This window comes from Martes martes (assembly GCF_963455335.1).
Source record: "Martes martes genome assembly, chromosome: 7".
Taxonomy (NCBI): domain Eukaryota; kingdom Metazoa; phylum Chordata; class Mammalia; order Carnivora; family Mustelidae; genus Martes; species Martes martes.
The window spans coordinates 13273919-13346007 of NC_137894.1; positions in this window are offsets into that span (position 1 = coordinate 13273919).

Sequence of the window (72089 nt, forward strand, 5' to 3'; positions counted from 1 at the left end):
CATTTACTATCAGAGCTGCCTTTGAACTTCAGGAAAGCCGCCATCTTGTTTTTGTTCACTTCTCTAAAGCTTAGTGTCTGCAACATGAAACACTAGTAAGTTCTTTAAACTTCTTGTTATCTTGAGACAGGGCAAGACCTTTACCTAATTTATTTAGTTATGGAGGAGGAGGATGAAAGATTGGGTCCTAAGTGTTATTCAATGGCATGACATGGTTTTCCCTGGAAGGCAGCCAGAACTGATGCTTATGAGGTGTTTGTCTGATGAACTGTACCCCTGTGACACTAAGCAGAGCCAGGAGGAGGTGGCAGTCCATCTTTCTAACTCAGGTTTGATTTACAAATCAGAAGAATGTGCAAAGCCCATGGAAGCCAGACCCACCCTTAACAGAGTCTAACAGGGAAATAATGACCCCTGCTTGTGACTAACCATTTGAACAGTGGGATGATTTGGATTATTGTTCAAGTATAATATAGTATTTTCATGAAAGCAGGATAGACCCTAGGCAACTGCTGACTATGATGTTTGTTTTAGTAACTGGAAGTGTGGAAAATGATTATTAGCCAGTATCTATGAGTTACAGAGAGACTTCCTAATTAAAGGAAGCCATGTATTGAATGTATGGAAACTTCTCACATAGCTCACATGAACAGAAAAAATAACAAAAAAGTTGGGAGGTGGGAGGAAGGAAACACTGTGTCACAATGCCTCGAGAATTCAATTCCACAGCCAGAAAAATAAGATGAACTCAAGTATTTGACAATGAAATTCTCTTGTGGACAGGATTTCATTATTTGAGAAATGTGGATGTGCCATGAGCTACTTCCTACTACCTCACTGCCTTCAACTTCAGTCTTGTAGTGACTGGAATTATACGGGCTCTGTACAATTTCTTGAGGCTCTAAGAACTCATATTATTTCTACCCATGAAATAAATCCTGTCAAAGTATATGGTAGTGTTTACAAAAAGTAAAATTCTGGTTATCTGAGGTCAGTATAGAACACAACGACTTCATAAAGACATGTTTGCCTTGTTTGTGTTACTATATTAAATGTAAGTAATGCTTTACTTTTTCCAATTAAAATAGTATTGTGTTTATGACAGAAAATTTGGAAAATACTGAAATTGTTAATGAAACACAAATGACTTCCATAATCCCTTTACCCCAAAACATTATTTAAGGATGGCTTCCTTTCTGTCTTTGCTGTGACATTTTTACACAGTAGTCATTATATCCAAAGTTCAGTGGAGTCTCTTACCTTTTCATTTAATTGTATGATTAATTTATATATAATATAATATAATATATAATATAATATAATATTATATATATAATATATATATTATATATAATATATATAATATATATATTATATATAATATATATAATATAATATATATATTTATATATATAATATATATAATATATAATTGTATGATTAATTTACATATAATTTGCAGATAAGATGTTCATAATTATCCTGAAAAAGGTTTGGAGATGGATAGACAGCCTGTTAAAAATATTTGACTATTAAAAATAAAACTAAATTTTAAACTGAATAATGTGCTTTCTTTAAGTCACAGAATAAGCAAAACTTTTGTAACTTTCTTTTTTGTACTTCATGACTTCTTTTTTGACCATCACCTTATGGACTGGGAAAAGACCAAAAGTTAAAAAAAAAAAAAAAAAAAAGAAGAAGCAGCAGCAGAGTTGGGGAAGGAAAAAGGAAGGAAAGAAGGAAAGTCAAGAAAAAATTAGAAGGAGGGGCCAGAGATTGAAAAGAAAATACCACATTCCCGAAATACATCTGGTCCTGCTGAGAGTAATAGCATTTGTGTAAATGTGTAGATGAATCCCTATGATGATGATTTTTGAAAGCCTACCTCTTTGATACTAACTGTACAAATCCCATAGTACACACACTTGAAATTCAGTAAAGAAAAATAGACCAGGAACAGAATTCGTTTTGTTGTTTTTTTTTTAAATAATTCTAGATCTTTTTAAATTAATTTTGCATTTCTCTTTTTCATTTCTTATTTCAATACAAACTAGATGTGAAGACAGTGCCAACTTAGAAGTGGTGTGACTAGTGTTGAGCTGGGTGGGAGCTGGGACCTGTGTCCATGCAATGGGTCGCACAGCATGGCCGTGGACAGTCTCAGGAGATAGAGATGTTTAACCCAGCACAAAAGCAGGCTCTGATACCAAAAGAGAGCATTTGCCCCTAATGGTCGAACTCTCTCATTTGTTACACGGCCCAGAACAAGTTTTTCCTTGAAGTCTTCTTTTCTGAGAAATCTCCGTACTAGGGCCGTGACAGTCCATGATACAAAACCCCTAAATGCTACGTACTATCTTCCTGGGAACAATGCAAGAATGCAATCTGAGCTTTTTTTGGTGTATCTCTACCCTGCAACGCCATAACATTGAAGTGTAGATTTATAGCATGCTTTATGTATATTTTCTTAGTCCCAAGGCCCCCCTTTTCACAGATACATACACAACATGTCATGTAGAAAATATAAATTGTTGATCGTACAGGCACTTTCTTCCTTTTTAAACCTTTCCAAAGGTCTTTTTGTTAAATACACCCAGATGCCGTTTGACAGATGAGGGGCTAATTGCTCCGTGAATTACCTCTATCGATTCCTGTTTCATGTTGAGCCAAACAAACAAAAGATATTAATGCTTTGAAAAAAATGAATGATGACCTTTCTCTGCAAACACAGCTTGCGGTCTCTGATTATTGGTGATTCCAGAGAGCAGCGGTCAATCGTGGTAGCTGTAACGCTATGATCACTATAATAAGCTTGCCTGACCTTCTCTGCCATGTTAAGTGGTTTAAATTTATTTGCCCAACAACAGAAGAGCTTTCATTTAAAGTCACAGAACATTCAATTTAATTTAAAGATGTAGTGTCTTCTTGCCTCACTCTTCCTTTCTGGTCCATGCTCCCACTTCCTGCCTACACGGAGGTCTTACGTTCCCGGATAATTTTACCACAGTAAAATAGCCGCCCTACTTGCAGAACCCGTTCCTTCCGCTCTGTTTCAAATTCCTGGTGCTGTTTTCTCTTTTGACTTGTTTTTTCTTGTTTCAAGACACGGGAAACGTTTTTGTTTCTCTCTCTCTCTTTACAAGCTTTGTCTGTAGGTTAAGTGTTCTAGATAATATGAAGAGTATAGCAGTCAAGAAAGCAAGGGGATGTGGTGTCAAGCACCCTAGCGTGGGAACTATTTTTGTCTTTAATTAATAAGATCTTGAACCATTTTTTTCTTTTTTTCTGGTCCCTAGACCAGGCCCTTCCAACTTGGTAAATGGGGACCACTGGGCCTGATGACCTCAGAGCATCTTTCCATCGAAACATACTAATTTTCTGTATCTCTCTTTCTGCAACTCTTTTCATATAAATGGCAGGGTCATAACTTGACAGTTAAGAAAACATGGTTGTGGGGCCTTTAAGGACTTCCTGACTTTTTCTCAACAAGTCTTCATGCTAGTGAACGTGAGCAAACCACAAATGGCCAAAGCTTTCAATGGTTAGGAAGTGGATGCACCCCCCCTTGGTTTAAGTGGAAATCTCTTGAAAAAGGTAGCTCTGACATTTCCACCAGTTTCCTGGTAAGAGGCATGCCAAAAATACCAAGGATGTAGCTCCCCTTAGAATAGTTTCGTCCCTGTGCTGTAAGATTAAAGCAGGAAGTGAAGAGAAAAACAGCACAAATAATCAAAAGGCTTCCTGCCTTAGCCTGACATTCTCAAGAAGTTAGGTCTGAATTTAGGTAGAGCTGAGCAATGTTAAGGGGACTCTCCTTAAACATTATCTCTAGGTTCCACTCAAGACATTGACCAATATCACCAAGCTCTGCTTGAAGCACACCTGACTTTCCTGTGCTGAGAACCATGTGGAATTTAAGAAAATATGAGGCATACTTCCTGCCTGTGAAGAACTTCTCGCTGTGTTCTCAAGTTATCAGGCTCTTTCTCGGCAATGGGATATTTGCAAATACTGTCCTGGTTTCTATGCCTAGAATGCCTTTCTATATTTCTCCCCTTCAAAATCCAACCTTAGTGCTCCTTTTAACCCCTACGTACCCTTTACAGTTATTCTTGGCTCCATCCCTCCTCTTCCAGAACGCCTTGGTAGCACTCCATTAAGGATTCACCGCAGCACCCCATGCATGCTTTTATGTTAGCCCTGTGCATGTCTATTTCACTTACTACTCCATTTATCTCTTTCCACGGGAAGTCTGTGCTCTGTATCTCAGGCCTGTTGCCGCAGAACATGATGCCTGTTAGATATCCAATTGATGTTTGAGGATGAATAAGTGAATGAACAAATGAATTTTATTGCAACAGATAACTGCTGCTATACAACAAACCACTCTAAAATGCAATGGTTTTGGGGGCCCCTGGGTGGTTCAGACAGTTGATTGCCCAACTCTTGGTTTCAGCTCAGGTCATGATGTTCATGGTCATGAGATGGAACCCCACATTGGGCTTCATGCTCAGTAGGAAGTCTGTTTAAGATTCTCTCTCCCACTCCCTCTGCTCCTCCCACTTGGGCACACACTCTCTGTCTTTCAAATAAATAAATAAATGTTTTTAAAAATAAGATAAAAAATAAAATATAAAATAAAATGGCTTTGGCCATCCCTGGCGCACTTATAGGTTAGCTGGGATTTAGTTGATCAAAGCTGAGTGCTGAGCTTGTCTGGACAGGCCCAGCTAGGATGGTTTGGCTGGGGAGGATTCTGTTTTCATTTTCATTGTCTTTCTTTAGAGACCAGCAGTGCTGCTCGGGACTATGTTCATCAACCTTACAGGAGAAGCAAAAGCCAAAGTCGATAAAGCCTCTTAAGGTTTACTATCATTTCTACCTTATTCTATTGGCCACAACAAGTCACATTAGTGACCCTCAGTCAAAGGACAAACGGACTCTTGGCCTTTAGTCACAAGACAAAGTCACATATCCAACAGCATGGAAAGAAGGAGAGATGAAAAATCAGTCACGGTAATGAAATGAAATCTATCAAGAAGGAAATACTTGTAACTACATTAAAAGAAGAATAGAATTCCGGTTACTAACCTTCAGAACCATTTGACTAAATGCTGGTATTATATTCTTTATCTTCATATTACCAACCCATACATAACCCAACAACTTAACGGTTTCAGTGGTCCATAAATAGTTACGAAATTAAATTGGATCACAGAGAGGATGTTTAAAATATCAGAATTGAAAGAATCCTGACATCTTTGTTTTCCATTTTTTTTTTTAAGAAAATATGTATGGTGGGCAGACGTGTTGTGAGCACAAAACGAACAGCTTTAAACACAAAATGGTTGTCCTTTATGAATGAAGACACTTTTACTTCTGCTTACCATGTTTCACTACCGAAGTTGCTTTGAAATTTCTCAAAGCCCTAAAAGTAGTTCACACACGGAACCCCCCCTTCACCTAGACTCCTTGTTTCCCTTTGGAGCCAAGAGGAAGAAGCTGAGAGTAATGTCACGTAGACATGGCTGGGAGTTCTTTTCTTTTAGAGTATCTGCTCAATCACTGAGTTGGTGCTGAGCCTCCAAGTTTCAGGCATTGATTTACCAGGAAGAGCATAGTTAACTTAAAAGCAGAATAAGCCCCTGGCAGTAATCAAGGCCTGTGAATTCCTGGCCCTCTTCCTCAGAGCCCCAGTGGGGCCCACTCAACAGGGCCAACCCCACACCATGCTCACTGGATTGGTGGTCCTCTTATCACAGAAAATTCCACCAGTGCAGCCAAAAAATACAGAAGGAAGCACACGAGAAAAAAAATGGGAATAACATATGCAGGCCTGCGAATTGAGTTTTACGAAAAGAAAAAAAAAAGGAGAGGGATTTTTCTTAGCTCTTTTTCATAGTTCATAGGACAAAAAATAATGGGACAAATGACTTATCAAATGTGGGTAGTTTTCCTATTTTTAATGGCAAATTAGGCACTACAAGGGTAGCTTTACAATGTTGTTCCTGATTTTGCCCTGTAATCAGATAATTTGAATATGACTATTTGATAAATAGAAACTTACATTTGCCCACCATATCCCTTTCATTTCGCATGCTAAAGGATTTGCATTGATTAAAGGTATGCAAATCCAGATATCCCCAAAACATCTTCCTTGCTTGACTTTAGTTTTTAATAAAGTACAGGAACAGAACCCTAGCCTATAGCTTAGGAACTTGTTTTAATCCAACAGCATTTCACATTTGAGTCCTTCTAGCTTCAGAAAATGGAAGTCTAAGATGAGAACATGCTTTCCTCTCTTGCCCAGCCTCCTCCCCGATGTGTCTGTGGTTTTGGTCCATCAAAGAGTCTGTCTTCCATGGGCCAGCTTCAGCATTTTAATTTCTCCACATTACTGTTTACAGTTCCTCTCCATTTTCTGCTTAGAGAACTTTTAAGTAATCAACCGGAAAGAGTGTGTAAACGTTGAATGCATGTCCTCATACTATTTGAGCAAGAACACTGAGACACAGTTCTCACGACCATCAGTGAAATTCCTTTTTATGTAAGCCGGGATCTATGAAATGCAGAAGTGCCTAGTAAATGTCATGCAGTGGTCAACTTCGTCTCTGTCACCTACAAAATGTTAGAAAAGAAATTAGTTTGTTGCTAGGAATTGATAGGATCCAAAGTCGTCATTCATTCTTTCCTTTTCTACGGTTCACTCAAAAAGGGGGTAAGAGCCTAGTGAGAGGTGGGGGGAGGGGAGACAGAATTGCCAGGGTTGGGAAACCAAGCTGTTTTACAAATATTCACTGCTCCCTGTGGCCGTACTCCCTTTCCAGTGGACTTTAAAAAGGCAAATTCATGAGTGATTTTGCCATAAAAGGGAATCAGCTCTTAAGTCCGTCTTCCCGAAGACCTTAGACACTTGAGTTACCACAGCACTCCCTAAGGTCCCGAGCACAGATTCTGCTCTCCTCCCACATCCCTATCCGTAAGCAAAGAGCTTTCCCACTAGATAAAATAATTAAAAACATTCTTAGAATAGAAAGCCCCATGTGATTGACTTGCACATGAGCCTGTTTTCAGGAATAATCAATTGATTGCATATTTCCAGTTTGACGTTCTGAAAGCTATGAAATGATCATATTTGGGATGTCACTGCTTTATAAGAATAAATGAATAAAGTGCATGGGCCTAGTTGTGTATTTGGTCTGCCTACCTCTGATCAGTAACCTGACTTCTGGAAGAATCCTGAAAAGACACAATAGAGCGGCCCCCGTGAAGTCATCGGTTATCTCTGAACTGGAACTTCTCTTTTAAAATCCTGTCTAGGTAAATTACCTTTCCAGTGCAGGGTATTTTCCTTTTAGGAGATTCCTTGGGAAGGGCCTCCGGGGAACTGACTAACTTTTTAATGGTTCAGTCAGATTAAGAGGAAGGAAATGTGAACTCCTCTGGGGGAAGACACCACTCTAGGCTGTCTGCATCCTGTCATTCTTCCCAAGTCCGTGAATCATACTTTTAAGACTCCTTTTCAAGGGCATTTGTCTTCCTTGAAGAGAAGGCCAAAGCAGAAAAGACGAGGTTTAAAATAGGTCTCAGTCAAGCTTTAGCCATAAAAACAATTACGGATTCTCTCCCTGTGTACCCGGGGAGAAGGTCGCTCTGGGTCCTTGGCCCGCATGCCTCCCCTCGCCTTGCTCGATACTTGACTGGATTAATTTTTTATTTTCTTTGCTCTCAGAATTAAGATGACTTCTAATATCATCTAAGTGTCTTTGAGCTACAGTGCTGGGCCACGTTTCCCATTACAACCAGCCTCGGAATCTGCTTTCCCTTACACAGTAAGCTCGGGAGAACTGCGCTACCGTAACAGGATTTTTCCAAATCTTTTTTAGATAGAGATCTTGCTTTAAAGCCATGTCTTTATTTAATAAAATGCCTTGTATGTAGGCAATTATGGACAATGTTTGCACCTTTCCCACAAGGCATGAGTGCTTCTGAAAAGAGTTACAGGAGCGACAGTTTGAAGCATTCGATCACTCAAAGTTTCTGTACAAGAATGAGGTAACAAGAGCATCCTTCTAAAAGGTTTATCGTATTGCAATATCAGTTGCTTAATGAATAAAGGGAATTTTATTGAGCATCTAAGAAATGGTAATATATATATATATATATATATATATATATATATATATTTTTAAGCTCCCATCAAGAGTAGAAAAGCCCTGCGAAAAGGCACAAAAGGACAATATACAATAACAACAAATACCCATGTAAACCCTAATGCAAACTGTAGACTTTGGATTGGGGTGATGGTGACATGTCAAGTTTGGCTCATCACTTGGGACGAACTCTACCATTCCGGTAGAAATTTTGGTAATGAGGGAGGGTAGACATGTGTGGGGGTCTAGGGGACCGATGGAAAAATCTCTGTACCTTCCACTCAATCTTGCTGTGAATCCAAAACAGCTCTAAAACATAAGATCTTAAAAAAAATGTGCAAAAGTTAATTTAGGTCATATTTTAATTAACACAGTGCTCAGGGTTGGTGTGCATAGATCTGCAATCCCTCATTTGCAGTTCCTTAAACTGAGTCTTCATCTAGGAAGTCAGCATTTATTTATTTATACTTTTTGGTGGAGGGATCTCTTTATCAGCCAATATAAACTGGCTTAAAATCATAAGTAGCAAGACATGACCCAACCTGATGCAGGGTGTGCATAGTCTTTATTTATCCCACTTAGTGTGAGCATTCCTGTGTGTTGCTGCAGATGTGTTGATGATGCCAACCCAGACATTACTGGTGATAGGCATAATACATGCATGTATGTGCCTTGTCGCTTTCCAAAACCCTAACAGATCTAAATTATAAAACACATCTACCCCAAGAGTTTTAGACAAGAGATTGTCGACGAAATACACTAAGCCATAGAAAACAGGAGAGGAAGACAAGAATAGAAAAAGAAACCACTGAGTTTTATTTTATCCCTTTCCTGATGTCTTAGGTGTCCTTTTAGATCCCCATTATTATAATGGTCGCTTTTTATGGAAATTTACTATCAGCAGTAAAGTGTTAAAACCCACTAAGATAATTGTGATTTCTACTCAGATATATCTTAAAAGTTTTTATATGCATTCTTATAACACACTTTTTGTTTCTCTGAGTCTGTTCCAAGAGCGTACCCAGAAACATGGTTTTCTTCCCTCCAAACCATCAATAACTATGATTGGATGACTCATGGCTTTAGAATAATGAGACACCTGTGTTTGAAAGCCACGTGCACTTTCAATTTCAGCAAACTCAGGTCCAAGAAAATAGCCCAACTCATCACATCTTCCGGGTTTATTTTTTAAACATTACAGTTACATTCTTATGCATTTACCTCAGCATGTTTTTAAAAATTAACTAATTAGTTGATTAATTTTACCTCAACATGTTAAGATCTCGTTAAAATGAATAGTTAGGACTTGCTGCTATTGAAAATTTCCAAGCAAACTGTAGGCTAGGCATTAGAGGTCCAAGTAACTTAGTTACCCCTTTAACTCTGTGACAATATTCTAGATATATAGTCATTCAAACATCAAGTGGGACTATATTCATTTCATTTTTAAAAATATTTTTCCTCTCTCTCCTTTTGCTTTCTTAGTCCCAGTCATTAACTTACATAGCTTCTGTACTCTATCCGCCAAATTACTGAAATCTACATGCTTATATACTTAACTAATGTGTATTTGCAACTTGACTAATGCATGAGGAGTGAGGCAGATGTCTTAATTACACAATGCTTTTTCAGGGCAAGGCGAAGGGTATTTTGCATTTAAAAACATACTGGAAAAGTGCATATATATATACATATATATGTATATATATACTTTTTTTTTAAAGATTTTATTTATTTGAGAATGAGAGAGCAGGAGTGGAGGGAGGGGTAGAGGAGTAAGGAGAGGCAGACTTGCTGGGATGCAGGGATCCATCAAAAGACCCCATGGTCATGACCTGAGCCAAAGACAGATGCTTAACTGACTGAGCCACCAGGTGCCCCTGGAAAAGTATATATTTTTAAAGGTACTATTTTTTTTAAGCAGATAATCTTGATTTTTAAAGATATTAAATTTTTTTCCCTTACTTAATCATACTAAATATTATGGTTAATAGTTTCTTTTTTGAATGTAAGAATCACGGCAAACTGAGCAAAGATAATGAAAGATGCAGTGGTAGATTTTACTTCTATGAAGTAATATTTGTTCAAAATGGCAAAATTGAAAGCTAGCCCTGTTCCTCAATGATAGATTCTGTGTGTCATGGTCTTCAATATAGACCCAAAGTATGTGCATAAAGATCACGAGGAGACAGAACTCTGGTAAGTTCCCAACCCATCCTAAACCTCAGTGTCCTTTTCTATAAGGTGACAGTAACAACAGCTACCTCATAGGGCTGATGGAAAGACTGTGGGAAATTACTCAGGCAAAGTTTCTAGAGAGCTCCGTCTCTCTTAGCCTCACAGCACAACAGAAATTCCAAGGTTAGCAGAGGCTTAAATTTTCAACAATCAGTTAACTTCAACTAAATGCTGTTGTGTTCATTTTCTTTACAAATATTATTATTTTTTTATTATTTGGTTCTCAATTCTTTCAGAGGGTCTAAATCAGGTACCAACGAGATGATTTTGACTCAAGTGTTGGAAGCTTTGCATTTTTTTCAGAGGAAGAAAACGGCTTTCATGGTGAAATGTTTGTTTCATTCTCTGCGAAAAAGTAAGAAATGCGAGGCTAGGAATTGAAAGCACACATGAGGAGTTTACCGTTGAAAAGGAAGAAAGGAAAGAAAGAAGAAAGAAGAGAAGAAAGGAAGCTTAAGGAAAGACATTCTCGTCGGCAGCATCGCCATTAAAATCTTACCCAATGCTTGAAAATGGGAAGAAAAGTGGTCATAGGCAGATTGTGATATTCTAAATGTGCAATCCAATTGCATTGAAGCATAAATTTAAATCTAAATCATTTGGGAGAAAATATTTAAATATCCTATATTTTTGTTTAGAGCTGATATCTATAAAAATCGGTTATGTTACACAGATCCATATTATAGAGATTATATATACAAATATTTTATTACTTATGCATAAAACATGATTTGTTGGGGGATATAAACTCTGGCTTTCTCAGGTATCACTGCTACTTGATTGTTCTGAGTATTGGCTTTCTGACAGGGTTTGGAATGAAGCCATTTTTATTAATTTAGTTATTTTTGCTGATATAAAAGGCCGTCTATCATGTTAATGATGTATCGGTCTGCGGTCCCACCGAACAATAATTACAGAATGTTCCTAATAGTAAATCATTTGTCACAATCACAGCTCAGTACAACAACCTTTGTTGAGCAGTCGGAGACATTATCTGAATAGCAATACACCTTTATGTGAGCTGATTAGAGGGTGCTCCCCACCCCCCAGCGGCCCAGCAAAAACCCCGAGAATTTCAAGTCGGAAATGTCCTCCCCCAGATCTCAGCTCGGGGATGTGCACTGCACCCTGCTGAATTTTTTTGTGTGTGAAGTTAGCCTCTCTGATTATATGAAACCAAAATGTTCTGCTGAAGAGAGAAGGGACCAGGTTTCACAAGAACCTACAACAAACACAACACAAAACCTTCTCTGAAAAGGTAGTGAAAGAAAATGATCAGAAAAAGGAAAGTGTTAAAGGTTTTTCTAAATCATCTTTATTTTTCATAAGAACTGGACAAAGAAAGGATATGTCACTTGCCCCAAAACCGGGATTGACAAAAATGCATTGATACCTGAAATAAGTGAAAGTCTCATCATCAGAATAATGATCAAGCTCTTCTTTGTAAAGATTCACAACTTGATTTCAGTTACTTGGGAACAATACTTGTAAATAATAAAAACAAACATTATGGAGTGTTTCTATGCCCAGGAATGCTTGCGTTTGTTTTGTTTTGCTTTGCTTTGTTGGTTTTTTGGGTTTTCTTTGCTGATTTTTTTTAACAGATTTTATTTTTTTAGAGCAAGTTTAGTTTCACAGCAAAATTGGGTGTAAGGTACAGAGATCTGCCCTTCCCCCTTGCCGCACACATGCACGGCCTCTCCCATGATCAGCATCCCTCACCAGAATGGTCTGTTTGTTACAATCAATGAACCTACACGGACACATCATGGTCATCCAAAATGCATAGTTCTCCTCAGGAACCCTTTTCGTCACTTGATAGGCATTCATTCCTTTCACAGTTTTAGCAACATTGCTAGGAGCTCTGTTTTATAAAGGAAGAAACGGAAGCATGAGAGTTCAGTCGGACAGCTGTGAGCCATGGAGGAAAATGGGTGACTTCTGAGATTTGTCTGATTTCGAACCCGAACCCGGTTAATTACCCACTACTCATTATTGAGATATCTCAGTGAAATAAATCAACATCATCTGTTGAGCATTCACCCGTTTCTTGATTTTTGGTAAGGTGACGCCAACCATGCTCGCCCAGCCAACAGTATCCCTCTTGCATAGACAGAGTAACCAAATCTCAAAGAAGGGAAAACCAAGATTTCCGTGAAGGTCTTGTGACATGAAACCTACACTACCTCACGCTGCCTCTGTCCCCATTTAGGAAAAGCAGCCATGGAGTCGTTAAATGAGTAACTGAGTCGTGCGGAGCTTTGCTTGAGTGACTGTAGTTTTTATAACATTGATACCCAGACTTGACATCCACGGATTTTGTAAAACAAAACAAAACAAAGCACCTCATTTTGACAAAAGATGTGTATTTTTATTTTTTTAAATATGTGGATTTTTTTTTCAGAAATGTTACTGAGAATGGAGTGGAATGAGTGTATATACAGGAGGAAACTGGGTCGCTAAACCCAGTGAATTAAAAGTAACCTCAGGATCAATCAAAATATAGGGGCAGGTGGGAACTATAACCTGTGAAATGTTCTTAAAAGACCGTGTAGCAGACTAAAGGGTTTTCTTAAGCATCAACAATGGGAATTATTCTAGAAGTTTATGCAGAGGAAAATGGTGAGGGGTTTCTGTTTTCTTTTCTAGTAACAGATCCTAAACAAGGATCAAAGTGTATAGATCTCCCTTAACGTACAGTGGGTTTATATTCTGATAGCCCCAGAATAAATGGAAAATATCTTAAGTGAAAAATACATTTAATAAACCTACACCATAGCTTAGCCTAGCCTACCTTAAATGTGCTCAGAACACTTACCATTGCCTATAATTGGATAAGATCATCTAACATGAAGCTTATTTTATAATGAAGTGGTGTGTATTTCACGGAATTGATTGGAAACTGTACTGAGCATGAAAAACTGAATGGTTGTGAGTATATCGGTTGTTCACCTTTGTGATCACATGGTTGGCTGGGAGCTGCTGGGAGCTGCTGGGAGCTGCCCACCCCACCCACCCACCCACCCAGATCACAGAGAGTATTGTACTGCATATCACTAACCCCGGAAAAGATCCAGATTCAGAATTTAAGGTACAGTTTCCACTGAGTACCTATCACTTTTGCACCCTCCAAAAGTAAAAAAAATCACAAGTCGAGCCATCAGAGGTAGGAGACTGTTTGAAGAGTAAAATGTATGTTCCTACAGATTTTTGGCAACTGCTGGTAACACCGAGGAAGTCCTTGGCCAAAGCTGGAAATCAGGTGTCAGAGGACGCACCATGGGACAAAAAGTTTCTGCCAAATCCTTGATTTCTTTTCTGACATTGGCCAGAAAGCTTGCGCGCAGAACTGACTAACAGTGGCTTCTGGAAGGAACCCCCTTCGAATACCGGGCATCCTTGACATCTTGGCATTTCCCTGTTTTTCCAAAGGGGAGAAAGTCCTTTTGGGGGCGGGGGAAGAGGAAAGAAAGAAAGAAAAAAAAATCAAATGGCTTCCTCTTGCCCCAACCCCACTGTCCCCTACCCCTATGTTCTATCCAGAAGAAAAATCCCTCAGCCGCAATGGTTGTTTTTATTAAATTCTCCTCAATAAAAAGCTCAGGCAGGATTTATTAGGTACTCAGGGCGGACGTTTAGTATTTCGCCAGTTATTAAGTGAAAATCAATAGAAAGCAAAGAAAATGGAAGTCACCGCACTGTTAGCGCACCGTTGTCGCCCAGATATTATGTCGGCTGTCTCGTAGATTCATGACAGACGAAAGAGGCCGGGAGAGAACTTTCTGCTTACATTGCACGAGCCAAAGTGGGGTTATTCATTAGAGCAGGCAGCCGGCCAGATGGATTTCCAGTTCAGTTTTACCATTTATCTTTAAAACGCCTGTATCGAGTGAGAAAGAACACTGATATTATGTGATATCAATGGCAGGTTTATGTATCTAAATCAGGATTTATTGTTATTTTGTTCCAAAGACCTTTTTTTCTCAAGAAATACCATTTCACTGGAAGAAAATAATAGCTAAAACCTTGTCAAAGATAACCTTTCATGCTGTCCGTGCACCACTAACTGTAAAACAAATAGAACCCGGTATATAAATAGTTTTAACCACATCCTTACAAATCATTTCTTCTGAATCTGCCCCCCCATTTCAATACATATATAGGATATATATTGAATATATATTTAATGCCGCAAACATGACTTGTGGACATTGGATGTTTTCTTTGCCCGTAGTTAGCCCTAAATAATGTCAGCAATTGTTTTAATTGTGTTTAAAAAGGTTGAGTCATTTTATGTCCTTCTGTGGAATGCTACTTGTCTCAAAAAGCATTCTTTTGGAAGGCAAAGTGGTCTGATGTTGTTCTTCCCCCCCACCCCGCCCCCCTTAGAATGACCCTGAAGGGTCAGTTTCACCGATCTCAGTTTTTTTCATCTACTTTAGGGGCTTCAGCAGCATGGCTGTGTTTTCCTTTCGCTTGAACTGACTTTTCCATACTTCTGGTTTTGCGATTCCCTCTCATTTAGAGGCCAGATCGATTACAGCAACACCTGATCAGATCGGATCCTCAGTCAGGCCTAAGTAACTATGATGGTCAAATGCTGGGGTGAACCATTCATTGTACACTCTTTATAAATAGCTCTTGAAAAGAATACACTCCATATGTTTTTTAAAATACCATTAGTGACACAGGAGAAAAAAAAGTAAGTATGGGTTTTCATTAAAGTTGTTGCTAATAGGAAATTGTGAACATATTTTTAGCACCTTATTTCTGCTTTTTTTTTTTTTTCTTTATGTTTGGGATAAGAGACTGTAAATTTAGCTTTCTGTGGACCAATATCAGACAGTAACCAGATACACAGTTTTATTTAGAGATAAAAATTCACGTTGGGGTGCCTGGGTGGCTCAGTGGGTTAAGCCTCTGCCTTCGGCTCAGGTCATGATACCACGGTTCTGGGATCGAGCCCCACATGGCGTTCTCTGCTCAGCAGGGAGCCTGCCTCTTCCTCTCTCTCTGCCTGCCTCTCTGCCTACTTGTGACTTCTGTCTGTCAAATAAATAAATAAAATCTTTAAAAAAAAAATTCACCTAATGGCACCAATCTAGAAAAATTCTCCAAATATCAGCTCGAGCTTTTTGCTTCCATTGAACAAAAGTGATGTTACACCACAGAGTAAGAAAATAGAAGCATAAAATAGATTATAAAATACTTGTTCTCCAGTATCCTTCTTCACTGAACCAAATACATCTGTCAAATTGAAAAGCTTACTTTTCCTAGAAATTACTTCTTTTATTTTCCTATTTAGACATGGGCAGCAGTTTTTTTCTCTTTTTAAATGTGTGGACACTCCAAATTGCATGTGACACATGGATGCTATTCTCAGATAAAAACTTGGAAGGCTCTTTCTACTTCCCCCATTTCTTTAGAGAAGTCCTTCTAAACTCCGGAATGTATAAATTTCTGTATGTATTTATGTGGGTGTGGCTGTGGATAGGGAAGTGATAAAGGTCAGTGGTTAAGCAACAGGCTGTGCAACTAGGTGGCCTAAATTCAAATTCCAGCTCTGCCAGTCACAGGCTGTATGATTTGGGCAAGTTATAATAGTCTTACACTCTAATTTTCTCATCTATATAAGGAGGACAATAACCTTACAGATTTCTTACCTGGAATAAAAGGGTCAATATAAGGAAAGTTCACAGACAATTGCTTGCCTAATGTTAAGTCCTCTGAAGGTACAAAACCCAGACCGTAGAGTCATAAACTTTCCCATTTTGACATTTTAGGGTATTTCTGGTTTGTTTTGTTTTAACAAGAAAAACTACACTCTCATTGGGGATTCAATTACTCTTCCATTTTCTTTTTTCCTTTTTTTTTTTTAAGATTTTATTTATTTATTTGACAGAGAGAGAAATCACAAGTAGGCAGAGCAGCAGGCAGAGAGAGAGGGGGAAGCCAGCTTCCTGCCGAGCAGAGAGCCGGATGCGGGGCTTGATCCCAGGACCCTGAGATTATGACCTGAGCCAAAGGTAGAGGCTTAACCCACTGAGCCACCCAGGTGCCCCATAATCTTCCATTTTCATATTGACCAATTTGTATGGACACTATAGGAAGATGCAATCTTAAACTTTCAGTCATAATAAGAATTTCACTTAACCAAATTGTGGATTAAACAAAATTTGCCTTTAAAAAAAACTCTTTTTTGTAGTTATTGGCATTCAATCTGAAATAATAACAACTATAATAATAATAATAATAATCTATGAAGAGAACCACAGTATGGAGCTATTATTAGCTGTAGTGATACCATAGTCGTGAAGCTTAATATCTGAATGGGGACCTATTTATAGACATCATCTTAATTTGTTGCAAACAATGTCGAGTTATTTCATTATCTAACAATTAACATCAGCAGCACATGTTTCTATGAGAAAAGAAATGATACTGCTAATTAACATGACGAGGGTGGTCAGAACACTAAAACAGTGAGAGCCAAGGAAAATCAAAATCCATGACTGACTCCTTGCTCAAATGCTCCGTGTTCCTTGAACATTTGCCAAGACTGCCTTCCTCCAGACTTCCCAGTGGGTGCCCCCTTGGTTTTTCATTTTGCTTCCCCTTCTGAACTTCGGGTTTCTTAACTGGAGAACAGGTAGACTGTGCCTCCTTTTTTCACACTCCAGTTGAGAGCTGAAGGGAGTGAACAGAAAACACTTATTAAAAGAAAACACTTTCTGTCGTCGGGCTGGTGGGAAAATCGGTACAATTTTAAAGCTCAGTGATGTAATGAAAGAGAAATGGTCTACTCTAAGGCTTGTTGCTGGGGACTCCGCATTCTTGCAACACAATTGACGGAGAGCTAACCACAGGGAAATTCAGAATGGAAGCACTGGTGTTAGGCTTCCCTGCCTCACACTCAACCTTCTTTTCCTTTTTTTTTTTTTTTTTAAGGTTTTTTTTATTTATTTGACAGAGAGAGAGAGCGCGCAGAGGTAGAATGAGAGAGGGAAGCAGACTCCCCACCAAACAGAGAGCCTGATGCAGGGCTCCATCCCAGGACACCAAGATCATGACCCAAGCCAAAGGCAGACGCTTAACCAACTGAGCCACCCAGATGCCCCACAACCTTCATTTTCATATCTGCCAGACCTGAGCTACTGATTCACTTCCCTGTGCCTTGGGCTCTCCATTTGCAGTCTTAAGATAATGAGTGGTATCCATTTGTGTACTAAGTGAGGTAAATAGTACTTACAGTACTGAGATGGTACATACAAAGTGCATAGAATGGCACCTACGAAACCCTCAGTGAAATGTTTTGCTACAATGTAGTCTCTAAGAGGATTATATGACACTCATTACTACTGATGAGGAGTCCCTGATCCCACTGAGTTCGCCATCGATCAAGACATTCAGACAACCTAACGTATAGACTTGTCGAATCACTACGTTGTACATCTGAAACTAATGGAATATGATGTTTCAAGAATACTTCAACTAAAAAATAAACAGATAAATAAGCAAATAAATTTGGATAAGCATATAGGCAACTGCCCTATAGTAAGATATTGAAGACAATAAGGCATGGGGTGGAGGTAGGAAGCAGTTCCCTGAGAAAGTGATATCTAAGCTTGAAAATTTCACATGAAATCAGAAGGTAGTGATCGTCTGGACACTGTAGACCTGAGGTGTCCAAGAGAACGCTCTGTAGTGATGGAACTGTCCATAGCTGTATGGTCCAATATGGCGGCCACTAACCACATAGGAACAATGGAAGGCTTGACATATGTGCTAGTATACATGAGGAACTCAATTTTTAGTGTCATTTAATTTTAATTTTTAATTTAAATTTAAATAGCCACCTGAGCCCAGTGGCTACTGTATTAGGCAACACAGCCCTGGACAGAGGGAAAGCCAAGTGTAAAGTTTCAGAGGTGAGAGAGTTCTTATATACCAAAGACCTGACGTTGTGAAGAACAGATTTATGAAGGATGATACTTTTAGAAACTAGCAGAGCAATACAAAATGACCCCAGCTGTTATTAGCAGAACAGTTAGAATGATCAGCAATTTGTTGTTTACAAACTTTTCTGACCTCATTTTGTCTTGTGTTCATCTATAGGAGATATATTTACATCGCCTTTTATATGTCTTCACTTACTTTGTCTTCAACTCAGCAACCTATGTCCACAACACTATACCCTCTCGGAAGACAAACCTGATAAAAATCATTCACACACTATGCATGCACGGATTCACACTATGGGGATGCTTTATAAATCCGTGTGGAAAACAGCAGCAGGTTACTTCCAACGAAGTTTCAAGAATCTTTCTCCAAAATATGACCTGCCTCTGGAAATCCAAATCTGGCTGGTGGTGGCCCCATGAGCCACCCGCCACTTCTGGCACATTAGTTATCACCTCTTGCCATGGTGGTGATAGCGCCGAGCTTCTCCACACACGAGAGGATGGATGAGGGATGAGCCTGCCTCCGCCTGCTTCACAAGGACTTCCTTTCACTCACACATCCCTCTCCATCCTGTCCTCCCAGGCATGTTGAAAAGAGAACCCGAGCTAGACGAGGATATCCACGGCAATATGCTGACAGTCCGTGGTTGCTGACCTGACTTTCCATGTCAGGTCTGAGAAGATAAAAGATGGCGCCCTTCCAAGTGGAAATGAGGAAGGAGCACAGCCGCTCCATGGTGGAACCAGCCCTTCCCGTCACACACACACACACACACACACACACACACACACACACACACACAGCTTTCACTCAGTAATTCTCTCACTAAGAACATTTCAAAAAACACTAATATCTAATTTGATTAGATCAAGTTCCTTTCTCTCTCTTTTTTAAGGAGGATTATTAATAAAATCACACTTCCTTAAAAAAAAAAAAAGACAGGGCATGTAAATGCTGCACTAATTTAATTACGCACTGGCTCTGTAAGACACTAATGTAAATATTCTGGTGAGTAGGCCTAAGACACTTGAAGTAATTACTTAAGGACTCCCTTTCAAAGAATCTCTCCCTTTTTTTATTAAATGCCTTTTAACATTAGCACTTTCTTCCTGACAAATTAAATGAAATTTCATTACTCTCCCTGACTTAATGGCATGAAGCTCCCGCTGAGGTGTGAGTTAACCCTCCCCGGACAGCTGACAAGGGCTCCTACATTCAGTCAAAATGTCACTGTCCTAACACATAAGAAAAGGGAGGCCCCGAAGAATCCTTTGTGTTTTTACCGTAGTGCCCAGAATCCTTCACTTCTTTGATGTTTTTTCAGCTGTGATCCTTACAAACATCTAAGAAACCAATAGCATTGTTGTTTTCCAGTGTTCTTAAGTTCACAGGGAAAAGAAAAAAAGAGAGTATTGACTGAGACGCTAATGATGGCCGCCATCAAGGACGAGCAGAATGGTTAACAGGTACATAGAACTCATTAAACATCTTCCCAGCAGTTTAACTCTCTTTTAACTCACTTAAGCCCTCAGAAAAATGCATTCAGTGAATACTACTAATATTCCCACTCTAAGGTGAGGAAATTAAAGTACAGAGTGGTTAACCAGTTTACCCAGGCTCACACAGCTATTAAGCTGCAGAGCTTGGATTCAACTCAATCCACCAGCTATTATCACACACTTTTATCTCTCTAGGGATTGAACCCTCCACCCTGGATAGACACAGAACCGTTTTCATACCCTTTCTCACATTTGTGACTCAGAGATGTCCTACGACAAACCCGAGATCGTGTAACTCATCTATATTTGTATACGTGCTTTATGAAACCTATTATGGGGGGGGGGGAATAAAGGTAGTAATCTACCTTTGAAAGAGAAAAAAGGAAACAGAGATTCAATTTATAAATTTGTATTTATTTTAAATATCTTAGGAAACAAGTTATAAAATTAAAAGAAAATTGGAGAATAACTACTCAGGAACTAAGAAGCGGAGGCCCTTGTCCCACAGGCTTCATGATGAAGGACGAGGAAACCTGTATTAATTTTTTGGTAAAGCACTCAAGAAAGCCTTCATGAAACAAAGCCTGCCAGAGTCATTATGTGTTCAGTGGGAAGCTGTGGTTGAGAATATGCTAGAGAGAGAATACGGGGCAGGGCTCAATACTAATGACAATGACCAAGGATGGACTCCCTCCCTGGTACCCTTGATACTTTTTATTTTGTTGTCCTTTTTTTCTGAAGAAATGGTCATCTCTTCTGCCCATCAAGTTTTACATATTATCTTTTCCTTCAAGCCTACTTTTTTTTTTCCTCGTTTAGACCTCACTTTTCTTTCTCACTCTCATTTTGGGTTTAAGTATCCCTAGCGTCCCCAGTTTCAGTATCTTCTGAGATGCGGAAGGTACAGATTCATAAGGAGAGAAACTTCTACCTGGTCAACTTTGAATTGTAAGTGACAGGGCCAACTTTTAATGAGAAGGCATTATGGTTTTGCGTCCCTCCTCTCTTGTTGAGCCAGTGATCTTTCTCTTGGGCTGAAACCATTTTCTCTAAGCCCAATTCATTTTCCAGTCCCTATCCCTAGTAGCTTGAACTTCCCGATGTCATGTTCCATTTTACCAAGAGGGTGTCCTTTGGAAGACCTCAGGCCACACATAAGAAAAATAATCAGCTCAAAGCTCAGAAGACAAATGTCGCAGGGGGGACTTTTTTCCCCCTCCTCTTGGTTGTTCTTAAACATATGTAGTTTTAGGGATCAGAGTGTCAGTGTTTTGAAAGGAGCAAAGACTTGAATTTATTTTGGTGCAGCTATCAGATTTTGACGAGCTGGATCATTTGTTTTCCTCTTGTGAGGTCCAGGTAAAAGTTCATTCCCTCCATGGCCGGGTGCTTCTGACAAACAAAAACCAAGGACCCAAAATAAGTATTTTATCTAAAAAATGTGAACTATCCCAAAACAAACATGAAAAAGCACAGCTGCCAAATTCCACAAGTAAAGAGAGTTGGAGGTTGAGACAGCTCAGGATCTCGCTGGGGAGTAATGGGTAAAGCTTGGCCAGCTGCCCTTAAGGCCTTCAGGGACACTCAATCCAATTGCCGTGTCTTAGTGGATGTGAATTTCAAGGTTACACCTGGGTGTTCAAGGGCAGGGCCAAGTGTAATCGGCACTTAGATCATAGATTAATCTTATTTGCCATCTATTAGGTTTGATTCCTCTTCCCTCTCTCCCTCCCTAAAGCCAGGATTATTGTGATAGTTTAAGATAATGGATTCTAACGGAAGAAAGGTCACGCAGGCATGGAGATTTGGAACCTTAAGATAATATGATTAATCTAAAAGCTTCTTTCTCAAAGGGGAGGGCCACACTTTTCATATGTCTAATTGAGAGAGGAGAGCTGAAAGACTGAGAAAGAGCAACAGAAAAGGGAGTGCAAAGGGACTGAGTCCTTGTCAACACCTGCAATTAATTATCATTGTCAGGATGATCTTTCATTAGTTTTCACACTAATAAGATAGATTTGCCTCATGCCTGAAGCTGATAAAACCTTATTGGCAATGTTGATAAGACTATGTCAGGACGGAGAGCCATTCATGAACATCTTCATTTTATTTTATTTTTTTCTAATTTTCCAAAACTGAATGACTCAATGGGTATTGCTAAAAATGACTACTTTTAGGTGGTTGGGACCATGATATGCAGGGAAAGTCCTTAGCACGGCGGTCAGCATAATCTAAGCCATAGGTGAGTGTTAACAATTGTTATAAATGCTACAAACATGTGACTGTGTGTTATTTTAAGTTATTTCAACCCATCCCCTTCAGCTATTTCAAGATATTCCTAACCAACCAATGTGAAGAAGTCCAGAGAAAGAAATTAAGGATCATATTTCTTTATTTATCAGGGCGAATCAAGATTCTAGGTTTCTAGAAAAGAAACCGTTACTCTTTGTTCATCTACAAAAAAAATTGGAACTTAAGTAAAAATATGGGCTCTCTACTATGTTATTTTTCCCATTCACCTAGAACAAAAACTGTTTTTCTTTTACTCTTTACTTATGGTGACTGCTAAATAGTTTTCACCATTGGGGCTCACTATTATTTGGGATTTTTTTTTTAATGTATAGAAACATTTACATATCTCCTGCCTTCAGACATACATATGCATATATACAGTTGCTTGATAGACAAATCCGTGTGATTTTTGATACACACATATATGTCATAAAACCACTTACATTCAGTTCAGCTTACCCTGATTTCCTCACTTCTTTTAACTGCATAAACAATGTGCTGTTGGGTTGTTTAAAGGCAAACAACACAGGTGAGGGGTAGCACCTTTGTGTGCGACTGACTCCCTCCCAAAGGCTCAGATTTGTAGCCGTAGGGAGAGTACGATTAGATTTTAACTTGTAATTTGTAATTTCATAAACAGTCTCTTCCTTTCAACAAATGAAACTCTCTGGATTCATTCACAAGGAAGCAAAGCAGTCAATGTGGTATCCCTTTAGCCCAGACGACAGTGAAGAAGCGAGGAGATAGTCTTGAAAAAGGAGGTTCAAGGCAAGGCGGGCATGCAGAGTGGCAATACAATGAGAATATGAGATCTGGCTGTTTAATACAATCTGTGAGATAATGATATGTGGAGAGTCTCAAGACTGGACCATATCAAAGCTGTATGAACTAATTCGTTCTCAATAGGCATTAGATAGCCTCACAACAAAACCAGCTGCCTGTGTTCAAATCAGACTAACAGACAATCACTTCAAGATGAAGTACGGAGAAGCTAGAACAAATTGATGTTGAACATATGGAAAAATAAAACCCATCCCTCTGGGCAAAACTTCCTTTTTCTAAAATTTTGAAACTTCTCACTAAATAATGCTGTCATTCATTGACTTCCCCAACTTGAAATGATAGTAGTCACTAATGCATTCTGTAGCTCTGGGGCTTTTGCTGGGGCAGAAAAAGAGATTTGTCATTTCTAGAACAACAACAACAAAAAATTTCCGGTTCTCTAAAGCCAACTTTTTAAACAAAATCTACTTTCAAAAATACGCACAATGAAACATTTAAGAGCATACAAAAGCGAAATGTGTGGATTCCAATGATGACTTAGAGAAATCCCTCAACTCCTGACCACTTGTCAACCGTGGTTGAGATCGAAGTGTTGCGGGTTGATCTGTGATATCAGTTCTTCAACGCTGTTTAATTTCAGTGCTTGATAATGGAAAGAGAAATAAACAATGTGGTCCCTAACCAAATCTTGTTTTCCGAGCAACCACCACGAAACACACCGAAGCGTAAAGGAAATGAATCCAGCTTTGCTCACTCAGTTTCTCCTGAGCTGGAATGTTCCAGAAACACTGGCTGGACCCCTGCCTATAATACTTTTTCTTACCCTAATCTCATTCCCACTTTCTGATCTTCTCTGTCCTCAGAAAGAGGTGTTGGCTTTCAGCAACCCCCATACATCACAGCTTTACCTAATATATGATGTGTTTATTCTTCCCGGGCCGCAGGCCATATCACTCTCAAATGACTGACAACAACTCTGAAATGAAGTGAGCCCGAAGTGGGCTCTAATAGTTATGGGAAGCCTCTCTAGTCAAACATAAAGCAAATTAATGTGAGCCCCTCCTGCACCTTTAGTCTGGAAATGTCATAAAGTAATAAGCAGGGAGACCCTCGCCGTGTGGAGGCCTGGATTTTAATAGATTTACATATTAAAGGTACAAGGCACATTTCATACGCTCTGATACCGAACTCGCAAGTTTCGAAACTTTAAGTTCTGTATTTCAAAAATCAGTTCTTAGTGTTCAGATGAATAAGGACACACATACAATTATCACTCCATCTCATTCACTAGCACTAAGTTTTAAAGAATGAAACGAAGTAGACTTACAGATCATTTTATGGCTACACATTACCAATATTTGTATGGTGTTAGAATATGTGTTTGTGTGTGTGAGTTTGTGTGTGTGTGTCTTGTCTTAAGAACATGGTATGGAAAAATAGACTAATAGAGAAAATACATAGAGGTACAGTAAGACTGGAAAATAAATTTTCAGATTTTCCTACAATTCTGATTTTACCTCATTCTACCATTGCTGGGGAAAATGCTCAAAAAAAAAAGTAATAGACTTAATTATTGATTTGCTTTAGAAAACTTACAAAAACAAAATTCTTATCAATCTTTGAACCTCTAATATCTTAAAATATCAGCTCTAAAAGAAGTATCACAAAGCCATCTACTTTGATTAGATGAGGGTAGAATGTGTATTTCTTATTTCTGATTCCCAGCTTGCTTTGACAAATTCCTTTGTTCTCCTGTTATGTTTGCTATGACTTTTCCACCATATCAGTCATCAGGCTAACCAAGTAGTTACCAGTACGTAAAGAGAGCATCCATACATCCTCTCCCCGATCTCTCTCTCTCACACACGTGCTGGTGTGCGCACACACACACACAATTTTTGGGTCTCTTCTGGAAGCAATAAAAAGAAAAAACAAAAACCTGAACACAGTGTTTAGAATTGGCAATACAAATGAGCACACCACACCAAGTTTTTGTTTTTTTTATTTTGTTTTGTTTTTCATTTACTCTAGGATGTCCTAGAAGAATTATGTATTTCAAATGTTTTGAGTCAGTTTACAAATAAAGTGCAATGTAAGCTTTCTTCTGAGTGAAAATAAGGTAATTTATCTCATATTTAAGAAAGTGACAAGGATTTTCAAACCCTGATCATTTCACAGAAGAAAAAAAAACCTTATAGAATATATTTTCTTTAAAAAATATTAAAAGGAGCTTCATTATTTGAGATTTTCCTCCTTTTCCTTTTTCTATTTCTTCCTTTTTTTCCTCTGTCACCTACAAGCGAATAGAAGTTAAATGCAGTTTCTCAAGAAACCTTTCAAAACTCAAGGCCAAACAGTTGCATCAAAATATGAAAACAAAACAGAACTGCACCTGGCATAGAATATATTTTATTAAAGGATTACTCATATTTTTTTAATTTTTTAATTTTTTTTAGATTATGAGCTTTTATAGGTAAAATTAAAAGCTTATGTGATTACTGTTTATGAAATTTGCAGCACACATTCCTCTCCTTTCTGACATTTAAAAATGAATTACAAGAAAAAAATAAATGAATTACAAACACTTACCACCAAAAAGATTGTACTATTATTGTATGCTCATTGTGTGTGTGTGTGTGTGTGTGTGTGTGTGTGTGTGTGTTTGGTCAAGCAATCATTTTGATCCACGGAACCCCAGTGCATTCTTTCTTGTGTGGGAAGATAATTCAACATCCTGCTAATTACAGAGCCTAGCCCAGAAAAGACACATTTTAAATAGTGTATTCTAAAAAAATAGGTTCTTGTATTCTTCGCAGAATGTCAAATAGAATCGAAAATCATTATTTCCGTATGCCATCCTAACTGCTGCTGTGACTCAGTTTACAATTGTTGTTTTTTCATTCGTTTTATGAACTTTGCATTCATTTAAGAGGGCGTTTCTCATTGTATTTTATAGGAAACTTCCATGCAAAAAGAGCTTTTATTTAAGAGCATAAAAACTTGGCCTGACAAAAGGAACATGTGTTAAATGTTTATGCCTTGACAAAATCATCTTGTCTAGTTTGTGAGTAATCTTATAACTTTAGAATACCAACAGGGTTAAATGAAACAAAAATCTTTCCAATACGCCAGATTGTTGAAGGCAGCATTCCCGAAGCCGGGCTGCAACAATATTTTACGACCGCTGCGGTCATTGTGAAATGTCGTGTGATGCACACGTAGTTCCAGAATGTTCTAATTAGGTGAAGTTCTAGACTTGATGTTTGAAAAGAAACTGCCAGCCTTGGCCTCTTCATAGAAATAAAAGCAGCCGCTGGACGCTAAAGGGCTCTGAAAGTCAAAAGAGCTTTCTCCCTTCAAGCCCCACGAGAAAAGAAATGATCAGAAGCCAAGATGACCTTTGGTAGAGGAGAAAAAACACACATATGTTGCCGAAGATCTTCTTTTCTAGTAGTGTATGATAAACCAAAGTGCGTCCAAAAATATGATCATCTAGTGTGGACACACTGATGGGCATTATGTGGGAGAAAACCATAACTATGTTTTTGGAGGGGTGGAGGAATTATATCTATCATGATTTCTGTGGATACACACATGGGAGATTAGCTTTTAATAAGGAGAGACAACGTTTTAAGTGCATATCTTTTTTTAATCAGTCACTCTTTGCAAGTAAAGCTTTATTACTTCTGAGTTCTTGACAGGTACTTGAAGAAAGGTCACATAATAAACTGTGCTTATTTCTCATTGCAGAAAAACAATAAGTCATCTCTGCATCCATTATTTACCAAATTGTCTTCATTTTTCTTCACCTGCTGGGTTTTCAGCAGTAAAGATAAATAATATTATAAAACTAGCTTAGATATTTTTGCAATTATCCAGAACTTGACAGCAAGCTAATCTTCCAGAGTGGAGAAGAATAAAAGAATTAGGAAGAATTTGCCATCCCATTGTTTGCTAGAAATATATTAAGGGTTATTTTTCACAGAAAGATACATCTGGAACCACAACTATGTGTATTGAAACAAAAACCCACTTTTAAATAGAAAGTGAAGCAAAAAAAAAAAATCTCATTATGCTATTTTCTTCCAAAGAGATGATATTTTTATAGGTAAATACTAAGTACCTTCTTTTTCAAGTTTTTTTCTCCCCGACCCCCTGACTGCTCTATTATTAATAGCTACTGGCCTGATTAAACAAAGAAATATTTTTAAATGTCTTAGCAAAGAAAGAAAGCGTGTCAATGTGTCTCCTTACAATTAGAGTAACTTAGTGATTAAGAGGGTGTGTTCAAAGACAAGACTGCAAATCCTTGCACTGACCCATGCTAGTTATTTTTTTTTTTTTAAAGATTTTATTTATTTATTTAACAGACAGAGATCACAAGTAGGCAGAGAGGCAGAGAGAGAGAGGGGGAAGCGGGCCCCCTGCTGAGCAGAGAGCCCGATGTGGGACTCGATCCCAGGACCCTGAGATCATGACCTGAGCCGAAGGCAGAGGCTTTAACCCACTGAGCCACCCAGGCGCCCCCCATGCTAGTTATTTACCCATGTACTAGTTATTTAATTTCTCTGTGCCTCGATGGTCCTACCCAAGTAAAACGGTGGTAATGTGGTGTATAATATCTAGTGTTAAAGAAATTGCTCAAAGTCACATAGGAAGGAGGTTGATGCTAGGATTCGAAAACAGAAAATTCAGATTCAGCATCTGTGCTCCTAACCAACATCTAGCATGGCTGCAAATCCCTTCACCCACAGTTAAGGAGCCCCCCCAAGGCAACCTTGCTCCAAATGCCACTACCCTAAGAGGATTCCATTTAGTTGGTCCATCCTAGTTCAGTCAGAGTGTCTCGTCCCAAGCTGGACTGCACAGAACTCAATTAAGGGGACCTGCAAACTCAAGAAGGTGGGGCACCCTTCATCTGCCTCAGTCAAGGAGGCAATTTGTGGAAAAAGGCAACAAAGCACATGGAAAGATCTGCAAATACAGAGACCCGCAAGGCTCTAAAGAGAGGATGGGATGAGTTTCCACGGTTCCTGAATGCCTTCCTGGCTTCTTCTTTGATGTTTGTGAGTTTTCCTGGCTGGACGCCATGCCCTTGGTTAGTAGGAAAAACCTGTGACCTTAGGGTGTGTGTGTGTGTGTGTGTGTGTTTGGGAAAGTTCACGACATTAAAGCCAGTTTGAGTGAATTTCTATGCTTTATACACACAAAATGTTTTCAAGCATATTGGTCATACTTTGTCATTTTAATTGAGATGGCATTTACCCTTTTGAATGGTTTTCCAATGTGTGGGATGTAAGCTTAACATTTTCTAGCCTCTCTTTTTAGGTTCCTTATTACCTGGTCCCAAACAACCCCTTAACCCAGCTCCTCCCCCATCCTCCTTTTTTGGGCCCCAGCATGGTTGCTTTGGTTCAGTTGATACTTTCACCTGAACTTCGTGCTCCCCAATTTTTCTCGGCAGTCTTCTGCTCAACACAGAACTCAGCCAAATAGTCCCTCTATAGTGTCTTCCTGAATAATTTAGGGAGAATTAATGATTTTGTTGTTTGTATCCACACGGTATTTTGTATTTACCGTTTCACACATTATTTTATCACTAGTAGTTAAAGTGTCTCTCTTCCAAGGGCAGAGATAGGGTATCAAAGTATTATTTACTTTTTTTTTTTTTTTAAGATTCATTTATTTATTTTAGAGAGAGAAAGAGAGAGCATGCATGAGTGGAGGGAGGGCCAGAGGGAAAGAGTCTTCAAGCAGACTCCCGCTGAGCACAGACCCCCATGGGGGGCTCAATCTCATGACCTATGAGATCATGACCTGAGCCAAAACCAAGAGTCCAAGATTTAACTGATTGAGCTGCCCAGGCGCCCCTTATTTACCTTTTTTAAATTTTGTTGCTTAGGATGGAATCTGGAGCACAGTAAGTGCTCAGAAAAAAACAAAATGCGTTTGTGTGTGACCGAACTAAGCAAATACCCCTAGAAATGTATTACGTATATGTGAGATTTTGTGAGCTTTGGAAACAAACGTGTCATCCTGAAGGAGTGTAAAAACTATACAGCATATGATATTTAGGATAATCAACAAATAGAGTTAACATAGGTTATGTAATCATTATAGGCTAATAAAAATGGAGAAATACTTTAAAATGAAGTTTAAAAAGACACTCTAATCCTTTCCCTCATTTTTTCTTATAAAATTAAATTCTAATTAGAAATACGTATCTTAGGGGTGCCTGGGTGGCTCAGTGGGTTAAAGCCTCTGCCTTCAGCTCAGGTCATGATCTCAGGGTCCTGGGATCAAGCCCCGCATCAGGCTCTCTGCTCAGCGGGGAGCCTGCTTCCCCCTCTCTCTCTCTGCCTGCTTCTCTGCCTACTTGTGATGTCCGCCTGTCCAATAAATAAATAAATAAAATCTTAAAAAAAAATACGTATCTTGAAAAATTCCCTTTTTGAATTAGGCTTATGTATTCAAATCAGAAGATGGCTTTACCCTTCACATTATTAAATATGCATATTTGTGTGTGTATGTGGATATTAAGGTTTTAAGCTATGATGTTATTTTCTGTAGTTTAGGTAAAAATGTTCTTCTTATTTCTCTCAAAGATTTTATTTACTTATTAGAGAGAAAGAGAGAGCTAGAGAGAGAACATGAGCAGGGGGAAGGATAGAGAAAGCAGGAGAAGCGGACTCCCTGCTGAGAAGGGATTCCCAATTTGGGACTCAATCCCAGGACCCTGGGATCATGACCTGAGGCTAAGGCAGATGCCTAACTGACAGAACCATCCAGGCACCCTAGGTAGAAATGTTCTTAAGAACTTTTACTTTGTGGTGCCTGGGTGGCTCAGTGGGTTAAGCCTCTGCCTTCAGCTCAGGTCATGATTCCAGGGTCCTGGGATCGAGCCCCGCATCGGGCTCTGTGCTCAGCAGGGAACCTGCTTCCGGCTCTCTCTCTGCCTGCCTGGCTGCCTACTTGTGATCTCTGTCAAACAAATAAATAAGATCTTAAAAAAAATAAGTAAATAAATAAAAACTTTTACTTATTTCATTATTATGAACATTTTATTTGGTAATATGTTAGTTTTTTGTTTGTTTGTTTGTTTGTTTTGTATTGTTTTGTTTCAAGCATTGGATGTACATCCTAGTAAGAAACTCTCTTTCCATTAATGCTTTCTCTATTTGCCTATTCCCAGCAAGCAGAAACATTACAGAATATTCCAGACTGGCAGCCAGGAGGCCCAGTCCCGGCCCATCAGCTTACTTTGTGAAAAGTCTTTTAATATTCTCCTGCTTCAGTCTGAGGCTGAGACCTCCTCTTAGCTCTACTCTACTTAAGTCTGAAGGTTGTTGTGAAGATAAAATAGGATAATGGGCATGCTAGTGCTTCGAAAAGTATAAAGCACTATATAAATGCAAGATGTTATTGTAAAAGGGGGTTTAAAACTATAGCATAAAAAGACTTGTTATAAAAATAAAATAAAAGTGACTCTAGTCACTTATTTTTATGAGGTACTTTTCTCTCTTTGGAAAAATATAATTTACTAATTCAAGAGAGAGCTATTAATTTCTCAGTCCTTCACAGCCATTAAAGCTGGGATGATGACTTCAATTCAGTTTACAAATGGAGTGGGCATACTGCAGGGGAATGCTACTCTCAGGTTACATATAAATGGAATTAAATTAAATTAATGAAAAGAGAAGAAAAGCATGTGTAGATAAACAACTAACTCATCCCCAGTGAGGCTCTATCCATGTCTGAGATGAGACACCAGTTAAAATATTTTGCACATTTCCTTTCCGTGCTTCTTTAGATATCGGTAGGAAATTATTTCTGAAACACTATATGTTAACCAAAATAATATGTGTGTGGCCCCTAAAACATTTATGAGTAAAGTTATCATCAGGTTTTAAACTCAGTGGAGCTTCGTGAGCCTCTCCTGCCTCTACAATGATACATTGATGAGGAGACTTAATGATTTTGTACAGTGTTCCCTAAATCTATAGCACACTCATCCAGTGTCAGGAAAGTATCTTAGTAAATGGAGGAAATCTGAACTCACAACAATAGATACTTCTAATTAGATGAGTGTATTCTCTATACTTTGATTTGAGACTGTTACATCAAGCTGCTTTGAATTTTTTAAATAATTTCCAAAATATGATGACAATCACATTGTGCAACACAAAAAAAGGAAAGTAATTCTCAAAGGGCTCAAAACATCATTTGTTTGTTTTGTAAGTTACCTGATGCAACCTTCCGCATGATTAGTGGTCATGTGCTGGCAACAAATCTTGTTGGGCTAGAGAAGGGGAAGATCTCTGAGTGACCTTGGGAATATTTGTGAACCTGTCTGTGACTCAGTTTCCTTATTAGCAAAATGGGGACACTGATACTTAATTTCCAAGCTCTTTTTAATGTTTGCAGGAGTTAATTGTTTTAAATCAAACTACACAGCACACCCAAAAAGAATAAGCTCTAAAAAATTTAGCTTTTATTACTATGTCATGATGTTATATAAATATATGTCAAATGACAGACATGAGGGGGAACTTGTAGCATGTCATAGAGCTCTCTCCACACAGCTCTCCAAGTCATGTTTTTCTTGACAACTTGTAGGAGGATAAAAGACACGTTAATAGAATCTACTCATGGCAGAAGAATAAGGGTATAGTTAAATGGATACCCCAAATGAACTCAGATTAAGAAGATGAAACTCATAAAAATGTAAGGCTTTGCACTTGGGATTCAAATTCCAAATTCTGAGAAACAGATTAGAGAAAATGTGGCTTAGCTATAGTAAGACTATCTATCTATGTCTGTCTAGAAACTAAAAGAGAAAAAATAGTTAAGGGCTTAAATTAGAAGTAAGCATCATTTAAGTCGCCAGAAAGATCTGGTTACAAAAGTACTGTGATTTGGGGTGGGGGTAGAGGTATAATAACGTATTTATTTCGGGAATAGGCTCACGGTACTCAAAATTGATCACACAAACTTGGGAATATTTTGCAGTGTCCTAGAGACCAAGTTTTGGAGGAAAAGGGACAACTGGAATATTAGAAAAGAGTAAGAACGTTTGTAACAACTGACATTAGTTATGTATCAAATGTAGTGTTTGTTTTTTTGTTTGTAAAGATCTAATTGGTTTTATCTGATGATTCATGAGTCAGGCAGCATCCCATCCAGCAAATGGGAAGGAGCGGGTGTGCTAAGCTTTTTTTTTTTTTTTTTTGTGCTAAGCTTTTATACAGATGATTTCATTCATCCCTCACGTAAGTCCCCTGTGGATGGTAACCCTTTTATCTCCAGGTTTAGGGGTAAATATCATTCTTGTAGCCATATAGTTAGCAAGTGCTGGTTCAGGGTGTGAAACCTGTACTTCTCACTCCTGTAAGGAGGCTGTCTGATTCCAGGCTGTTCTTCCTGTTGTAATTGGTGGTATACTTTAAGATTCACCTGTAGAAGAGAGTTAAAGAACAAGGGGACATTTGGTTGGAATAGAAAAGATGCAGGGGAAAAAATGACAAACACCATCAAATATGTGAAGGTCTCTTAAAGGTCAATGGCATGGAGCTATCGATGGATTTCTGTTAAATATAAAGTAGCTGGTCACAAGTGACAGAAAGAGAGAGAGAGTGATTCCATGGGGAGATGCAGCGTCAAATATGCAGCATAACTAACAACAACAAAATATATATATATATGTATATATATATGCATATATATGTATATATATATATATGTATATATATCTCAGTTTTGATGTTAGCAGCATCAAAAGACCCACAATAAATTCCATTATTATCATTTCCTAGCCTTGAGATTTCAGTCAGATTTTAAATCTGTAAGCCCATTTTTTTTCTTTTCTATAATGGGAGGGAAATACTGTATGTCTGAGAAAATTCACAAAAAAGTGCCCCCCACGAATGGTGAAATATTCAGTAAATATTAATCCAAAAAGAACACTTGGATCTAAGAACTTCTAAAAAGTGAAAAATAAATAATGGAGTATATCCCTTCATTAAAATTAATTCAGCTAAAGTTGATGAATGTAACATTTTGATTCTCAGTTAATGTGGCTAATGGACTACAGAGAACAGATGCCTAGTTGCTTCTGGAAGACTTATTTATTTATTGTGGTGTGTTTAGATATACTAGGAAGGTTCTCCTGATGGCAATACTTGTTCATGACCAGCACAGTTTTCGGATACTGATATTATCTCTAGCTTCTGCTGAGGAATCAACTGTCTTTAAGTCACCCTTGTCTTTTCTAAAGATAAACCTGACTTCTTAAAGTGGACCACTTTCCCTTACCTTTCATATAATCTGCTTTAGCATCTACTGAAAATAGTCTCTAAGCAAAAGTAGCTGTATGCAACCTTAGAAATCACTGAAGAAGAAAAAATCAAGACCGAATAAACCTTTACCTTTCAACAAACTTCATGTACTCTTAGCTGTTCATGTCTCTTTTTGTTCTTCTACTACTTTTTTACTGAAGAAATTTAAAGATCTCCTTTTACAAAGACTTGTAGGCCATGCCAGTGGGAATATCTGTCAGTCCCTATATTGTTACTTTTAACCTGAGTAAAATTCACTGGTTTGATGCTTTTATTTTCAAATCTGATAACACTTTCAAACTATTATAACTTGCTTTGTTGTTATTGTTACTTACTTAATTTAATGTTCTGGCTTCCCTACCCCATTGTTGAAGGCTTTTGGCAATGTGGCAGCTTAAAAGCACATACAGAGAACAAATTGGTGAACTAGGACTCCTCAATTTTTTATTCCCCTAAAGAAATATTAAATAAAATAAACTATTTGAATCAACTTTGTCAGCTCTAGAAAAAAGTCAAAGGTTCATAATAGCCAATCAAGAAAAAGTCATCTTTACAAGGTAAGACAAGTTTGTGGCATTCTGAGTCACTCTTTTTTTTTTTTTTTTTTAAGATTTTATTTATTCACTTGACAGAGGGAGATCACAAGTAGGCAGAGAGGCAGGCAGAGAGAGAGGAGGAAGCAGGCTCCCTGCTGAGCAGAGAGCCAGATGCGGGGCTCGATTCCAGGACCCTGAGATCATGACCTGAGCGGAAGGCAGAAGCTTAACCCACTGAGCCACCCAGGTGCCCCATTCTGAGTCACTCTTAACCTTGCTTTCTCCTAGCAAAACAATGGTTGTGGTTTTGAAAAGGCAGCAACCTGGCTCCCAGTTTCCTCCATCAAACCAAAAGGAGCAGAGCAGACCTTAATGCAAATTATTGTAGACATTTGTTCTAACCTGTTTGGAAGATACCCAAAGGACTAAAACAAGATGTTTATCTCTATTTTGCCTAGTTTAGAACTTGGGCAGAAAAACAGCAGGCACTTTTTGTAAAAGCTGCAAGGGGTCTACAGACCCCAGACACCTAGAACAAGGAATTGTAAGTGGACTATACAATAGACCATTTAAGGCCTAGAGAAGAAGCGGGAGTGAAATTAGGGAAATTAGGACATTCAAAAGCAGCTACATTTAAAGGGAAATTTAGAAGGCCAGGCATATTTCCATGCAAGATGCATGCTCCGAAAAGTCTTGTGAAGACCTAAGCTTTCACCTCGGCCTGATTCCTAGGTTTGGAGCAGGCCTAAATGAGTGCTGATCAGCACCTCAGAACAAAGTCAATCTATAAAAACTGGAAAAGTTCCATGTATTCAAAGAAATCCCTGTCAAAACATTAGCTGATCATAAGCCAAAGAAACAGAAACTTTAGTGTTCATACATGATAAGAAATAGTCTTTGAAAAGAAATTTGGAAAAGTCTCAAACAAGTTGACTACTACAGCCTTCAACAATCAAGAGTGTATGTGTGTTGGGGCACCTGGGTGGCTCAGTGGGTTAAAGCCATACACTAAAAGAGTGTATGTGTGTGTGTGTGAGAGAGAGAGAGAAAGAGAGAGAGAGGAATCAAACTCTGGGGAAGAGAGAGAATCTGATATCCAGAGTTACCACATTACAATAGTCAAATGACCAATCTTCAACAACAAAATCACAAGATATACAAAGAAACAAGAAAACATAATTTATACGAGAACAAAATTAATAAACAGAAATTATCCCCCAAAGAAGTTCTACAATGAGTTGCTAGACAAAGACTTTTAAAAAACTATCTTAAATACGCTCAAATAGGGACACCTGGGTGACTCAGTTGGTTAAGCACCTGCTTTCATCTCAGGTCATGATCCCAGAGTCCCAGGATCGAGCCCCACATCAGGCTCCCTGCTGAACAGGGAGCTGTTCAGCAGGGAGCCTGCTTCTCTCCCTCTGCCCCTCTCCCTGCTCATGCTTGCCCTCTCTTGCTCACTCTTCTTCTCTCAAATAAATAAATAAATTCTTTAAAAAAAGAAAATATGCTCAAATAGCTAAAGAGAAACAGACAGTAACTAAAGGAAATGAAGAGAACAATGCATAAACTAAACGAGCATACTAATAGTTAGAAATTATACAAAAGAATCAAACATTGGTAGATGGAAAGGAGAAGGGAGATGGGGGAAATCAGAGGGGGAGACAAACCATGAGAGACTGTGGACTCTGAGAAACAAACTGAGGGTTTCGGAGGGGAAGGAGGTGGGGGATTGGGTGAGCCTGGTGATGGGTATTATGGAGGGCGTGTATTACATGGAGCACTGGGTGTGGTCCATAAACAATGAATGCTGTAACACTGAAAATAAATAAAATAAAATGCAAAAATGCAAAAAAGAAGAATCAAAAAGAAATTCTAAAGTTGAAAAGTACAATGATTAAAACAAAAAATTCACTAGAGAGCTGCTTTGAGCTATTAGAAGAAAGAATCATTAAACTTGAAGACAGAACAACTGAAATTATGGAGTGTGAAGATCAGAAAGAGAAAGAATGAAGAAAAGTGGACAGAACCTTAGAGACTTCTGAAACACTATCAAGCAGACCAACACATGCACTATTGGAGTCCCACAAAGAGAAAAGAGAGAAATGTAGGGACAGAAAGATTTGAGGAAATAATGCCTGAAAACTTACCAAACTTGATGAAATGCATGAGTCTACAAATTCAATAAACTTAATGAACACCAAACAGGATAAACTCAATAGACCTAAAGAGAGACACATTATAATAAAACTGTCAAGAAACAAGGGATCTCGAAAGAAGCAAGAGAAAAGTCATTCATCACATACTATATCCAGCCAAACAATCCTAGAAAAATGTGGAGGGAATTAAGATATTTTATGATAAATGGAAGCTAAGGGTGTTTACTACCATTAGTTCTGTCTTATAAGAAATTCTTAAGGAACTCCTTTAGACTAGACAGTAAATCAAAGCTGCATGAAGATATAAAGATTTCTGCTAAAGGTAACTACATAGGCAAATATAAAAGCCAGCATTATTGTAACATTGGTTTGTAACTCCACTTTTTACTTACAATAGGATTTAAAAGATAAATACATAAATTATCAACACATGTTTTTGGCTAGATGTAATGCTTTTAACATCAGTAACATAAAGAGGAGAGCATGGAGCTATACAATAGTAGAATTTTTGTTTACAATGGAAGTTAGGTTGGTATCAGTTAAAATTAGTGTGCTACAACTTTAGAATGTTATATGTAATTCTCATGCTAACCACAGAGAAAATGTCTATAAAATATACAAAAGATGAACTAAACACAGCACAACAAAGCTGTAGAAAACAAATAGTAGAAAGGCAGAACTAAGTCCTTCCTTATCAGTAATTACTTAAAACATAAATGGATTAAACTCTCCAATCCAAAGGCAGAGATTGCCAAAACAGTTTAGAATACAAAACAAGATCCAACTTCGTGTGGTCTACAAGAGGCTCACTTTAGGTCTAAAGACACAATGAGGATGGGAGTGAAAAAGATGGAAAAAAATATTCCATGGAAATACTAACAAAATAAGAGTGGGGGTGGCTATATTAATATAAGACAAAATAAGCTTTAGACCAAAAATTACACTAAGAGACAACAAAAAAAATTATATACTGATAAAAGGGTCAAGTCATCACGAGGATATGTCAATTATAAGCTTATATGCACCAATCAATGAAGCAAAACCATGAAGCAAACATTGACAGAATTGAAGAGAGAAATGGGCAGTTCTACAATAAGAGTTGGAGAACGTTATGCCCTGCCTTAAATAAAGATTCTCATTTCCTACCTGCCAATTATGTAAACCCACCTACATTTTCCAACCTTATTTTCCCCTCTTCTCTTTTGTTATCATTGAGAAATGTTTCTTCCTCTTATCATGTATTTCCAAATTGTCCAGTTTTCCTTTTGCTATTAACTTTTAGTTTCATTGCACTGATTGAAAAAGATACTTTCTTTGTAATGCCAATCTTTTACAATTTATTGAGACCTATTTTTGTGGTCTAACATAAGGTCTATACTATAAAATGTTCCCTGTGCACTTGAGAAAAACGTGTATTCTGCTTTCGTGAGTGAAGAATATTATTGCAGAATATATCTATATGTATCTATTAAGTCTAGCTGGTTTATAATGTTGTTCAAGACCTCAATTCCTTTATAGATCTCTGCTGGAAAATATAATACAATAAAAATTCCATCTAAATTCCACATCCTCCTCCAAATTCCTTTCCTTCAAACTCAATTCTTGAAAAAGAGAGGAATGGAAGATATCAACAAGTTTACATAATTGGTAATGAGGAAAAGAATTTCTCGCTAAAGCTTTTCCTTCTGAGGAGGGTGGGAAGTCATCTGATGCAGGCGGGAAAGAAGGTGGGTGGTACAGATGCTAGAATAGAGAGGGAAAAGTCTGCAAGAGTCGGAGAGTGTGCGTCAGTTTTGAACAGTGTTGAGAGTAATTGAGGTTAGGATGTGTTATCTTGATTCTAATAAGACAGAACTCACTTAGAGGTCACTCTTTTGGATGAATTGTGGCATTCTACTCGATTCATGACTTCCTATTTATTTGTTATATATTTTCATATACTTCAGCAACATTTTAGGCAACTTAAAATATCAAGCATTATTTTTATTTTAATTACATGGAGTTAAATTTTAAAAATAAAACCGGTTTAAAGATGAAGAACCCAAAAATGTATGTTTATATATCTGTAATCATTTAGTTCATTGATAAATTTAGCAAGGGGCTTCCTGGTAGATGGAGCAAAAGGGATACATATTGAAATATAGATTTCTTATCACTATATAAAGGAAATCATCTAGTGAAAATTATTCTTTTTCTGGTGTTAAATATACCACACAAAAAGTACCATATAAACCTTCATCTAAGGGACATTAGATATTGTGGTGAGCAATATCTTCAGTTCTGATCTTCCAAATGCACAGAACATTCTTCCAAAGGACATTTCCTATATTATCAATGAAAGCTGAGAGCATAATTCTAAATCTCAATGCAGAGAAGGCATTGCTCTGAAAAGTTAAGATGTTTGTGGCCTGGTAATTGTAGTCTGATGATTGAGTTTCATCTGAGAATAAAACATGGGGATTCCATTCCAGAAGAGGGACAGGAGGCTTGTCTGTGGCTTCACTTCAACCACTGCTGACATAGTTCATCTCAAGCTAGTGTTTGGCAAGTGTTAGCGTAAGATCAATTTCTAGTTGAATAGTCTTACAGGGACCTATATAAATATTAGACACTTTTCCAGATCACTAAATATATTCCTTAGTTACGTTTGGTGTGCTCTTTGCTCATTCGATCAAAATTATTATTATTATTAGTAGTAGTAGTAGTAGTAGTGTTAATAATATTAATTTTTAGGGGTGCCTGGGTGGCTCAGTGGGCTAAGCCTCTGCCTTCGGCTCAGGTTATGATCTCAGGGTCCTGGGATCAAGCCCCGCATCGGGCTCTCTGCTCAGCAGGGAGCCTGCTTCCCCGCTCCCTCTCTGCCTGCCTCTCTTCTCTGCCTATTTGTGATCTGTTTATCAAATAAATAAATAAAATCTTAAAAAAATAATTTTTAATGTTGTTGATTTTAATATGTTGGTCTGTTCATTCTATAAACACTCTTTGTTTCCCTGAGTATAATTTGTGGAGGTAGGTGTCCTTCTTGTTGTTCAATCGTGTGTGTTTCTTAGGCATGGGCACAGATTGACATACGTAATTACAGAGGCCTTCCTCCAGCGATGGCGCAGTGCACACCATGAGTTGCCCCATGAGGAGGAAGCACTAGTCCTTAGTCTTCGGTGTATGGAGATGTCTCTTTTCATTTAAGTGTCACCATCTTCTTTCTCCGGAGATGCCTTCAGCAAGTTGAGAGCTGGAGTGAGCTTGGCTTCCTGAATCAGCCTGATGTGGTGACCACAGTATCACTCCATGGGGGTGCCCATTCTCCCACCCCTCTTTGGCATTTCCCCAGGACAGAATTCCACCTGCTATAGCAGCTCTTTCTCCATAGATTTTTCGTTCTCATCTCTTTCTTAGGTCTTATTTCATATGCCTTTCTTCTCTGGGATTTCTTTTTAATTTCTAACGCAATATGGCTTTCCTTGTTTTTGTAGATAGAGTTAATTTTTTTAAAAAAATTATTTTTTGGAATAACTAGGTATTTGGGGTAGGGCAACATGGGAACATTGCCTCATATGTTGAGTCTACCAACTCCTTCAAATCCTTCATGATTCCTGTGAGATTTAGAATATTAAACAAAACAAAACAAACAAAAAAACACTTAATTAAATGGCTCCCCTGGAAGGATATTTCTGGTGAGTGGAAGAACCCAAATCTGATTTTAAACATGACCAGATTTTACTTACAGAATAAATACCAAGGATTTACCGTATTGATTCATGAAGCTGAAAATGAACAAACCTAACATTTAAATTATGATTTTCTGTAGCTGAGATGTCTCTTTCATAGCTCATTGAGTATTTTGTAGCGTATAACTGCCTGCACAGAAAATCCTCATGCAGTGACTTTTATATGGATCTTTCCATTTAGAGAGATAGTCATCAACTCTTTCTATATTCAACCCTTCTGACAATTAAGTTTTATTTTTCAAATAATCTAAATTCTTCTTCTCTTTTACAGTACTTCTCATAGCAATAATGCTTACAGTAATTTAACAGGGATTTTGCATTTGTAAACTGTAAAACGCTGGGAGGACACGGCACGCTACTTTAGTTTCAAGACCCACAACCGGAAAATTTGATCAAGTTGTTGTTTGATCAGTTTCAAAGCTTAGGGGAAAAAAAAAAAAAAGACAAATCCTCTGCTTTCACACATAGTTTGGAAACACTTCTTTAAGAAACCAGCAATTTTCAAGCATTTCCAGGAGGATGTGGGTCACCACACCCACAGAGTAACACAAAAAGAAATAGGATGACTCTCTTCCTCTCCATTCTCTCAGGAGTAAGGACCTTGCTTTATTCCATTTGCTTCCTCTCATCTTTCTCGACCAGGTTCATTTTAAGCATCTAAGCATTTACACACACACTAAGGAAAATGGTGTCAGTTGGGGTGTCTGGGTTGCTCTGTCAGTTAAGCCTCCACCTCTTGATTTTGGCTCAGATCATGACCTAGGATCGTGAGATAGAGACCCACATCAGGCTCCATGCACACAGTGGGGAGCCTCCTTCTCTTATTCCCTCTCCCTCTGCAACCCCCCTCCCCACCGTTCGCACGTACTCTCTCTCTTTCAAAATAAATCTTTTAAAAAAATGTCGTCAATCACTTTAATATCCTTTCCTTCCTTCTTTCCTTCCTTCCTCCCTCCTTCTTTCTCTTCTTTTCTTCTTTCTTTTTTCCTTTCTTCCTTTCTTCCTTTCTTTCCTTACTTTCTGGTACAAAGAACCAGAAGCCTGAATGAAAGATTATTCATAAGACAGATATCATGTTAAACAGAAATGTATGCTTTCAGTATGAATAATGATCTCTAACACCGGGGAAAGAAAAAAAAAAAAAAAAGCAGCTGCTTTCAAACACAGGTGACCTAGTCAGCACTTTATAAATGACTAGGGGAACTCAGTTTCTTCTTCTGGAAAATGGAATTGATAATATTAAATATTTGGTGAAGGGCTATTTGGATGTGGAACTGCATAAATTATATCCACGATATTGGTATCTGATAATTGCATTTCCAATAGGAATTACAATTAAGACCCTTGCAATATGACATACTTTTGATCATTTTAATTTCCTTTGTGATTGCAGAGAATGATAATTCTTTGGGGGACTTGACTCCAATTTTCGCATTACAAAAGAAAAGTATGGATAATGGAATAATACGGAGATGAAGGGAGTCTTCGTCTCCAATCTCTTATTTCTCTCATTCCCATTTCTGTAGTGGGGATGCCACCTGTGTTCCGCTCATTATAAAACTTTTAGCAAGAGGCTAATGAAATGCAAAGCTTTCTATAAGACCAGCACTAGCCTTCCTATCAAATCATCTGAAATATTTATTTGCTCTCTTGAATAATTGATAGGGGCATCAGCTCTCCCGGTCAATTGATTTATTAAGGGACTGTTTGGAATTAAACAGCTTAAAGATATTAGATTTAGCAGTGATCTTGCTTGTTAGCATATTCATTTACCTACGGGAGCCCCCATTAGCTATTGTTAATACATGACGTTTCCAGTCACGGCCTGGATCTCCTCAAATTGCATTAACGCCAGGCTGTTTAGCCACAGAATAACAGGTTTGATTGAGTGCTTGGGTTTGTTGTAATTAGATTTTCCTAGAAAAGGGGGGACTACTTTAATGCCATGTGCATTAAACTAGATATGTCATCAGCATTACTGTAATTGGCGAACAGAAACGCTGGAGACCTGGCCGTGTCTGAATGTTTGTGTTTATGGCTCACCCGTCCATTCTCATAGATGGCACATAATAGCCATGCTTACTTACATATGCATGACCCTGGGAAAAGAAAAAAAAAAAAAAAAAGAGGAACTGACCTCTTTAATAAGCATCTCTTTTGAAAAAAGGTGGAAAATTCTATCCTGAGTAATGGGATCAATTTTTCGTTTGTTAAAACTGCCAATTATTTCTCTTACTGAAAAGGTCATGTGGCTGGTTAATCAATGATGAAGATAGCATGTGAATATACGGGGGTATATGCATGTATTTGATTTGCATTTTGCTCTAAGACTCTCTTCTTCAATTTCAAACTGTTACTCTGATGAAGGGTCCCAACCACACCCATGGGGCTCTCTTTCACCCGTGCTTTCTCCCAGGATTCAGGTCTTCTTATTAACAGAGGTGCATAGAGGAAATAAAATCATTTCTGATTACTTTTCCTTAATAGAGCTGATTCATTGCGTGTGCAAACAGCACTCAACTTCGCCCGCGCGGGGACTGCGAGCACCCATATGACAATTGAGGTATGTGGATGAAGTTGAGGTATGTGGATGAAGTTGGTGCCAGAAAAATTGGAAAGTGAGCTGATTTTTCTTTTCCATTTTGATTTATATTTACGTTCTCTCTTCTCTGAGCTTCAAGTGCCCTTCCTTGGATTATTATTTATCTACAACTTAAATGGGGGTATTTCAGTTTCCTCTGCTCTTCTTTCTACAAGTCATGTCTTAAATTTATTAAAAAAAAAAAAAATCCTAGCCTTCTTCTCCATTTCCTTAGGTTCTTGATCATAGAAAAAAAAAATAACACTACTACATTTTATGTTACGTATCTGCTAGTAGGTAATAATTAAGCATGTAAGTCACTTTGTAATTTACAAGGCGCAAACACCTGTCCCATCTATCTCTATCACTTCTCTCTTTGGTTAAAAAGTCCGAGGATCAGAGAAATCAAGCTATCCCTCTAAGTTCACACAGTGAATGGGATTAGAATCAGCATTTAATCTTTTTCAACATCCAAGCTCTTTCCATGAAACTAAGCCGTTTCTCTCTCTTTCTCTCTTTTGCTTTGGTCTCGGGTTTTTGTTTTTGTTTTAACTAAGCTGTCTCTTAATAATATTGACAGTCGTCCAGTATTTTTTGAAAATGGTGCCGTAATACAATGGAGGAATTTATATTGGATTAATTCAGGGGGACAGATAGGCTGATAAAAAATGGCCATCCCCATGGCTGGTGTGTAAGATTGATTTTTAGGGTAAAGGGAGGGTTAGTGGAGGGATCATCCCCTTTGGCTCCTGATTGATGCCTGATACTAACGGGATGGTGGGGGTGCCTCTCAGTGGCCTGGCATCCTTTCCAATTCTGTATCAGCAACTTTGACTTTTTTTAATACCAGTAGTTATTGACAGAGTTGAAGAGCAGTGGCAAGTGGTAATGTTTATATGAGAGGGAATTGTGGTAGCCACCCTTGGAAGGAGACTTATTTTGAAGCTTTATTTTCAGAGCAAACATCCTACTTTTACTTGGATTGGTGATTATACATCAGAGTTGAAACACCACCTGTGACCCCCACCCCAATCTTACCTACAACTGTGAGCGAGGAGGAAGGTGCGCAAGAAGGCAAGAGATGCCTCAATTCACTTCCCTTGACCACCTGTAGGACTGACGTTGTCCTGCCCGGTTGTAATCAGTATTGACGTAAACTCTTTGCAGAAAGAGCTTCGCTAAATTTGTGATGGCATTCTAGACCTCCAGTGAACTTCCCAAAAGCCAAACGATTCCATGAATGTTTTCAAAAGCTAATAAACAATGAATTACCCCAGTGATGATCTCTGAGTAGAGACGAAATCAAATGGGAATCGGAAGTGTTTGAGGCTATTTTATGCCATTGTGTTATCCCCTTATGATATTTTCAATCTTATTTGCCAACTTCTCAAAAATACAATCTCAGTGGGGCACATTGTATGTAATAATAGTGATGTAGTGGGTTTGTCTATAAATACTGAGACTAAAAAAAAAAAAAAGGAGAGAGAGAGATCAGTGAAGATGTCACTTTCCAGGAAAGCAGTTATTTTGGGAATTAAACCTCAGAATTAATATAATCTGCTTATTTTACTAAATGCACATATATTTGTGTATGCATTTATATATATATATATATATATATAAACACACATGTATGTATATAAAATACTATTGTTCTATGTAAAGGAGAACAATGACTTTTATTAATGAGACTATAAACTGGCCCCCAAATGTTGAAAAGAGGTAGCCAGTGAACTATTTTGAGTGTCGCAAACAGTTCATAGTCTCATAGCCTTAAGGGAACTAATTTCCAGGGTAGTATTTACTTGGGATGATACTGCAATACTTATTTTATATAAATATCAAAATATATTTTTAAGTTATCTAGAAAAACTATTGTATCATTTCCCTCTCGCTCTCTCTCTCTCTCTCACACACACACACACACTCACACATACCACCAGCTTCACAAACTATGACCAGAGCAGGTCCCTGTCCTACCACAGTCCTCAGCCTCCCCTGGGGCTGGGCCTGGGGCTGGGGCACAGGTTTGGGGAGGGTGCCTGCCCCATGGAGTTTAGGAGCTGTGTCGTTAGCTTTCGAGTGCATTCACCAGGCACATGGGCAGGGGCCACTCCAGGTAACTGAACACATCCAAGCACAGAGGTTAAAGTGTACTAGAAAGTGAATGAACTGGGAGTACCAGTTGGCTCAGTCGGTTAAGCGTCCAACTCTTGGTTTCGGCTCAATTCATAATCTCAAGGTTGCGAGTTTGAGCCCTGAGTGGGCTTCTGCTTAAGGATTCTCTTTCTTCCTCTCCATCTGTCCCTCCCCCGACTCATGCTCGCTCTCTCTCTCTCAAATAAATAAATAAATCTTTAAAATAAAAAAGAATGTGAGTGAAGGTAAGAAGCTGTCCTCCATGTGTTAGGTGGCCACTCCCCTGGGTGGGGGACTGCTGGGTCCTTGGCCTCTCCTGTATTTTCATTTTTCACTGGGCTCTGAAAATTAAAGAGCCCATCATGCACCTGTATACACTCACACAAAGGCTCAAAATGAAGGCCGGCTCCAGCCATGAAGTGGCCTCACCATCCTAAAATGCTTCAGTAATTACTGACGCTCTAACCACCCTTCCCGACATAGACACAAACACAAGTTAGACTGAGAAATGATAAGCCTTATTTTAGTTTAGGGATTGGCCGATGTTTATAGCATTTTCTTAATACATTGTTGTTAACAGAGACACGGTTAAATAAATGCCAGTCAGCGATCCCTAGGGAGAGTAGGTTAGTGAGTTACTTAAAGCCTTTTCTAGGGCTCAGTTTCCTCATAACCAAACTAGAGACACGAATGATTGTTAATGATCAACAAAGGTTTTCTGTTTTTTTTTTTTTAAAGATTTTTTAAATTTATTTATTTGACAGACACAGATCACAAGTAGGCAGAGAGGCAGGCAGAGAGAGAGAGGAAGGGAAGCAGGCTTCCCGCAGGGCAGGGAGCCCGATGCGGGGCTCGATCCCAGGACCCTGAGATCATGACCTGAGCCGAAGGCAGAGGCTTAACCCACTGAGCCACCCAGGCACCCGATCAACAAAGTTTTAATATTTCTGTGAACATTTCCCCTCTTCCTCCTCCTTCGTTTTCTTCTTCTCCTCGTCTTCCTCTTTCTTCTTCTTCTTGACACTCTTACTATAATTATTGCATGACACTAACAATTCCGGATCAGTTAAAGAAATTATGATCCCTGTATCCTAGGATGCCCGGGTGGCTCAGTCAGTTAAGTGCCTCATTGTTGATTTTGGCTCAGATCCCAATCTCAGGGTTGTGAGATCAAACCGCACATTAGGCTCCACGCTCAGGAGGAGTCTGCATGAGATTCTCTCTCTCCCTCTCCTTCTGCTCCTCCCCCTCCTCTTTCTCTCTCTCTCACACACACAAATAAATAAAATCTCAAAAAACAAAACAAAACAAAACAAACAAACCAAAAAAACCTCCCCCCTGTATTCATTCATACCACCACTGGGCACATCACCTCCTGAGTATGATATTTTTGTGTGCCTCTAAGGGCACTCATATTCCCTTTCTTTTCTTCTCCATCTGGGCTTTCTTTCCCACCACTTTATGTTCTCTTCCTCACACTCTGCTTGGTTTCCAGTCCTCAGAACCTTCCGTGCACAGTGTCAGGATCACTGTAGGGACCTCGAATAAAGATGCCGTGGCACCCCTGAGTCTGACAGTTCCTCCATCAATAACTTGAGTTGTTTTTCATAAACTGCTATTTTTAGAGACATTTGGGAAGAATCTATGCAAATGTTTACTAATTTCCCCTGAGGTCTCTCATCTACATATGTGAAGACATGAAATATTTCACTTTTTTTCAATTTTTTTTTTGATTGAAAAGCCCTACTTCCTTGACTCTTCCTAAATAACCTTGCAGCATCGCATTCTGCACCAAGGTCAAGGTTACACTGCAGTTGGGTTGTCTAGGGCTAGGTACAGTCCTTCTCCAAGAGCCTGACAGGGGCTATAACTTCTCCTGAGTCCCCGAGCCCACACAGCTTCTCATTTCTGATTCATGGTCAGCCTGGCAGTGACTATGAGCCCTGGATTCCACATTTGTGGAGTTCATTGTTTTTTTGTCTTCTCTGATGTGTGACCCTGCACTCAGAAAACCTCATTCTGCTTGTTTCTGACCATTTCTCCAACTTGTCAGAGTCTTTTTGATTTATACCCCTGTATTCTAGAGTTCCAGTCATCCCTCTCTATTTGGTTCAAAGCACAGGTACAATGAGTATGCTTCATGTAAGGACATTTTTGGGGTGAAAACCAAGTATATTTTCATTTAGTTTGGTTATAGTGTTATAAAGAAGATTAAAATGCAGGACATGCATACGTGCGTATATAGAGTACTTATCTGTAAATGGATGGCTGGATTGGTCTCTGGTGCACGTGTTGTTTATTCTCCTGACTTAAGAAAGCAATTCGATGAAATGACAGGTTTCTACTAAACAGCACACATCAAGGTTTGGAATGTTGCTTCTGATTTATCCCCCGTATTCAAGGGATTGGGATTATATTACGTATATTCCGGAGCTGGACAACCACCGCTTACATTCATTGCTAGATGTTTTATTGAGAAAGCCAATTCTCATCATAAGTCAAAGAAAAAAAGAAAAAAGAAAAAAAAAAGAAAAGAAAAGAAGAAGAAAAAGAAAAGTAGGCGAAATGACTATCTTAAAATATTCATTTTATTTTTCAGGAAAAGAGAACATCTCACCTTTAAGGAACATGAACCATAGGTTATCTTCTCACCTGGCTCCCTCTGGATCTCAACTGTGGCTCTACTGAACTTGTTTTGTTTTGGTTTGGTTTTGATTTTTTTTTTTTTTTTGGCATATATGTGTGTGCATGCGTGTGGGCGTGCAGGCGTGCGTGTGCGTGTGTGTGTGGAGGGAGGAGAAGCCATGTGTCTGAGGTGGTGACAACAGTCAGCAGAGCAAGAGCCTTAATCACTGTTTACTGATTTAGTCCATTTTACTGGCAGGCAGGGCTTTTCCAGAGAGCCGTTTTCCTGGCAGGGTGCAAACGCTGCTTTCAGGGGCAAAAGTGCGTGTCTCGGCGCTGTCTCGCTCACCACCCCCGGCACTGTCTCGCCCCCACTGGCAGGGCCACCGCGCCGCCGAGGCACAGGGCTGGCCTGGCGGCCTCGGCCGCCCACGGTGCTCGTCCGGGGGCGGTGTTAATGAGCGCGGGTGACAAGCTGCAGAGCACGCGCGGGACCCAGCGGGGCAGCGCGACAATACCCACGGCGGGCAGAGCCAACACATTTCACACTGCAGCTCCGCTCGTGGGGCGAGAAGAATTGAAAATGACAGATCGAGCATTTTACCTTCGCCTCTGTTTGGCTTTATTGCTTGGGCTTATTTGCAAGGCTCTGGGGTGGCACGCGGCCGGGACTGCGGGCGCCTGTCCTCCCCCGGCGCATTTCTGTACCTCTGCCTACGTGTTACACCTACAATAATGGATGAGAGCTGGAAAGGGAGCGAGGGCCACTTAGGAATTGCTGGTGTTTCTCCGTTTTGTTGTTGTTGTTGTTGTTGTTTGTTGTTTGTTTTTTTGTGTTTTTTGTGTGGTTTTTTTTTTTTTTTTTTTTTGTCACCTGTAGTATCTCCTCTGCTCTCCTCTTTGTCGTACTCAACTCCTGAACTCCTCGGTCATTGTGGAGGTGGGTGGGCTGATCGGTAAAATTAGGGCTGCAGGTGGAAAGGGAACCCGGTGGCAGGAGCTTTGGAAACACCCCGATGGAATGTACGAAGGCGTGGAAATGGCAACTCTGTCCCTGGGCTTTTCTAGGTAACTGTGTGCAGGGTACAAACCCAATGGCTGCAATTTATCCCCATTCACAGACATCACCCCAGAATCCACCCAGGAGGAGAGGGCTGAGCAACTGTCAGATGCGGAGACTTTCACTAGTCTCGGGCCTGAGGAAATCTGAAGGCGTGATCTTGAGCCAGGGCTAGGACCCAGGGATCCGTGCACAGGGACGCTTGTCGGTCCCACCAGATTCACTGTCACGGTGATCCCTGAAGTAAATACGCCCTCTTGCCCCCAGGCTCCACTCCTGCGCTGTCCAGACCAGATGCTCTGAGGATGGTTTCTGTTCCTGCCCCCCTTTCATGCATTTACATACTTGAAGGAGTTGTTTATTCATCCCAGATAAAATGTTCAGCACTAGGTTGAAAAGCCAGGGGTGGGGATCAGCCCCAGTGACTGATGTATGGTCCTGAAAGTGCTTTGAAACTTCCTAACGTGGCATCTTCATGCTCTCGCTACCTAAGAGACCTTCCCACACTGGGCCTCTTGGTCACTCCCCCTCCCCAGTCATTGCCCCCCTCCTCCCAACAGCAGGACCTCACAGACATCCCTGCAGTGATCCTGTATCTCTTTTCCAACAGACAGCCTCCTTGGCCACCTGAGCATTATCTCTGCCATCTCCCAGTCTCCTATTAACTCCCAGGGCTCAAAGAGATTTGGAAACGCTGTCCCTGTCTGTGGTCCATCTACACCCGCTGCAAACTGCCTTTGCCATCTCAAAACCCTCCATGCCTTCTTAAAGCAGCGGTTGAAGACAGCACGTTGTTTTTAATTCATTAGTATTTATCACGGCCTATGCTCGTGAAAGTCTCCTTTCCAACTTCACTAAAAGGCTCTCTGATTTCCATATGATCATCATTATTAATATTAATAACAATATAAATAAAATATATCTAATGCCTTTATAAAGAGCCATCCAGAGATGGTATTTCTAAGGACTAGGTTTTAGAAAATCAGAGAAGCGTCTGACAAGGTAAGATCTCTGGTGTTGCTCTAACCAGACTCACCACTACCTGCATCTGTATGTAACGAATTGATTTCATACGTGTTAATATTATGTGAGGTGGGGGCCCCTGGGTGGCTCAGTGGGTTAAAACCTCTGCCTTCAGCTCAGGTCACGGTCCCAGGATCCTGGGATTGAGCCCCACATCCGGCTCTCTGCTTGGCAGGGAGCCTGCTTCCCCTTCTCTCTGCCTGCCTCTCTGCCTACTTGTGATCTCTGCCAAATAAATAAATAAAATCCTTAAAAAAATATATATTACATGGGGTGGTACATCCCCAGATGTCTGTGGTGGGAACCCTTAGTCTGCACAGAGGCAGACACTAGAGCCCCATTTCCACTCTCCTTAAGTGTGTGACACGGGCACCACGTAAAGGGCTCTGACTCACCAGGGACATTGTTAACTGCTGTGCTTGAAAATTCAAAGCAATAGCTGATCTAACACAAACGAGTACCACCTCGCAGAAGTGTATAGCTTCTCGGAAGGAAGCAGGACTGAACACGGCATCCGTTCTGGACTTTTGCGGGACTGAACCATCACAACGGCGCCCTCATCGTCACAAACATCCACTGCGTTCTCTCAAGTTTTAGAGTTTGTCTTTTCTCCTTTTTGCCCCAGCGTAGATAATAACGTACCTGAGGTGGAGGAGACAGAGGAAGAGAGAAGGGGGTTGGGGGTGGGGAGAGAAGAGGAAAAAGATTGAAGTGAGAGAAAGAAAGAAAGAGAAAGATCACCTTTAAGTCTTTTCTTTTCTCTTTCTTTCAAATGACACAATAGAATTTTTTTTTTTCCTAAAGTTGTATTAGGGATTCACTTAAGCAGAAATGAACTGTAATATGCAAATAGTTCTAATTGGACTGCTAATAGAGCGTGTCTCTGTTGTTTTTTTGTAGGGAGTTTTATGCCTATGTAATCAGTGCAGACAGCCGTTAAGTAAATGAAGAGGCAACTAACAATGTCAGAAAAGAGACCGGGCGGTTCCGGCTGACACTACCCTAATCTTCCAGGACCCATTAAATGGCAGTTTCAACGCATTACCTACCATAACATCCTTGAATATCACTGATTTTATTTGCAGTATCAAACATTCCATTTCATGCCCCATTAACAGTGGGAGCCTGAGCTTTTTGACGCAGCTAAACATTTTACTAACTACCTGGACTAAGTAACCAATTAACTTTTGGAGACAATACGGCCAATTAAGCGCGAAAAGGTAAGGCTGTCATCCCCCACGAAAATTGAATTTCCTTTTCCTGATGGCACTTATTGTCGCCGCTCAATTGTTAATGGGGATTCAGTCCCTATTAAAGGATGAAGGCAAAGCAGAATGGAAAAGTTCAGAGGACTTAGTTCCTAAAGAGTAGGTCACCAAGTGTCCCAGTTGGCCACTAATTCAGTTAACTTTTCTTCATGCCAGATTACTTATTGGATGAGACTGTGGCAGGGCTCTAATATGACATTCTGTGATAGTACACTGCACAATCTGGTAGCTTCTGAGGAACTCACAGGCCCAGGGCTGTAGTTTGGGACCTTATAGGGGAGGTTTAAAAAAAAACAAAAAAACAACAAAAAAAAAACAATGACAACGACAACAAAAAACTTTTTTTTTTTTTTTTTTTTGAAAACGGAAATATCAGTGTTGGACAAGATATTGCCTTGGTCTCTTCAGAGATAAAAGCAGACCTTCATGTGGAGAGGTGTGCTCCAAATTAACCCTCTGTGGTTTGGGAAGTCATTTTCTAAATGGCAGACAAGGTCGCGGGCGGTGATTCTGCCTGGTGGATTTGACTTCAGTTGACTGGAGTGGCACACGAGTAATGAACTTGGATATCATATTTTGAAAGCTTGAGGCAAATTTCATCCTTTTAGGAGTCTTTCATCTTTAGAGGTACACGAGAAAATCTGTCCTGGAGGGCATCTTCTGTAGGCCCTGTATGAATGAAAAGTGGAAAGCTTATATAGAGTCATAGCCCAAATGTTGGACTCAGAGTCATTTATCTGTTTTATTATTTTAATTTAGTTTATTTATTTTATTTTATTCTATTTTTTTTTTATTTTTTAAAGAGCCTGATCACACCAGCTTTGTGAAAATGCAACTGTTCTGAATGTGAAGAAAAATCAGGATTTTGAAAAATGAGGAAAGAATAGATGATGATTGTTTGAATCTGTGCTATGAAAATTTAAGGCTTGCATAATCAATGTTGTCAAATCATTCCTACAGCAATACAATTTTTTGACATGTGTTTAAAGCCTGTTCACATACACTTAAAATCTGACTTGAGCCTGAAAACCGTAAGTAAAGCAGTGATCTAAACTGTGCTCAGAATTACTAATTTTCTGTATTATTTTAATAGGTAAGGTGCTTGGTCCCCAGAGAAAAGCTGTTGAATTGCCATGGGAAGAAAAATCCGTGGATTCAATAGTTGTATTATTAGTATTCTAGGTTCATAATTTTTTAATGTTGTTTCTGCCAGATTCTATGGTGATAAAAAGCAGGAACAGAAAGGATTAATGTTATATCTTTTCCAATTTAAGAGCCTTTTGAAGAATTTGATAAGAATTGTTCCTTTCAAAGATTTGAATAAGAAATAATTCTCCTATATTAGTATGGATCAATTAATAACATTGATTGAAATTCTCTTTTGAACTTTTCCTTGGATTTTAACCTTTTCTCAAGAGACACGACTTTCTTTCCAGAAGCGATTGCTGTGGGCTATTTATTTTAGCCATTTTCCCATGGCAGTGGATGATTTAGAAATGATTACAATAGTTTGAACTTCCTGTTATTTGAGATAGAAGAGTAAAACCAGATCTCCAATGCTTCCCACTCCCACCCTCCAGCATCACTATATAAGAATAATGAAAACAAACAAGCAATGACAAAATTCCGTCAGCAGCCCTCAAATTGTGGAAGGGGCTGGGGGCCAGAAGCTTCCAATAATCCACATGATTAAGTAGAAGTGGCAGGAGACATTGTAGAAAGCTCCAAAGCTTCCTCCCAAGCTGGAGCCCAGAGACCCTGCTGGAGTTTTGTGGTCTGATGAGGGTGGAGGTGGAAAAAGGCATTTGGGGATCCCCAAGTGCTGTTTCTTCTAGCAGTCTTCATTGTGAAGGAAGAAGCTCAAAGTCTTTTGTCTCTTGGGTTTATGGGGAGGGAAAAACAAATAAGAAACAGAACAGTCTGTGCTATATCTGATGCGAATAAATCTTCAGGCCCCACATTGTGTCTCTCCCGCTAGAGTAAAAGACATGACTGAGGGGCCAACCTTGACTTTGAACACTTAACAGGAGGAAAGGTCTAGCTACCAGGGTTACAGGAGACCTTGTCTTGAATCCTCAGACTACAAAATAACCCAGCCGTCAAACTCTATTTCTTTTTCTTTCTTTCTTTTTTTTTTTTTTTAAGAGTTTATTTATTTATTTGACAGAGAGAGCGAGAGAGAGCAAGAGAGGGAACACGAGAATGGAGAGTGGGAGAGGGAGAAGCAGGCTTCCTGCTGAGAAGGGAGCCCAATATGGGGCTCAATCCCAGGACCCCAGGATCATGACCTGAGCCAAAGGCAAATGCTTAATGAGCCACCCAGGCACCCCTCAATCACTATTTCTTAAGAGAGAGGACATACAGAGTTTTGAGGGCAGGGGTACAGATCCAGGGAGGGGGAGGGGCACGGAGGGGATGAGAGGGAGGAGATGGGCTAATTGTATGAAATCACAAAAACAGAAAAATAAACAAACAAAACCAGGATCCTTGACCTTACCTTTCTATACACCAAAGAGCATATATAAATAATTTCTTTTTTTTTTGAAAGATGGAAATCCAGATACATCAAACCATTTAGGAGAAAACATCAGTACATTTGTTTATTGTCCTAGAGTGGGTAGGTATTCCTAAGAAACAAAATTCAGATACTATAAGAAAATGGTAGATATACTTGACTAAAAATATTCTGGATAACAACAATTACAAATACCACAATTCTGTGAAGTCTAAAAATCAAACCCAACCAAGGAGGGGACACATGTGTTCATCATTTGACAAAAGTCTACTTTTCTTAATTGATTAAAACTTAAACACATTAATAGGAAAAATAGAAAACTGGAAGTTTACAGAGAAATACAAATGGCCAATAAATACAGTCAGCTTCTCAGTTTTACTTACAATTTTAAAACTTACGCATCAAAAGAACAAGAGGTTATCATGTTTTATCTTACTGACAAAACCAATGCCAAGGTTGGTTTCTCCCCCGAGCTGGAGAGGGTATAGGCAAACTGCCACCCCCCCCAAGCTTTCTGAAAAAGCTATGTACTGATGCCTTTCCAAACTTAAAATAAATACTATACACACACACATACACACACACACACATACATGCACACAAATATCTCCCATATGTAATTCATATATGTGTGCCATAAATATATAGTTCTTAAAAATAATTTTGACAACTAAGTATCTGACAATATAAGATTGTTAAATTATGATGTACTTCATTGGATAGCAAGATACGAAGATATATGTTAAATGAAAAAAATTCAAATGTACCACGCTGTATGTGATATGAATTCTTAGGAATACATATTTATACCCATTGTATATGTGCACATTTATGTATGCACATGTGTTTTATATGTTTTATGTCTATGACTTGTAATTTTATTTTATTTTTTTTTTAAGATTTTATTTATTTATTTGACAGACAGATCACAAGTAGGCAGAGAGGCAGGCAGAGAGAGAAGGGAGGAAGCAGGCTCCCTGCTGAGCAGAGAGCCCGACGCGGGGCTCGATCCCAGGACGCCGGGATCATGACCTGAGCCGAAGGCAGCAGCTTTAACCCACCGAGCCACCCAGGGGCCCCTATGACTTGTAATTTTAAACACATATATATGAAGGTATGCTCACGTACTACATAAACTAACACATTGATGAGTCTTCTGGTCTCCTGGAAAAAATCATAAGAAATTAAGTATTTAGTTGTTTTTAAGGATCTGGTGGAGTTTGTGGAAAGGGATCCTTTGTTTCACTTTTTACTTTGGTTGTTTTGAGTTTTTAAACCATGCATATGTATCCTTTCATGTTATAAATTAATATGGACATTGTTAATGAGAGTAATAAGTGCATAAGTATGTTAGGCTTATTTAAACATCTTCTTTTTATTTCTCACAAGAAACAATCAAAATTCCTTTTTTATAATAGCTTTTTTTCTTGCGACCTGTGTAGTTATACATTCATTACAGGGATTTAGAAAACACAGCTCTTCCTACTATCACAGCCGAAGATCTTTTGTCGCTATGGGTGTATTCTGAATGCATATGGTGCCCAACACTGTGTTAAAACACCAAAGTGGTTCTTCCCTCAAGGAACTTACCATTCTTTGAAGTTTTTATTTAAATTTCAGTGCATTAAGATACAGTATCATATTAGTTTCAGGTGTACAATATAGTGATTTGACACTCCCATACATCACCCAGTGCTCACTCATGAAAAGTATGCTCCTTCATCCCCTTCTCTATCTCACCCTTCCCCCCCACTCACCTCCCCTTGGGTCACCATCAGTTTGTCCTCTATACTTAAGAGTCTATTTCTTGGTTTGCCCCCCGCCCCCGCCTTTTCCCTCCTTTGCTTGTAGAAACCCACATTTTAGTAAGGCATATGTGTTCTAGTAATATTGTACTTGTGATAATAACAGGGTGTGATTGATGATATTTTAAGGATACTTGCAAGATTGCCATGACAAGATATGCATGAAATGCCTAATCTTGTTTGGACTTGAAATAATATTTAACTTTTTGAGAAAAAAAAAGTTGTTTTCTGATAAATACAAAAATCAGAAAAATTCACACGAGTCTAAAAATGTCCCATTTGGGGCAGTGTTATGTCTTGCTTCTGTAGTGAGCATTACAAAAGGAATTCAGGTAAGGGGCTGACCATCCAGTGAGGCTCAGTACTAATATGACTTCTATGATTAATATCATTTTTTAAAGAGTTTATTCTATTTATTTGAGGAAGAGAGCACGAGCTAGGGGAGAGGGAGAAGAAGACTCCCCACTGAGCAGGGAGTCTGACACAGGGCTCGATTCCAGGACCCTGAGCTGAAGGCAGACGCTTAACTGACTGAGCCACCCAGATGCCCTAATCATTTTTTTTTAAGATTTTATTTATTTATTTAACAGATTACAAGTAGGCAAGAGAGGCAGGCAGGGAGAGAGAGGAGGAAGCAGGCTCCCCACCAAGCAGAGAGCCCGATGTGGGGCTCAATCCCAGGACCCTGGGATCATGACCTGAGCCGAAAGCAGAGACTTTAACCCACTGAGCCACCCAGGTGCCCCTGCCCTAATCATTTTTAAAACTCTATATCGTGAACGTGTCCTCACGGTGATAAATTGTCTTCAAATGCACAATAACTAGTGATTCAGTGATGTTAATATAACTTATTAGAACAGCTCATGGTTGGTAGACCACCGTTTTGAACTTCATTTTTTTTGCATACATGGGACTGAGACTTTCTTTAGCTGCAGCTTGTACTACATCTTGACTTTCTGAAGACTTTGCTTACACAGTGTACCACCTCTGAGAAGAGAAATCAGGACCTGGAGGTGGCCATATGGTAGGACTGAAGACAGGACTGGCAGGTCCCAAGTTATGGTCCCTATGCTGTGACCTCCCCAACAAGCCTGTCTCATTTGGGGCACTCTGAGTCTCTCATTTGCACATTACAGGTGGGAAAACCCACATTATAAAAATCATACGCTAAAGTGCTGTGAAACTCGAATATGTCACAACCCTAGTATTGTTCGTGTTTGTGGACATCTGGACGGACAACAGCATGCTGTTAGGGGCATCTGAGAGGCCATTCCAGAAGTGACTAGTGTTATCTAGTCACAGAGCAGTGCAAGCCTGAAGTGAGGGGAACACAGGAGGCATTAGAAGGCAGGGCTAGGGGCGAAGGAACACCACGTGGGGTGGGGGGGCGGAGACTGGCTGCGTAGGCCATAAAAGATGGAACGTGAAGGAAGAGTTCAAAGGGGACTCCTCGTTTCAGATCTGAGTGATGTTATCACATGACCTGGACAGATACGGATAAATGGGAAAGGGGAGAAGGATTAAGAAAGCAAATAATGACAAACATGAAGTTAATGGCTTGTTCAGAAAAGTTGATGTTGCCATTGGATGGAAGAGGCAATTGAGTCTCTAAAATTTTTAAGTCCCAGAGGAAAAGAAATATGGCCTCTGTGATTGAAAACTCTAGGCGGCCCTGGTCTGCAGTCATAGACGGTGGGCAGCAGACTTCTAGTCTCCATCAGGAGTAGGATGGCTAGGCTTAAAGGAGGTCCATAACTGGGAAGATGCATAGAAAAAAGTTGATGTACTAGAAACCTGCTAGCCCAGGTCTTTACAGGAGAGAGTAGAATACCAGGTAACCAAAGCTCCAAGGATCGGCATGGTGTTATAAAACCGTAGACAAAATGAGGGAAATGGAAGGAGAGACTTAAACATTTTTTTATTATAAGATTGAATTCATTCACAGTCACTTCGATTGTAATAATGAGGTTCATTTAAGACCTGGGACTTGCTGAAATAATATGGTTAAAGCCATGACACGTTAAGATTGTACTTGCCATAACAGAACCCGTTTGGGCTATTATTAATCTAATCTCATAAGTGCACATAATACCCAAGCAAGCAAACCAAAGCTTTGAATTTGGTTTACACTAATAGTAAGACTATCTCGTGGGCTTTTCGCTGGGATTCTCTGTACCATTAAACAATTACTAGTGGCTAGAACACTAGCCCACATGTCGCTATTTCTGGTTAGGGGATTTTCTTGCCTGCCTCACTAAATCTTCCAATTAAATGCAATGGTACTATGTTCATTTCAGTTCTTCATTTACAATGCACAGTGGAAAGTATTGTTACTCTAAGTAAATAGTTTTAGGAGCTGACGAACCACACACATAGCATTGCTGAGTTTCAGCATTCCACCAGTGATAGGATATCATTGTGTAACAAGCACAAGGTAAGTCCAGAGACAAAGAGAAGTCTATAATAACAACATCTTTATCAACAAAATTACTCCATCCAATGACACCCACCAGCTATGTCTTTGTATCCATTTCCGTTAATTTCATCAAGAGAGTTATATATAAATTTGCTCTATTTTTAGTTCTATTTAAATTTGAAGTGCAACACAGAACAAAGATGCGTAAAGTTCCTTCTGCGGTTCACCAAAAATAAATTCAAAAGTTCTAAACGAAGTTACGATGGTAAAAGATGATGATTATAATAATGATGATGATAATTTATTATGTTTGTGTAGAGATTAAATTATAAAACATAACTGGACTTTAAAAATCCAAATTCATGCCTGAAAATTAATATATTTAGTGGTAAACCCAATTCTTGAATCATTTTTAATTATTTATCACAAGGATCTCTCCATAAAATCAGGATGATATGTAAAGTCAATATATAACTTTTCCTCAAATCTAGAACACCAGTACTGAGAGATAATTCCTGAAGTGCACAGTAGTAATTCAGCATGCCAGTATTAAAATAATATCTAAATTCATGACATAATTCTAGTATCAACTAGTTTTGCAACCCTGGGAAATTTAACTTATCCCGTCAAGGCTTCAGGTTTTTCTGCAAAAAGAGGTGAGTAAGTATACTTACCACACAGAGTCATTATGAGAGTTAAATGAGATCCTAAATTCAAGAATTTAGCACATTAGTTTAATCATTTATAAGTGCATGTAGTTTTCAAACCCCAGAGACTGTATGTATTATTTCATATACTAGTGATGTAAGATAATGACTATATTCAAGTGAATTTAGGTAAAATCATTGATAATGGCTAAGTCCTCACTGTTTTACTACAATGGAGTCAAGAATACATGTGATGTAGGGATGCCTGGGTGACTCAGTCAGGTAAGCGGCTGCCTTCAGCTCAGGTCATGATCCCAGGGTCCTAGGATCGAGCCCCAGCTCAGGCTCCTTGCTCGGCAGGGAGCCTGCTTCTCGCTCGGCCTGCTGTTCCCCCTGCCTGTGCACCCTCTTTCTCTCTCTCTCTCTCTCTGTTAAATAAAGACATAAAATCTTAAAAAAAAAAAAATACGTGGTTTATTTCTAGATTTTAAGGATATAATCATGGAAATTACTAGAATCCCTGAGAAAATGCCTCGTGATGCCACAACTGAAGACCCAGTGATCCCCTCCAGAAGCAGCTGTCTTAGATACTTGGAGAAATACTTAACATTTGAATTGGATGAGGATGTACTTTATTTATATGTGAAAAACACCCTCCTGCCCCTACTTTTTTTTTTTTTTTTAGAGATTTTATTTATTTATTTATTTATTTATTTGAGAGAGAGAGAGAGCGAGCTGGGGAAAGGAGCAGAAAGAAAGGGACAAGTTGACTCCATGCTGGGTTCAATCCCATGATCCCAAGAAGACGACCTGAGCCAAAAATCAAGAGTCAGATGCTTCACCAACGGAACCACCCAGGCTCCCCTTTCTCCCACTTCCGTTCTTAGAATATTATCTCCAAAACTCTCTCCTTATTTCACAGAAATAAGATTTTTAACTTGACAATTGGGTAATATTAGGAGTGTTGGGGTACAATTTGTGATATTTTCAGTTGCTTCATGACGTAAGTGATATCTTGTTTGTTAAAAACAAATATAATGCAAATGTTTTATCATTATGCATCTAATTCCTCGAGAATTCTGTATGAGGGCATCCCTTTCTCTATTAGATTGCCTCTAATTGTCACTCTTTGAACTATATAAAAATAGATGGGAGGAAGGGAGGCAGGGAAGTGGAGAGAGAGAAGGAGAGTTTCAGCGATTTCTTGAACTTGTAAATTACCTTACAGTCAACTCTTCTAGTTGGACACCAAACTAATACAATTAGCCATAATTAACTCATACTTTTGCTCTCCTTTCTTGTGCTGAGAAGATTTTTACCAGTGTACAGTTTATATTTTCCAAGGCTTTTTCTTTGCTCTACAACTTTTTTTTGGGGGGGGGGCAGGGGTTTCTTTAATCTTCGAGTTGGAAAAAAAATGCACCACATAATTATCTTCGTCTTGCTTTTCAAAGTCCTGAGCAATGTTCAGTGGTAAAACTTTAAGAGGTTTAATAGGATAAGAGGAACCCTATTCCCCACTATGCAATTTTATAACTATTTCTTCTTACTTCTTTCCCAAACTAAAAGCCTTATAGGTTCCCTTAGAGCCTGACCAGAATGGAAAATTGCAAGGCCCAAACCCCCATGTACAGAAGCATTAGGCATTGACCCTGTGGCTTCCTAATAGATCTGCAAAGTGCTTTGTTCCTGGAAATCATCCGATGAGTAGTTCAGTGCTATTGTATATCTTGTTAGAGAAGCAGAAGTGCCACAGAATGAATGAAAACCTCCCTGCAGAGTTGCTGCATCCTATGCTGAGAACATTCTGAACTTTCAACAAATTCATGTTACCATCCTGGGTAGCCATGGTTAAGTCTGTACAGGGGTTAAGTGAGAAATATGGGTCTGCTGTTAAGTGTCTTTTGAGAGTGACAAAGCTCTGGGCGGAAGGGGGTGGGAGACAAGGGATTCCCTCTCAGCCCTTTCCAGACCTTTACAATTGTATCACAGACACAAGGGATAATGCAAGAGGGCTCAGGTACTGACCTCTCTGTAGCCTGCCAGCCTCAGGCAGGACCACTGACCCTCTCTGCCTGGACATTGCCCCCTCCGAAAAATGAGGAACCTTCTAGATTATGGAATTTACTGAGATATCTAAACAGCTGAAAAGGAAGACAGCTCATTTGTTTTAACTATACAGTCTTCTCTCTCTCCCTCCCTCCTTTTTTCTCTCTCTCCATCATCTGTCTATAATCTATCACCAGTGAAACTAGGGGCTTCTCCAATACTCAGTTGATAGTCTTGCCACACCTTTGTTCTTTTGCTTTTGTTTTGGGGATTATCAGGATTCCATTTCACCAAAATACAATTGTTGCCCCATGTATATTTCCTTAAGTTGCCATTTTTTAAACCACTTAGTGGAGGTATTAAGTGTACATAATTAAAGTGCACATTTTGATACACTTTGATATACATATAAAAGTGTGAAACCATCATCATAGTCAAGGTAGTCGATAAATCTATCACTTCCAAAGGCAAAGTTTTCCTGGTACCCCTTTAAACTGTCTTTTGCCCCTCCCCGTAGAGCCTCCATCTCCAAACAACCACTAATTTGTGTTCCGTCATTATAGATTCATTTTCATTTACATTAAATTGTTCAATATAGGTCTTTTTCTCTCTGGATTTTCTCCGTGCAATCACTTTTTGATTTACTCAGGTGTGTCTACGGCCCTACTGCCCTGAACGTGCCCAACCTTATCGGATTTACCCAGATGTTTGCGTGAATCAATACTCTATTCCTTCTTGTTGCTATGTACTAATCCATTTTAGGAAGATACCAACATGTATGCATGCAGCCCCGTACCGATAGGCATTTGGTTTGGTTCCAGGTCTGGGCTATTCCAAATAAAGCTGCTATGAACATTTGTGTGCAGGTCTTTCATTTCTCTTGAGTAAACACCTAAGAGTGAAATGGCTCGATTCTACAGCAGGTGATGTTTAACTTTTAAAGAAATGTCAAATGGTTTTCCAGTGTGGTTGGGAACTCCAGTTCCAGGTCCTCCACAGACTTGCAAATGTTTCGTAAGGCCAACCTTTTTCTCTCCTGATTGTAGACGTTTGAATTGGTGTGTAGTGGTATTTCATAGTTGTTTGAATTTTATTCCTGTCATGACTAATTATGTCAAATATTTCCTTTACTTATTTGCCATCTGTATGCTTTCTTTGAAGTGTTGGGTCACCTTTTTTGTTATTTATTGATTGATTGATTTACTTATTTTTGAAAGAGAGAGACAGACAGAGATAGTGAGAGAGAGCATGAGTGGGGAGGAGAGGGAGAAGCAGACTCCTGCCAAGCAGGGATCCTGATGCAGGGCTCGATCCCAGCATCCCAAGATCATGACCTAAGCTGAAGGCAGATGCTTAATGGACTGAGCCACCCAGGCACCCGCCTTTTTTTTTTTTTAAGATTTTATTTATTTACTTGACAGACAGAGATCACAAGTAGGCAGAGAAGCAGGCAGAGAGAGAGGAGGAAGCAGGCTCCCCGCTGAGCAGAGAGCCCGATGCGGGGCTGGATCCCAGGACCATGGGATCATGACCTGAGCCGATAGGCAGAGGCTTTAACCCACTGAGCCACCCAGGCCCCCCTTGTTAATTTTTTAATGAGTTGTTCATCTTATGATGGAGCTTGAACAGTCTTTATGCATTCTAGATACAAGTTCTTTACTTTCTAAGTTTTTTGTTGTTGTTGTCATTTTTTCCTAGTCTGGTCTAGTCCTTTTCATTTCTTAGTGTATTTTGGGGAATATAAGTTTTAAATTTTGATTTAGTTTTGGGTTTTTTTTTTTTTTTTCCCCTTTATGGATAATGCTTCTGGTGTCACTCCTGAGAAATCATTGTCTAACTCAGGGTCACAAAGTTTTCTTTATATTCTTTTCTCTTGCTTCTGGGACTCTCTAAACCACCTATGATGGCCATTAATTGCTCACTGTCTTCTGATACAAAAAGCTGCCCCTTTCAGTCTGATGAAATAATTAAAATAATAATCATTAGCTTCACAGTAGGGTCTCCTGGAAATGACCCTGAGCCTGTGACCCTGCATACCCAGCTGCCCATTATGCTTTGGATTTTGGAAACAGCACCTCAAAAACTTGACCCCTTGGGATTAACTGAGTGTACAGCAATGGGAGCTTGTAGACTATGAGAACAACTTTACTAACATTATATGTGATAGAGCTCAATGGAATGTTGCTGCTTTCCATCACTTAGCCAAGACTTGAAGGACAGGACCCAAAGGTCAACACACTTGCTCAACTTCAAGCAGTCATCTTAACACTGGATGTTCTGACCAACAAATGGTCTTATCTTCATATTTATTTTAAACTACTGGGCCATTACCTAAAAGTTGCCCCCTCAAGGTAAGGAAAACCTGGACACCTCTTGTCTCATGGACACCCCAAATATAAATCAGAATCATGCATGTTCTACATGTTCTAAGGCTACAATACAAGGCCTTGTCGAGACACTCTTCGTTTCCTTCAGAGTTATCAACATTACTGTTTGCAACCAACACATATATTTTACTTTACAAAATGCATGAAGCTAGGCTCTTGGAATAAGCTTTCAATGGAACTTTCATGTCCCTGATAGGTCCCAATTGCTGGTTTAACTGAGAAACATGTGGTCTATTCAAAAACCCCTTTTCAAGTTCTAGCCAGAGAGATGAGCCTATATCTTGCCCCTGTCTTTACAAATTGTCAATCCTGTCCCCATCCCATAAAGGCTGGTGGTCAGATTGAGGGCACATAATCTTCTGGAGCCCATTAATCATAGATTTACCCTTGGGTCACCTGATATGCTTCCCTGTTGAACCTAAACTTCCACCAAAAAACAAAAACAAAACCCTTTCAAGTCCGTGGCACACGGGTCAGGTGACTAATAGTCATATTACATCACATCATAGGTGTTTTCATTGATTTATGGTGTAAAGATCCAAATCCTCCCCATAAGCTCCTGTTTCAACCAAATATGGCAAACGCTGAGACCCACATCATCCCAACTGGCTATCTACCTGAAAAAAGAATACTCCCTGATCCGCATTCCAGATGGCATCTTCCTGGCTTGGAAGCTCATCCCTGGAAATGACATTGACTCAGAGGATATTGCCCCAACCCAAGACCCTCCCCAGCATGAGAGACAAAATTATCCTGAGCACTAAAATCCCTGTCCCAGCAACCCCCATGAGCTGTTTCTCCTAAATCACAACTTGGACCTGGGACAGTTTAGCTTCTCTCTCTTTGTAATAGCCAAAGGATTCTATTATGTTTCTGACCTTGCTGTCTGCTTAGCCTATGGTCCTGGCATACTGTGCTCACTGTTATGTACTTACGCTATCATGACTAAAGGGAAATCTAGTAGACGTTGCTATGATATGTTCTATCCTAAAAACTAATAGAGATTATTGCTTTCCTTAGAAAACTCCTACCCCATATCAGCCAATCCCGCAAACTTTGGGGAGAGGATCACTCACCCCCCATCTCCTTCTCCTGTTGCTCTCCTCCACTGTTATCTCCTGCCCTGCATCTCCAACCATGACCACTCCTTCCCCTTGGTTACATGCAAATATCACTAATCTTTACCTATACCTTACTATCTTATCAGTTCAGATTTTCCAACAATATACCCGCTACACCAGCCACCTTGACCTGAGCATATTTCTAACACACTTCACAGCTCCACCAAAATATTATTAAGGGCAAAAATTCCAAGTCTATTTTCCTGGCTAATGCCATCTAAATGGAAAACTTAGTTATGGGCTGGCCTGAACAGACTCTTTATGTTTTTCTTTGTGTCCTGCCTTTCTACTCTCATAATAAAATGCTCTTTATGCTGTTCAGGGCCACATAAGCCTTATGCTCTAAAAGTCCCCACTATCATCACCCCAAAATTTCCTTAATATGATATTAATATATTATGTTAAATATTACAGAGCCAATTTTGTTCACCATATTTTTCATTTTTCAAATATTTCATGATGTTTTTACATCTGTAAGGGGCCTTGCAGGGATGAGACTGCCCTTTCCAGAGCATACTAATTTCTAGAGACAATGAACAACTTATCAGGGAACCTGCCCTTCATAAACAACCAACCAATTCCATGTCCATATCTCTGACCACCTTCCTTATTTAACCCACACACCAGTCCAATGTGTCTCCTACCCTAAACTGATCCAGAGCCGGGAACCAGATAACTAGCAGGAGTCCTTAGGACCCAAGGCCTGCTGGAGTTACTCAAATTAGCAAATTTGTATCCTGGCTGACACCCATGCTTCCTCTTGTGGCCCTGAATGGCATGCCTTGCCTCTCATTTCTAGGGGAACTATGACATTAAACCTCTCTTTCCATGGCATTGACCTTTCTGGATCATCACTCAACACCTTTATAAATTCATCCCTAGCACAAATAACTAAAGGATTTCCTTTAATTTTTTTTTAATCTTTTATTTGAATCTTTTTAATTGAGCCTTTACTTTTAATTGGATTGTTACTTCACCTTTGTTTTGACAATATATTTTCTATAGGTGTACCATTCAAGTTTAACAGTTATTTTCTTTTCTTTTAGTAATTTAAAATGATTGTTCTACTGACTTCTCATTTGCATTGTTACAAAATAATTCTCTGCCATCCTTGTCTTTGTTTCTTTGCATGTTACATTTTTTTTTCTTTTTCCTTATTTATTTAAAAAAATTATTTTGCTCTGGTTGCTTTTAAGATTTTCTTAATATTATTATTTTTAGAAATTTGATTATTAATATATGTATATCTCAACATTTCTTGCCTATAGATTTTATTGCATATCTTAGATCTGTAAGCTTATGGTTTTTCATCAAGTTTGAAAATTTTCTCTTCATGATTTATTCAAATATTTTTATTCTATCTCCCACCTTCTTCAAGAACTCCAATTATATGTATTTTGGACCACTTGAAGTTGTCATTCAGCTCACTGACCCATTTCCATTAAAAAAAAAAACAAAACTCAAATTTTATATTATATTTTTTAGTACAACCAAGCTCTTTGCTATTTCCACTTTTATTTCTGAGATGCAAAAAATTACTTCCCCCACCTCCCTATTTTGTAATTACTATATTCTTCTGTTCAATCTTGGCTGTCACACTTAGAAAGCTCCAGGATACTTTACTCTTGTATCCATAGTGAAAACCTTACCAGAATACAATAATTGCTCCATGTTTGTCAAATAGATGCATTTCTTTTTTATCTTTAAAATTTGTAATAAATAAATAAATAAATAAATTTACTAAGTTAAATTCTTTTTTTTTCTTCATGTGTTGAATTTTGGGATGTTTCTATTACTTTGTCTTAAAATTCACTTAACATTTCCTGTACAACATCTAATCTGTTACTAATTCCACTGCTACCAGTGTTTGTCACACATTCATATGTTGAAACCCTAAACCCCAAAGAGATATATTTGGAGGTAGGAAATTTAGGAGGTACTTAGATTTAGACGAAGGTGGTCTCTCATTATGAGATTAGTGCCTTGTAAACAGAGACCAGACAGCAGCTCTATTTCTCCATCGTAAGAAGATCAATGTCTGCAAACCAAGAAGAGGTGTTCATCAAACCCTGAATATTCCAGGCCCTTCATCTCAGACTTTCCAGCCTCCTAAACAGTGAGAAATAATTGTGGTTGTTTATGCCAGCCAACGTATGGTAATTTGTTATAGCAGCTCAAGCTGACTTAGACAGCCGTCCATGTGTATTTTGTCTCAGAGATTGTGAAATTTTTCTTTAAAATTCAGATCTGGGCTTTTTTTTTTTTTTTAATATTTCCAAGGTTAATAGTTATCATTGGGACATGTAAAATACAGTGTAATTGTATTAACATTTATTATGTTTAATGTTTTAATGTTTAATGAAAATTCTAAAATCTGTATCAATTCTATATTGGTTTAATTGACTGGTTTTTCTCATTATGATGGTTCCTGTTTCCTATTTGCTTGAATTCCTAGTAATCTTTGATTAGCTACCAGACATTGTAAATTTTATCTCATTGAGTGTCAAGTAATTTTGCATTCTAGTAAATATTTTTGAATTCTGTTCTAGGATGTGGTCGAGTTACCTGAAAACAGTTTGATATTTTTCTGCCTTGCCTTTAACATTTGTCAGGCAAGGTCAGAGCAGTATCTAGTGCCAATTATTCCCAGTGCTAAGGTAAGACTCTTTTCACTACCCAGTAATTTCTGAATTGTGAAGTTTTCCAGCTTGGCAATAGGGAGCAAACACTGTTTTCAATCCTGTGTGATGCTGGATATGTTCCTGCTAATTCTTTCAAGTAGTTCTTTCCCTAGCTTGGAGTATATTCATCACACACATACTGCTTAGTATTCTGCTGAATGCTCAAAGGACACCCTTTGCAGAACTCTGGAATTCTCACTTTTTTTAAGCTCTCTACTTCATGGTTCCTATCCTGTAGGTTCTCACCAAGTGGGCCTCTCCAGACCTTCGTCTCTGCCTCCTCAGCTTGGGAAGGTGACCATGGTCAGCCTGGCGTCCCTCCTTTCTTCTACAGCTCTGAAACTCCCTCAAGACAGTGAACTGAGGAAGTCATAAGATTCATCATGTTTGTTTCCTATCTCTTAGGCATTATTCTTTTTCTCTCTGACATCCAGTATCATGGAAACCATTGTTTTGTCTGTTTTGTCTGGATTTTTCGGTTGTTTTAGACAAGAGAGCAAATCTGCTTTCTGTTACTGTCTCTTGGTTAAAAACAGAAGTCCTTGTTTACCTTTTCTCTAGCATAACTTGTGATAATGTTTCTATTTAAACACTCTTACCCTGTTACCTCTCTCCTTTTCTCTGGCTTTAATTACATCAATACTTTTTTTATGGAATTTCATCAAATAAAATGTCCTATCTTTAATTTCCATGTATTTGAACCAATTTACTTCTCTCTTTTGTGGTCATTTGTCTCTTTAGCTTCCAGAGTAAAATACTCCTTTGCCCTTGTTCTACTTCTCTACTTTTCTCATTACTTACCCAGCTTGCAAGTTAGTATATTGACTTAGGTAACCCTCTCTTCCTTTGTTCCCTATGTGCAGGCACAAACAAAGAAGAATATGCATGTGCTTGATATGAAGTTTTGTGATCAACCATAAATATTTATTGATTCTACCATAGGCATTGCATTAGCAAAGAGAATGGCTAACACGCAGATAACCTCTCCCAGGAATTTAGGGTCACATGACAATATTTCATGTTTCTTCCTATTTCTGGCACAATGTTAATTTTTAGTCACTAATATAGTACTTTTATATGTATGTAAAACTATAATTTAGTATAGTAAATAAATATAGGATCATAGTATAGATGGGTGAGGTGGGAAAGTTTTAAAATCAGAGATTGCTGAAATTAAATGAGATAACCTATGAGTAACCAAAAAATTAATTAAATAAATGATGGCATATCCATAAAGTGGAATGTTTTAGAGATTTACAATAATGTAACAGAAAAAAATATTTAGTGACATGGAATAGTGCTCATGATGTTAAGTGAAAAATTCAGTTAAATTGCTTACATGATATGATCAATATATATTGATATGCCATTATCAAAGGAAATGCTAGAAGAAATGCCATATGTCAAAATTTTAATGTCTGTTAATAGATAGTCAATTTACAGAAGATTTTCATTCCCTTTATTCTCACATGTATTTTCTCAATTTTAACAAATGTAGTACATTATTTTTATTATTACCTTTTTGGTAGAAAAAACAATGACATTTTTTATTTAAAATTATTAACACAAGGTGTGGCACACTGTAAGCACTGAATGAATTTAGTTTTTTTTTTCTCTCTTCCATACCCTCCTCCCTTCCACTGTGTAAGTTGTTGCTTTATTACATGTTGCCTTTATTTTTAAATGTTGTCTATGTATACACTATGAATAGAGAATAAGATTATAAAGCACTTGAGTATAAGATCATAGTCTTTCTGCTATTCTTAACTTCAATTAGTGTAGTGCTGGAATGACTAGGATTCACAATGAATTCAATATATATTTATTGATTATTTGAGATATGTTCTTCTTGTTTTTTCCTGTTTTGTTTTTTTTTTTTACATTATGTATTAAGAATTGAACAAGAAACTGATTTTCTTGAATATTTTTATAAACTTTTGAGTGATGGGAAATCTTATAATATCTGTCCTTTAACTTAACCACAATTCAGAAAGTTGTAAGAACCTTTCAACTGGGAGTGAAATAGTTTTGATTATATGTGCTTATTTATTTATTTTTCTTCCTTTTTCACACAAGGCTTTGGATTGGTCTTTGAAGTCATCCCAGGGATAAGACTAATCTATTGACAAAATCTATTGACAAAATCCAATTTCTGCCTGCCATAATCCGGATGAAGGAAGAGAAAACACAGGAGAAACTTGCCACTTCATGAAATAATTTCATTCTGCAACCTAAAATCATTACTAACCTCTGCAACACTTAATTAATTGAAATGACGCCAGCCATGGGATTCTGCAGCAAAGAGGTTCCTAGTACTTATATATGATTCAACCTGAAATTCAGTTAAAACTGAAGGATACTTAAACATCCATCAATGAATGAAAAATGAAGGCTCTGTTAAATTTAATCAATCCTTTGCCTCTTTTTTACTTCCTCTCCTGTATCTTGTTTTTCCTTTGGGATTTTATACATTTATTTTTTTTTCCTTGCTATATAAACATTCAAAGTACTTTTGGTTAGTAGGCATGTAGAAAGAACCAAATTTCGATGAGATGATTGTTACAACTTTTTTAGTTAAAAGTACCAAAGTACATGTCTAATGCATTTTGTCCAAGTGTTCTTAATGTGGATCTACACCAAACTAGTCTGATAAATATGACTATTGAAAAGGGCAACCGTATCACTGGAATCAAATTTTTGCTTAAACAGCTTTGTCCACTAAAGAACAAACCCATTTACCACAGGTTTATGTGTAGCTCGTCAAGACCTCTAGAATTAAGACCAGGTTGAGTGCACCAGCAATTACTAAAATAGCCTTAGCCTTAGAAATCTTAGGATAGCACCGGAAAACAAGTGACTGATATTTAAAGATGGAACCACCAGTACTTAGACATTTCCTTGAAAATGTCTCTTTTCTCTTCCTCTGATTTTTTTTAATTCTCACACCCACACCCACAGTTGAAGGGTCTAATGGCTTCCATCTTCCTTCTCGTCTAGGACTCATACTGCTTTCCACCTCATCCGTCCTTCTCAAACACTCCTCACATCATCCTCAATAAGTATTTATTGCTTTGGGATAAAGTCTGAAGAAAGTAACCATCTATTTAAGGCCTTCTCTTACCTCCCCCAATCTTTAATTTATACCCAACACCTCTTGTTGCAATCAATGTTGTCAACTGCTTCCTCAAAAGACTGCACTAATATTTCCCAAGTGCTTGAAATCAGCTGGATGCCATGCTGTGTCCTGGGACTGTATACTTGGGGGGGAAAAAAAAAGGAAAGAAGAAGAAAGAGGAGGAGGAGGAAGAGAGGGAGGAGGGGGGGGGGAGAAGTCGTCCCTTGCTGCTTCCAAGGAACTAAAAGCAAAGAGATCAGGAAGTAAAACAGTGGATCACATTCAGCCCAGGGTGATGAAGTTCTTTGGGTGATGGGTACAGTCAGCCTGCTGTATTACTACAAGAAAATGACATAGAAGTAAGATTTTGCAGTGGCAGCACAAATAAAATTGATAAGATTTCACCATTTTCCTTGACCAATGAAAATGGTTATAACAAGTACATGAAAAAAGGTGAAGACTGAGATTTGAAGGCAGATGTGACCCTCGACGCCTGGAGATGTCACAGCTAGCAAACTCGTAAATATGAATCACAACTTCTTTGATTTCTTTTCTCATTGTCCATATTTTGTTGAATCTAGAGGGTAAGTTGTGGTCATGTCATTCCCATGGATCCCCCTTCCCACTCTTAGAAACTCTGAAAGAGTGGTGTAGTTCTGAAATTAACCAAAGAAAAGAAATGGGCAAGAAGCAATGGAAAAAAGAAGCAGTGCAACAAATTAAAACAAAATTCCACCTTCATGAATTTAATTAGAAAAAGGACTCCTTATAACTGTCGTTCACACTTCTTGGTTTTTCTTTTTCCACTCTGATCTCAAAGGAGTACACCAATGGGCAAGTCTTTATGACTCATTTTTTTACATAAGGAAATCAAGAAATTTTGATATGGACGAAGCCACCCACCTTTAGACATGAATATCCAAACAGACTTCATACTCCAATCTTCCTGCAAAGAACCTAGTGTTTTTCTGTCACATCCACAACAATGATGAGAGAGACTTGAAGGGATAACGTCAGCTACAGAGTTCCAAGATTTCATGGTCGCATTTTCATTCACATTAAGTTCTACCCGCATTTGAGATGAAAAATAAAAAGTATGTGGCACTTAGCATTGAAATGTGTATAACACTTCCATACGAATTTATATAGTGTGATCTTGATTTGAGACAGATTCTGTTGCCCGGAAAGATGATCTGAATATAAAGATCGGTTGTCTTAATGGGTTTTAAGACTAGCCATGTATTAAGCTCTATCTGTGCATATTTAACAAACATCAATGAAGAACACAACCTTGTTACATGTTATTTATTTTCTAGTGTGTAGCAGTGGATGAACTACTGAGAGGAAGGAAGCCAGGAGGGAACTGGCAGGGCAAAGCAGCAAAGAGCTTCTAGAAGATATCAGAGTGTTCTGTTTTCTTTTTCCTTTAAATCAGACAATACTCACAGATTATACAAAGTAATGAACAAATATAATAAAGAGCTAATCAATACATTTTGACTTTTTTTTTAAGATTTTATTTATTTATTTGACAGAGAGAGACACAGCAAGAAAGGGAACACAAGCAGGGGGAGTGGGAGAAGGAGAAGCAGGCTTCCCGCTGAGCAGGGAGCCCAATACAGGGCTGGATTCCAGGATCCTGGGATCATGACCTGAGCCCAAGGCAGATGCTTAACAACTGAGCCACCCAGGTGCCCCAATTTCAACAGTTCCAATACGAGTGTTTTTTGAATGGTCTAAGTATTTTTTTTTAATTATAAAATTGGTATGACAACATTATGGAAACTTTGGAAAACCAAGAAAATTTTATTTGGATTGTACCATTAACCCCCCAACACAATCATTATTCATTTGTGTTTATCATCTGAAATATCTTTATCATACGCTTCTGTTTTTGTTTTTTTTGTTTGTTTGTTTTTTTGTAATTGTAATCACAGTGTCTATACAACTTCACGTGGTACTTTTTCACGTTTAATTATGGAAGTACTTTTCCAAGATGCCACACTATTATCCTATTTAATATTTAAAGGTTGAATGATATTCACCTTATTCATCCTATCATACTGGGTTTAGCACTGCAGGCTTCAGTTTTTGTTTTTATTACTTTTTTTTTCTTTAACAAAATAACACTGCTGTGTTGTACACACAGGTTATATACGAACTCATGGGTATTTCCTCAGGATAGGATGTCAGAAATACATGTTCTCTTCCAAAGGGTCTGAATACTTCACAAACACCTATTGTGTCTATTGCCAAAATGACACCTGGAAAGAGTTGTTGCTTCAGAATGCATTTATATGTATGTGTTGTTTATTTAGAGTACAGATGTCTTACAGTAAAAGCCAGAAAAAATTGAAATGAAAATCATTATCAAAACTAAAATGCAGTAAGTAGCAAAAATAGAGAAGAAAAGAATCATATATGCAATAAAACCAAACAAATTTGGTTTAAAAGGAAGCAAGGAAATCATCAAAGACCAAAGATGGGACAATCTGAACATTAAAGAAAAGTACCTTCCTTGTACCGGCATCCAATCCAGAATAACTCATTCTATTTCTTTATCATATCTTCTTTTTAAACTCTGACACTTTTAAGGAGCCCTGGCCAGGAATTGCATGACCTATATTTAAAAGAAAAAATAAATTCATTAAAAAATCTTTTGAGAATTTAGAATTGAGTGCATGAAAGTCACTTTCAAATTTGATAGGTAGGGCCAGGCAATAGCTAGCTTAAGGAAACAATAGATTTCTATGACTCTGAGGTAAATACCATCAATTGCTTATGTTCAACAGTCTCTACTTTTTAATCTAATCTATATATGACTTTATAATGATGATGCTTCTAATAAAAAGTTGTGATTAATCGCTTGACATCAAAGTGTCTCTGACTAAAGAACCCAAATGGCTCTGAACTTGTTCTAATGACATTAAAGACATGCTGGGAGACCTTGCCAAGGACTGTCCTGTGGGCTGT